Below are 67,604 nucleotides of genomic sequence, written 5' to 3'. Positions count from 1 at the left end.
TCCTTCCATTTCACTGGAGGTCGTCCTCTAGCATTCCCTCCCTTCCCTCTATCTCACTCACTCACTCACTCATTTCCACTGCCTGCACTCTAGACTTCTGACTTTCATTCCAGGCCCACGTTTCACTTGCATATGTGAGGGTTGGTACTATTATTGTATTTCTCAAATCTCCCTTTACTTCCATGCTCACACTTCTGCCATTCATGATTCGTCCCAAAGACCCTACCACCCTTCTTCCTTGCAATGCCCTTTCTCTTATCTCACCCTCCATACCACCATGCTAACACATAACTGATCCAAGGTACTTAAACTCATTGACCTCCTCCATTTCTTCACCATTCAAAATTATTTTGCATTCTTTTTCACATTCAATTCCCACTCTATATGGGCATACAAAATCTGCAACCTCACTTCTACTTCGCTCACAAACCATCACTTTACTTTTGTTGACATTTACTTTCAGCTTTCTCCTATTACAGACACTATCAAAAACACTGACCAAATTTTGTAGGTCACTTTCATTTTCAGCAATGAGCACAGTGTCATCAGCAAACAGTATCAAATTCAGTACCCACTTCCTTCCCTCATCGAACAGTCTTACTCCAACTTCTCCAACTTTGCCCTTCATTTCTCTAATGACACCATCCATATAAATATTGAATAACCATGGTGACATGACACACCCTTGTCTTAAGCCCACTTTTATCTCAAAATGTTCACTTGTTTCTCCAGTAATTTTGACACATGCAGATGCATGCTCATAGAAAGACTTTATTGCACTAAGCAGTTTTCCTCCCACACCATAAATCTTTAAAACATCCCACAATGCAATCCAGTCGACTCTCTCATAAGCTTTTTCTAAATCCATGAAGGCAGCGTATAGTTTCTTTCCTTTTGCTATTATTTTTTTCTACTACCATCCTGAAGGCAAATATCTGATCCACACATCCCCTTCCTTTCCTGAAGCCTCCTTGCTCCTCACTGATTTTCTCTTTTGTAAGTCTTTGCACCCTCTCTATTATGACTTTTCCATATACCTTTCCGGGTATACTCAGGAGACTTATACCTCTATAGCTCCCACATTCCCCTCTCCTGCCCTTCCCCTTGTAAACTGGGACAATGATGGCTTTCGTCCAGTCTGCTGGCACCACCCCCCCCTCCCATGCTACTTCACATATCTTGACCATCCATTTCACGACTTCATCTCCTCCACACTTCAACATTTCTGCTGTGATTCCATCAATTCCTTCATCAATTCCCTTCCCCTTTACTCCCCCATATCCCTGGCTAGTGCTGCTGCAGCTCGCACCACCCTTCCTTCCTTCCTTCCTTCCTTCCTTCCTGCCTTCCTTCCTTCCTTCCTTCCTTCCTTCCTTCCCACCCCCCACTTCCTCCTCTCACATGACGCTGATATCCTCCTCCCCTCCTGTCCCTCCACTCCTCCCTTGGAAAGTTGCATTCCCTTCCCTCCCCTCCTCCCCTTCCCATCCTGTACTCCCCTGTCCCCCCCTTCCTCCTCCCTTACCTCCCTCTCTCCCCCCAGTCTTCCTTTATTTATTTATTTATTTATTTATTTATTTTTTTTTTTTTTTTGTATCAAGTTATTAGTTAGTGGACAGCCAAGATAGGCATTGAATTTTTTTTATTTTTTTTTTTTTTTTTTATTTTTTTTTTTATATATATATATTGACTAGTGACTACCGCATCACTGCACTGGGAAAGATAAAAAAAAATGTGACTGCACTACCGCAGCCGCACTACTCCAGAAAAAGTACCGCACTACCGCAACCACACTACTGATTTTTCAGTACCGTGCCCACCTCTGTTCTGGATGTCCTTAGGAATCAAGCAGAATGATAAGTGTATAAGTAATATATCGATGAGAAGAAAGATAAATCTTGCCATAGTATTTCTTGATATTGCTTGTGCATGGAAATTTGTCAGTGCCATACATAATTTATTTTCAACAGTGAAAATTACTTTTGAAACCCTTCCTTATCTTATTTACATTTTATATTTCCATAGACCCAATTATAGGCCTACTTCAATTTCAATGATGAAAAAATACCTGATAGTGCCAATATTCTCTCTGCTATACATTCTTCTTGTACAAAGAAGTGGCTAAGTTTTATATTTCAAATGATATTTACATACAGAAATAGGCATGAATTAATATAAAAATATATGATATTCAAAGGAGGAAACTCACCAGTATTGCATTAATGCAGGAGCATTTCTATACAGTTAGTCAAATGGTGCATGTAAACAAAAGAAAGCATACACAGTTTGGGCTGTGGTGATGCAACATCCACTATGTTAGTTTTTGATTCTGTGAGTGCCTAAACATATCTCACTTCTACAGATTATTATTTACATACCATTGCATGTTTTGATAGTAAGTGCAGCAGGTACCTGTGTATTTGAGCTTATACTCTCCAAAACTTAGAAGAAGATTAAAAGGTAATTGAATTGCATTCCATTTTTTTCCCATGCCACACACCATATATTCATTCACTTTCTCACTGACTTCTTTAAAAATCTCAAACACCTCACTTCAGCAATGTGTTCTATTCTACTCTTTCTGTTCCCAGTAACTCCTGTTTCCTTCTTTAGATTAACATATAAGCACTGTCATGCAATCTCTCACTCACCAGTTCCTTCCTCTCATTTTCTATCTTCCCATTCCCTTTTAATGTTTATTTCTCTCATCCTTAATTCTGCAAACTTTCTCAAGGGGATCAGAACCATTGAACATTCCTCTCACAAACTTTACATCAAACACATCATACTTCAACTTACTATCCACAGCTATTTAGTCTAAGTTCCTCACATTTTCCCTTGCCAACCTATACTAGTAAATTAACTTGTCCTGAAAGGTGTTTACCAAAAATAAATAACTCTGTATTGAAATCACCAAGGTATTGCCATTCTCATTTACTCCATCAAATGCCCACCTCTTACATTTCTTATGTAAATATTAGACGTAATATTGTATATGCTTTTTTTTTTTTATGTTAAGAAAAAAATAATATTGGCATTATCTTCCATTATACTCCTAGTTCCAAGGAATTGAATGTAAAACCTTATAGTATAACTTTATCTGACTGATGATGGAATGCTTTAATAAGCTTATTTTTTATTTATTAATTTCTCATTATTTCCACAGGAGTCAAGAAATTTTTGCATATTGGATATAATTGTAGTTATTTGTTGATGAATATTAGACCCACTGATTCACCAAATATGGAAAGCTTTTATTGGAAACTGAAAAATATAATTAGTAGAAAAATGTAACTCCCTGAAGTGCTTTGTGAGAAATAGTGAGAGATTTGCACAAAACAATCATGAGAATGCAGTTGTGAGGAGGCATATTTTTAATGTTTTTTTACCAAACTTTTACATTTTTCTTAGACTCATCATTTCCATGCATTGATAGTGAACATGTCTAGCTGATACTTTGCGAGCATTACCTGTTTGTTGTGCCTGTCTAATGTGTTGTATAATTTGAATACTGTTAGTTAATTTGAATTGACAATTTGGATGATTAAATTCTTAATTGTGTTGTGGAGCTTCATAGTACATTCCTATCGACAGAAATTAATTTTTTGTTATACTTCCTACAGAGACCATCCATCTACAATTAAGAAACGATGCATCAGTGTGTTCTTCATGACGATAGTGTCACCATTTTTTGTCATATGGTTTGGAAGTCATGACTCTCCTGAGGTAAGGTGTAATTAAGTTGTTCATTTGAATGAATGTCTACAGGTTATAGAAGTCTTGTCTTTAAACAGCGTTTTAAAAGATGGTGCATATTATTTTTGTCATGAACTTAATATACTTTAGTGACCTCAATATCAACTCTTTTGCAGGTAACCTTATGGTCTCAAATGGGCCTTAGATGGGAGGGCCTACTACCAGCATTGGTTCTGCCACTTATTCTCACTTTCATACTATTTTTGGGTCCTCTTGTACAATCACATCTATCTGTTCCACTGACAGCCACTCCGCATGTACTTAGGTATGTGAAACTCCATTTCAATTTATACAATATGCATAAGGTCCTGTCCCTCAATATTTGTTGGGTTAGGAGACTCAGACCCCTGCAAATAGTGAATTACTCAAAAGTTTGGCATGCCCTCCAAAAAATCCTCTAGACCTGCAAAAAACACCAAGAGCAGGCTTGCACATAAACCATATCTAAGAAAGCATTTCTGTTACAGGAAAGCAGCATAAAATATCATAAGTACCATCATTCATCAGCTTTACTTGCTTTAAAATGTACTGTAATTTACGTAAATTTCTTAGAAATACGTAGTCAGTAAAATCTCACTTTATTGTTGGGTACTCATCACGAAGTCTTTGCCTTTTTTTTTTTTTTTCAGTTTCGGATGCTGAAGCATTTAATACCATAGGAATTATTTACTAATGAATGGTTCTTTCTGTAATAATCAAGTACAGTAAACCCTTGCTTTAACAAACCAATTGGGGAAGTGAGTGACATTATTCGGGGAGGTAGGTGGTGGGTGAGTGGTTAGCGTGTGAACACACTGTCCAGGAGGATGCAAGTTCATGTCCCGCCTGCCGCCACAATCTGGGATTTTCAGTCATTGCTGAGTGGCCTAAGATGACCCGCATACTGTCCTGAAGACCACCTCTCAACCCGGACTCTAGATTCTCTTAAGAGAGGATCAAAGATGAGCCTCAGGGGACAGCATGAGCCAAGCAAGATGGCACCACTATAAATACTTGCCTGCACTATAACAGGCTGGGGCAGATCATCAGGCCCCCCACCAAGAAAGCCTACCATCACCATAGGCAGAAAATAAATAAAAAATATCTGAAAATCCATTATATTCAAAGGATCCAAACCTTTCACATTTAATGAGCCTTGTTTTATGTGAGCTGAAAAGTTCACTATTTTGACCATTTCCGTATACAGGTAGCCATCAAGTTACAATGTATGTGACTTATGACCACCTGTATGTACAACCAGGCCAATAATATTAGTAACACGGGTATATTTGTAGTGCGGCGACCATGCCTGATGAAAGCCCCTCCCCCCATGCGATGACCGCCTGATGGACCATTCTCCCAGAACCCACTTAGGCAGTGGGTACCTCTTTAATAGCCTCGGCCGACTCGTTGAGTGGCTCTCCCGTCACACTGGTCGTGGGTACAATCCCAGGCAGCCGGCGAATACCCTGATCTTGATTCATTTCTCGTGTGTTTTGATATACGCAGAGGATGTGTTGGGAAATCGAGGAAATAGAAAAATAAGCTCCCGGGGCATGACACTGGTGGCATAGTGGTGGCATCCTATCCTGCGGTTCTGTTGAGTTTCCCCGAAGGGGTAACAGGTAGGATGTCTTTACGGGTACATTGTGAAATTGTGCACCAAAATGGGTCAGTCTAAAGGTCTCAACACAGAAATTAATCTACATAGAGGGGAAAGTTGTGTAGTGCGGCGACTATGCCTGATGAACGAGCCTCCCATAACCCACTTAGCCAGTGGGGTACCTCTTTGGCCGACTCGGTAAGGAGTGGCTCTCCCGTCACGTTGGTCGCGGGTTCAATCCCAGGCAGCCGGGGAATACTCTGATTTTGATTAATTTCTTGTGTGTTTCAATACACGCAGAGGACATGTTGGAAAATAGAGGAAATAGAAAAATAAGCTCCCGGGGCATGTCATATTCATCCTTACCAGGTGTCAGCGATGCAAGGTTTTCCTCTAAAAATCTTTCTTGCATGAAAGCCCTGCTAATTCAAGCAGAATTGGACTTTTAAAAAAATTCTATTTATATTACAGTACAGTAAAACCCCGATTATCCGAAATGGAAGGGGGGAAGCCTCTTTCGGATAAGCCGATTTTTCGGATAATCCGGATTTATGGCCGCCATTTTGATCGCCGCCAGTTTGATCGTCGGCATTGTGGCGTTGCGACTGCCGCCGACTGACGATGTAAACAATGAAACCAAACAAACACACGCTACGCTAAACAAAGTAGTACGCTTAAAACATGTGATGTAAATGTTTTATTGTATGTTTGTCTGTGTGTCTCCTTGTCTGGACCAGTGTATGTTGATACTTGTGAGCGTTGCAGATCTGAATTGTGAATGTTGCAGAGTGCGATTGTGAATGGTTGTGCAAGCTTGCAAGTGTGACCTTGATGCATCGTGCAGGTGGAGACACAGTATGATGACTCATATTATCGCGCAACTCGTATGTTGGAAGGGAATGTGGCATGGAGTGGAGAGGAGTGTCGTTTGTGTCGTTGTCTTGAGAGTACGTGTGAGAGTAGTCGTGCAGTAGTTTGTTTCGTTACGCACCTACGTCCTTGCTGGGGCGAAGGTGCGGACGTGGTGTTGTTGAGAGTTTGTTTAATGTTTTTTGTCTAATACATTGATCTATTCGTTACAAGCTATTTCGGCAATACGTATTAGAAAGCATATTCATTTTAACTGTTCTTATCAATTTTAAATGTGTTAATATAGTACATATGTAGCTACTTTTATTTATTTTTGATGTTTTATAACGTTTCAGTATAGAAAAAAAAAAATTTAATTGCATTATCCAGATCAATTTCGGATAATCCGGTTTTTCAGATAATCCGCTTTCGGATAATCGGGGTTTTACTGTATTTGCTGAGTACCTGCTTTCAGTGTATCAGTCTTGCCTTGAGTAGCTGTGTGCTTCTCTTGGTGTGTGCTGCCACAGAATGCTTGTAGTTTCTTACTGGAAGTACAGCAGGCATGCTTACTATGCGTCTTCACACTACGCGAAACACCTACTACGTGAGGACCTAAAAGTATAACCCACAAACTCTATGTGCACGAGTTGAAACCAGAGTACACAAGGTGGAGGCAAGGAATGAAGGAACTATCACATTCCACACCCATCCCAATACTCCAGTCATTTAAACATAAACAAGACAAAGACAGAAATAAGCAATGAAAATGTAGAATAAACACAATAACATGTGGAAGGCCACTGTGGAATGTGCATGCCACACCAACAACTGTTTCTTCCTTCCATTTAACTGCAGTGACAAGTCCATAAATTGGGTAATGGCAGCACAAGCTGCGACAGCCCTTACTTTAGCAGATGACGCCATGTTGATATAGGGCAAGTGCTTTGTTTACGTTGTGGATGTGGATACGGGCAACCGACCTTGGACGTGTGTGACGCACACCAGGAAAAGTTGGAGTTGCTGGTTGCCACTGCTGCCAACACGTTGGTAAGAAAAAAGCCCTGTGTGACACCAGCTTACGGATAACCGTGAATTCGCTCCCCGTTGGGCGTACGGGCGCGTTGACCGTAGCCCCAACGGTTGGATGAAAACAGCCATTGTGACACCGCCTTGAGGCAGTGAAACCGCTGATGGGGTTAGCGTCGGCGATGACGTCATCGGACTCCCAGCGAATCACAAGCGTGTTTTCAGAACTGTCAGCCAATCGTAAGGCAGCCACCTTCAACTGCGGCTTCAAAACGACCCGCTCTCTCTCTCTCTCTCTCTCTCTCTCTCTCTCTCTCTCTCTCTCTCTCTCTCTCTCTCTCTCTCTCTCTCTTGCCAAAGCCACAATGTTTGGAGGAAAACATCCAGTGTGATATTACCTTTAAATGTAGCGTGCATGACGCTGACAGTAAGTAGACGTGACCCGTATGTGTCAAAGCAGCGCGAAACTCGGGGTGATAATGCATGAAAGTCGGGATGGTAAGAATTTAGAACTAACCACGAAACTCGAGAGGGTACTGTATATCTCTTTCATATTTCTTATCATCTGATTTTATCGAAGGAAGCATTCATCAGTAAAAAGCTTGCATGATATGATATACCTAACCCGGCAGCGTTGGCGGACCCATTTTTGGGCTCCTGCGAATTGGTCCGCTGAAACGGCGGATCCCGTTTGGGGCTCGGCTCAAAACCCCTAATTTGAGCTAATTGTAGGCAGTGGCGGCATAGAGCAACCCACCATGCATGCCCTGGGTCATTGTGGTGGGTGAGTGATCTTGAGGTGGGATTATTTGTCATAGGTGGTGCTATAAAGTCATGGCAGACTGAATTAGCTATCCATACAGTAATCACTTGTCAAATTCTCTAAAGTAACAAGCAACTCGCCTAGATGCCACGTGTCACGAGACTGTTTATTTTGTAACAAACACCACCCAAAAAGAATGGAGTTTGAGTAAAAGTAAATATTTTTAATGGCTTTATGGTTATGAGAGGAGTACTCTGATATACGTTCCATGCTCTTTTCTTAGTCTCAAAATGCAGTGTAATGTTGCCGTTTCTCGGCCACTTCTCGGCTTTCCCATAGCTGAAGCACACGGGTTAAGCATTTGAAGTTGAAAACGAAAATGGCAGAGACTTTGTGGTGAAGATCCAACAGTGAGACTTCAATGACTACATATTTGTAAAAAGTTTACATGAATCACAGTACGGTCTATAGTACGTAGAGCTGATGTATAATGCTACTTATGATATTTTATGCTGCTGTCAGGTAACAGAAATGCTTTATTTGGTACTGTTTGTGTAAAAATGTTCTGTGTTTGTTTGTGTGTCTTGGGGCTTTTTGGGGGGGCACCAAACATTCACAGAAAATTCGCTATTTGCGTGGGTTCATGTTCCTTAACCCCCATGAATAAAGGGGGATAAGAGTACATGTAATTTATTTGTTATGGTTCTGTATTTTTCTTATGTCGGGTTCTATATGTATTTGAAAATTTTAAATTAAATATTAAGTGTAAGTAGCCATTGTTGATGTAATTGTTAAATATTTCAGATCCATTATATTGGTATAACACGGCACAAAACCCTATCTGGTGGAGAAACCAGCTAGTAGCTCCTTTCTCTGAAGAATTCACATTTCGAGCCTGCATGTTACCCATCTTGCTGCAGTGTGTCAGTCCTGGGAAGGCAATCTTCATAGCACCTCTCTTCTTTGGTGTGGGTGAGTTCCTCTGAAATATGATTTAAATATGGTTAACTCTTAACATAATATCTATTCTGTTTTGCTCTGTTTTACTTTTTAAGAATGATTTTAAATGTATTATAAACATCATTTATTGTCTTATTTGAACTTTCTGTAGACCCCTGCTAATAGATCTCTTTCCAGTCTCTATACTATGAGGCCTGATGAAAATTACACATCATCAGCTAGACCCAACTCAAACACTTTTTAGGGTAATATTACCCTCAGAAATGTCATGAAATATGTGGTTTTCAATATACTCCCGGGTCCTTTTCCATTGATGTTTTCTTAATGCTCTTATTTCCCAATGTAAAATTGCCTAAAATTCTCTCTTTGTTTTTTCAAAATTTCATGTGTGTGTGTGTGTGTGAGTGTGTGTGTTTGTGTGAGTGTGTATTTACCTAGTGGTAGTTTTACAGGGCCTTGGCTTATGCTCGTGTGGCCCCGTCTCCATATCTGTATTTATCCAGTTTTTCCTTAAAGTTATGCTATACTACATCCTCACTTAATCTGTTCCAAACCTCTATGTTTCTTTGTGGGAAGCTATATTTCTTTGTCTCTCAAGCATCTTCCTTTCCTCTTTTTTTTTTTTTTTTATTTTTTTTACTGTGTCCCGGGGGGCTTCGTTGTGCAGTGGTTAGCACACTCAGATCACAACCGAGAGAGCCCGGGTTCGATTCCCAGGCGGAGTGGAAAAATTTGGGCGGCTTTTCTGATACCCTACGCCCCTGTCCACCCAGCAGTGAATGGGTACCAGGTATTAATCGGGGGTTGTGTCCCATCTCCTGGGATCTGTTCCCTTCTCCTATAATTCCTTCCCCTTCTGTCTCTCTCCGGCATATGACCACAGATGTTGCGCCGACTAAACGAAACTTCCCTTTCCCATTTACTACCCACACGCCTCTTCATCCCTTGCCCTCCTTTTTTAGTTGCTCACCTATTTAAAATTTCTGATACTTCTTTACCTAGAAACTAACTTTTTCTTCCTTCATCGTCTTCGGCCACTCTCCATGCATCATTACTCCTTTACCTAGCAGTCTCCTTCTTCACTTTTTCATCCATTATCCCCCTCTCAAATTCCTTCCTCATTTAGCTGTCCCAGTCCCCCTGTCGCTCCCTCACATATATCCTTCCCTTTCAAAGTCTGTCCACCCAACATCCCCCAATACAATTCCTCACTTAGCTGCCCCGGTCCCCCTATCTCCCCTTCATCTATCCTCCCCATCCAACATCCCTTCACTTCAAACATCAACCCCCACCTGCACTCTCTCACCCAACTAACCTACACAACCCTACACCTACATATTTCCTCCCGCAGCATTACTTCAATCCTTCCATCCCTTTACACAGCTGCCCCCTCTCCCACTGCCACTCCCTACCTCCCCTCATCTCTGGCCCCAATCTAAGGCAAGGGCACAGCCGCAAGGGAGGGACAACTGCTGATGCTTCTGCTGTAAGATTTAAGAGGACGATGAGCACGGGCGTCCCAGGGTCGGGCGAGGCGCACCCCGGGAGGCGATTTGTCACAGTGGGGAGCCAGCGACGCCGAGGGGACTGGGAATGAAGGAAGGGTCAGGAGGGAGGGTAGAGGATGGAATGTAAGAAGGCCGAGTAGGGTAGAGGAAGGAATGGAGGAACAGTCAGTAGAGCGGAGGATGGAACGGAGGCTGGTTGAGGGTATATAAGAGAAATAAAGGCTTGAGATTGGTTTCGGAGGGTACAGAGAAAGGAATGGAGGCGAGTTAATGAAATAAAGAGAGGACTGGGAATAGAAGGAAATAGAGTAGAGGATGGAATGGAGGCGGGTAGAGGGTGTAAGAGGAACAGAGGATAGAGATTGTTTTCGGAGGGTACAGAGGAAGGAATGGAGACGAGTTAATGACATAAGATAGAGAGGACTGGGAATAGAAGGAAATAGAATAGAGGATGAAATGGAGGCGGGTTGAGGGTGTAAGAGGAACAGAGGATTGAAAATAGGTCAGAAGGGTATAGAAAATGGAATGGAGGCGAGTTTATGGCTTAATATAGATAGAGGAGGAAAATGAAAATCTGAAAGAAATAGCGAGCAAGGAAAAACAAAGGGTCAGGGAGGAAGTGCTGGGGGAAATGAAGACCTGGAATGTTGAAAATGAAAAACCAAATGTAGTCCTCAAAGAAGTGATTGAACAGCAGCTGAAAGAAGACAAGGAAAATGTAGAGAAAGAGGTGGTTAAGGCTTTGAAGAAAAGCGAAGAATTAGTAAGAGATGTGGCAGATAACAAGAAAAGCGTAGCAATATATGGCATGAAGGAAAAGAACATAATATACAACCCTAAAAGGGAAAAGGAAGAACTGAAATTGGTAAGACTTACTTAAGAACTTAAATGATGAGGAACTGCAAAACCTTTAGGAGGAGGTGGAGGAAATCTACAGGATGGGCCCCTACATAGAAGGAAAAACTAGGTCAGTAAAATTGAGGTTAAGATCGCAGAAGGCAACAGAGGAAATATTGTACAGAACAACTAAGTTAAGGGAAAGAGAAGGATGTAAGGAAATATATATAAATAAAAATAAAAGTGAAGAAGAAAGGAAGAAATGGAATGAACTTCTAGCAGAGGCAAAAGAAAGGAATAATGTACGATCTGAAGAGGAAAGAGAGGTATTTTTTTGGAGAGTTCTGGGAGATCAAGTCGAGAAATGGTACATTAGGGAAAAGCCGAAAGAGAGCAGAAGCTAGACAAGATTGAAACTAATAAGGGATTAAGTGTGATGTATACTGATGTAGACAGGTTAATATCTAGTAAGCTGGAATTACAAGACTACCTGCAGGAAAAGGAGCCCAAGATAGTATGCTTAACAGAAACTAAACTAAATGAGGTCATCCAACTAGTGTTTGATAATAACTACAATGTATTGTGGAAAGATAGAAAGGGCAAAGGTGGTGGAGGAGTGATGATAACAACGAGAAAGGAGTTATTAGTAAAATCAGTAGTATATGGAGAAGGAAAGGCGGAAATAGTGAGTGTAAATCTGGAGAACAAAAACAGAGAAAGGATGACGATTATAGCAACGTATGTACCACCAAGAACTAGCTCATGGAGTAAAGTTGAATATGAGACCATGATTGAAGATACCATCCAGAGTTTAAGTAGACTACTCAAGACAAACAAAAGAGTTCTATTAGTTGGTGATTTTAATTGTAAGGAGGTAAACTGGAAGATGTTTCAAAATGGAGGTAGTGAAATGGCATGGGGGGAAAGGTTTTTAAGATTGACGATGGAAAACTTGATGATGCAACGGGTGAAGGAAAACGCAAGATATAGAAGTGAAGAAGAACTGGCGAGACTGGACCTGGTGTTAACAAAGGGAATGCACTTGACGAATGAATTAAAGTATGGATGCCCCCTGGGTAAGAGTGACCACGTGATAATAGAGATGGAAACAGAGGAGGAAGGAAGTGAAAGGGCTGAATCATACAAAAGAAACAGGTTAAACTATTGGAAGGCAGACATGGAAAATCTCAGGAAATACTATGGAGAGCTGGACTGGGATGAGTTGAAGAGAACAAGTGAAGTGCAAGAAAAGTATGATATTTTCATGGAGGCATATAAATCAGGGGTTATGAAATTTGTACCAGAATACAAACCTAAAGAAAAAGGAAAAAAGGACTGGTTTAATGCAAAATGTGCTAAGGCAAAAGAAAAAGAGACAAAGCATGGATAAGATTGAAAAGAAATAAAAACCAAAGGAATGAAGATGATTTTAAGGTAGCGAGAAATGAATACATGCAAATAAGGAGAGAAGAAGAGAAGGGATATGAAACAGTAGAAAAGTGCAAGGAACAACCTAAACTGTTTTATAGATTCATAAATGGAAAAATCAAACCAAGGGGAACAATATAAAGATTGAGTGACGGGAATGTGATAATCGAAGATCTTAGAGACATGACTGAGCTACAAAACAAAAGTTCCAACAAGTTTTACAAAAGAATCAACATTCAACAAACCACAAAAAAACAAGATAAATATTCATATGGAAGAAGTCATAGTAAATAAAGAGGGGATGTATAAAATGATGGGAGAGCTGGAAGAGGAATGCAGTAGGACCAGATGGAGTCTCAGGTTATATATTAAAAGAATGTAGAAATGAGGTGGTTCGACTGGTATATGATATCTTTAAATGCTCAATAACAACTGGTGTAGTGCCAAAGGAGTGGCGGAGGGCTGAAGTGGTCCCCCCTATACAAAAGTGGAAAGAAGGAAGAAACCTTGAACTACAGACCTGTATCATTGACCAGTGTAGTATGTAAAATATGTAAGAAAGTGATAAAGAAACAATGGACGAGATTTCTAGAAAAGGAAAATTTTGTTTAGTCATGCAACATCTGTGGTCATATGCCAGAGAGAGACAGGAGGGGAAGGAATTATAGAATGGAACAGATCCCAGGAGACAAGACACAACTCCTGATTAATACCTGGTACCTATTCACTGCTGGGTGAACAGGAGCGTGGGGTATCGGAAAAGCCGCCCAAATTTTTCCACTCCGCCCGGGAATCGAACCTGGGCTCTCAGTTGTGAGCCAAGTGTGCTTACCACTGCACCACGAAGCCCCAGATTTCTAGAGGAGCATAATATAATCACAAATAAACAATATGGTTTTAGAAAGGGACACTCATGTGTAACTAAATTACTGAGCTTTTACTCAAGAGTGACAGACAAAATACAAGAAAGGGACGGATGGGTGGATTGCGTTTACTTGGACCTGAAGAAGGCGTTCGACAAAGTTCCTCATACAAGACTGCTATGGAAGTTGGAATATAAAGGAGGATTGAAAAGGAAAGGAAGAACTGGATGGAAAGCTACTTAAGAGGAAGAGAGATGAGAACAGTGGTAAAGGACATAAAATCAGAATGGAGATTTGTAGAGAGTGGAGTGCCCCAAGGATCGGTATTGGCACCAATACTTTTCCTAGTATATGTAATGATATGCCAGAGGAAGTACACAGTTATATGAGCCTGTTTGCAGACGATTCAAAACTGCTAAAACATATAAGAAACAGTAAAGACTGTGAAATTCTGCAAGAGGACCTGAACAAGATTTGGAAATGGAGTTTGAAATGGGAGATGGAATTCAATGTGAAGAAATGTCATGTAATGAAAATGGCCAAGAATAAAGGGAGACCAAAATGGACATATAAAATGGGAGATGGAGAAATATTAAAGAAAGTTCACGAAAAGAGAGATCTGGGAGTGACAATACAAGATAATAAACAGCCCGAGAGTCATGTTAATCGGATATTCAGTGATACGTATAATATGGTGAGAAATATAGGATTAGCATTCTACTACATGGATAAGGATATGATGAAAAAGTTAATAACCACTATGATAAGACCAAAATTGGAATATGCGGAGGTGGTGTGGTCTCCCCATAAGAAGAAACTAGAAAGAATACAAAGGACAGCAACAAAAATGGTTCCAGAGCTGGAGGGATTGTCATATGAAGAACGATTAAAGGAAATGGACCTACCAACACTAGAACAAAGAAGAGAAAGGGGAGACCTAATACAAATTTATAAATTATTGAGCAAAATGGAAGAAGTAGATGTTACTAGTAGGAGTTACTACTAAAAGAAGGAATAAACACAAGAGGACACAGTAAAAAATTGAGGAAGGGAAGATGCTTGAGAGACATAAAGAAATATAGAGGTTTGGAACAGACTAAGTGAGGATGTTGTATCGGCAAAGAGTATGCAAAGCTTTAAGGAAAAGTTGGATAAATACAGATACAGAGACGGGACCACACGAGCGTAAGCCCAGGCCCGGTAAAACTACAACTACAGTACCCTCTCGAGTTTTGCGCTATCCGAGTTTCACGATCCTCGAGTTTCACGGTTAGTCCTAAATTCTTACCATCCCGACTCGCGCATTATCACCCCGAGTTTCACGCTGCTTGACATGTAAGGGGTCACGTCTGCTTACCATCAGCGTCACACACGCTACCTTAAAAGGTAGTATCACACTGGACGTTTTCCTCTAAACATTGTGGCTATGGCAAGAGAGAGAGAGAGAGAGAGAGAGACTTATTAACATGTTAACCGCTTTTTAACTTCCCGCCGCCTCCTCCCTGTCGCGTTTGATTCAACTCAGTGCAGCCTCAATAACACGCAAGCTCTCGACTCGAGAGGAGGTGTGTAGCTTCACTCTGGTTATGAGCCCCTCTTGTGAAGGGTGAGATACAGAGGATGAAAACAAGGAGAAGGGTGTGGGGAGGGAGGGCCAGAAAGGAGAGTCAGGTCAGGGCTTTGGTCAGGACATGACCTGACTTAGGTCAGGTCATGTCCATACCTGTCACACACACACAGAAGGTGAAATGAGAAGGATGTGGGGAGGATGGGGCAGAAAGGAGTCAGATCAGGACTTCGGTCAAACATGACCTGACTCAGGTCAGGTCATGTCCTGACTTGTCACACACACACACACACACACACACACACACACAGAAGGGGAATGAGAATGATGTGGGGAGGGAGGGGCAGAAAGGAGTCAGCTCAGGGCTTTGGTCAGGATATGACCTGACTCTACTTTCTGCCCCTTCCTCCCCCCACCCTTCTCATTTCCCTTGCTGTGTTTGTGTCATGACATGACCTGACTCCCTTCTGCCCCTCCCCTCCCACACACCCTTCTGATTTCCCCTTATGTGTGTGACACACACCGGAAAAGTTGCCGGTTGCCCAAGCTGCCGCCAACGCGGTGGGAAGAAAAAGGACCAGTGTTACACCAGTTTACGGACAACCGACAACTCGCTCCCGGATGGGCGCACGGGCGTTGCCAGTAGCCACAGCGGTTAGAGGAAAACGGCCAGTGTGACACCACCTTAAGCAAGTGAGGCCGCTGATTGGGTTAGCGCCAGCAATGATGTCATTGTACTCCCAGCGAATCACAAGCGTATTTTCAGAGCTCAGCCAATCGTGAGGCTTCATCAGTGGCTTTAAAACGACCCGTTCTCTCTTCCTGCCTTCTTCCTTTTTCCAAGGTACATATTTTGAGATAACAAGGGAAAAAAGTGAGCTCTGGGGAGCAGCATGAGCCAATTATAATGGCGCCACTATAAACAGTTGCCTGTGCCATGACGGGCTTGGGGCTGACCATCAGGTCCAGATTTTTTATTTATTTTTTTTTTTTAACACATTGCGGCCTATTGTGCTGGTAGGCTTCTTCCTGGTGGATCCTGATGGTTGGTCCAAGGCTTCTTTCCGGTGGGTCCTGATGGTCGGCCCAGCCCGTTCTGGCGCAGGTGAGTGTTTATGGTGGCGCCATCTTGCATTGGCTCATGCTGCCCTCCCAGAGCTCATCTTTGATCCTAGAATCTAGAGTCCGGGTTCATAGGTGGTCTTCTGGACAGCATGTTGGTAGTTTTAAGCCACTTGGCAGCGGCTGAAAAATCCCAGCTTGGTGGCACCGGGCGGGGATTGAACTCGCGTCCTCCTGAACACGGAGCCGTTACTCTGACGACTCAGCCACCGCCTCCCCAGATGGATAGCGTGAAACTCGAAAGGGTACTGTAGGTAAAATACGTAAATACATACACACACACACACGGCCCGGTAGCTCAGGGGTAGAGCGTCTGACTCACAACCAGAAGGACCGGGGTTCAATTCCCCGGCTGGGTGAAGATAAGTTGGGTTTATCTTTTTTCATGTGTAGCCCCTGTTCACCTAGCAGTGAATAGATACGTCAGGCAAGGATTTGTGACCTCATTGTCTTGGTGCGTTGTGTGTGAGTGGTCTCAGTCCTACCCATAGATCAGTACTACGAGCTCTGTGCTCTTCCGTAGGGGAACGGCTGGCTGTCTCGAGAAAGACCCGCAGCAGACCAAGAGGTGAATTACACACCATGTTAGATGCAATGCCTCTTTCTACACTGTGTGTGTGTGTGTGTAATAATAATAATGATAATCGGTTTATGTCGGAAATTGCAGCCATTACGCTGAAAATGTACATATTAAGATAAAGTGCAACTATAAAAAATAAAAAAACTATGAAAGGGGTGGGGGGTAGGTAATTTACATTAACGAAGGGAAAGTCGTGATGATGCTTGAGGGGCGAAGAGGTGGAGGAGTGCGGTGTGGTAGAGGGATGAGGTGAGAAGGTAATCCTCCTCTGGAAGGCGAGTAGGTGTTAGTCCGAGGTCATCCCCAGGTCAAAATGCTGTGTATGTGTGTGTGTGTGTCCACAATAATCTATGATCCTCCTCTACCACCACCTCCTCCTCCTCCTTTTGCTGCTGCTGCTGCAGCCTCTAATCAACCTTATCCTTTTTTTCACCCTTGTGTTAAATCTCAGGTAAGTAAGTCATTTTCAGCTTAGGTCATTGATTTTAGTTTGACCTCACAACACCAAACCTTGTCCACCACTTCATGGTATTTTCACACCAAAGAAAGAAAAAAAAATTATCTGTAAAAAAAAAAAATATATATATATATATATATATATATATATATATATATATATATATATATATATATATATATATATATATATATATATATATATATATATATATATATATATATATATATATATATATATATATATATATATATATATATATATATATATATATATATATATATATATATATATATATATATATATATATATATATATATTTTTAGTGTACTTAAACTATAAGATTTGCAAAGTAAAACCATAAAGTAGGAGAATCACCTGTATACTCTAATACACATCATATTATGAAATATCCTACAAACTGCAGAACTGCCTACAAATAATGTTTGTGTGGCACCCTGTAAATGTGCATATCCCCGAGTGATGATTCAAGCATTGTCAGGGGATGACTGTAAATTTGATGTGCATTACAACCTATATCAACATAGTGTTTAACTTTGCTTCCCAACAGCACACCTTCATCATGTGGATCGCTTATGTGCTGGCATTGCCCTTCCAGCAGTCATCCTCATATCCAGTGAGTACAATGATTATTAAATGTTCTCTTCTTGAATATCAAGTTAATATAATGGTCATATAAGCCTTCCTTAATGATAATTAGGGAACATGCATCTTATATGCCAAAGTAAGTGAGTTACATAGGCGTGGTAAGTGGGTAGACACTGCCGTGGCTTATGTTCGAAGGCGATTTTGAGCCTATGTATATTTTTACTTCATGATGTGCCCTACACCATCAAAAGCAGAAAAGCATGCAGATTTAGAATTTGGGCTTATAAAAGCAATGTGACGAAAACTATTCATTTAACTCTGATTTTCATGTGTATTTACACATTATTGTTACAATTTTATGCTAGTGTGATGCTGAATTTTCTCAGGAAGATGATGGTGGTCTCCATTTGTCTTAAAAATGAATGTTGGGGTCAGGAAACAGGGTGGGAGTGAGGTGTGTGAAGTCGTCGGTTTGGGATGAACTGGGCACACCCGTGCACGGCCTCAGGCCGGCTTCACTTGGAGGGCCTTGGCGAGCAGTCTATAGTATGTAAGTCTGTGGAACTGTCCACCCATATGACTTTTCCCTGCTTGTTAAAACACTGCAGAGGGAATATGTTCTCATCTATGACAGTCACCTCCCATCTCAAGTCTCCAATATTCTTGCTGTGGACTTTGACATCGTAGAATTTTGCTCTGACCTCCTCCACACTCCTCACGAAGCCACTCACGCCATTCACCTCAGCAGCCACAGCTTCCCATGTCAACGCCCATTGCTTGGCTGCAGCAGTGAGGCATGATGACAGTGGCCTTGTAATCACCTGCCATCTCCTTCACGCCTGTGACACGGGCATAGACCTCTTCCGCAGGGAAATGGGGCCACCTTTTCTCCACATGTTCACAGCTGATGTAATCTTGTGATAGCGAGGCACGTTGCTGACATTAGCGACGGAAAACTATGAAGGTAACATACAAAAATGTTCAGAATATACATTAGCAAGTATATTTTTATTTCAAGGATAAATATACAAGTAACGTGCATTCATTTATAAAAAACACATCTAATTGAAGGATTACAATGCCAATTATTTGTTTTAAGGCAGTATTTACCCCTGTACAATACACGTCTTGATTTTGAAGTCTGTGTACAGTCGTCCCTCAAATAGTACAAGGGTTAGGGACCCAGGACCCCCTTACTATTCGAAAATCCATATAAAATGAATGCCCCCCCTTGAAACACTCTTGGGAATCCAGTTCCCACCTGGCTCAGCTGTTACCCACGGGCCCAAATTGCCAGTTATGCATTTTCTGCTGCAGTCACAGTGCAGTGTTACTACGCTGGGGGGCTCGAGGGGGGCAAAGCCACCCTGTTAGAGGTCAGGTTATTTGAAGTTTGGTTGGCGTAGTTTAAATATGCGTCCCTTAACTATATAATATGGAGGCGTAATGTCGTAATTTGGAGGCGCGGAGTCAATCTCAACAATTACCGTTTCGTATCTTATTTCAAGTATGATTTAGAGAGCAATAGAAACTGTGGCAGAGAGTAAGAGAGAGTATGAGTGTATGACATGGCTCGCTCGCTGACAATGTGGAAAGGAGAGCTGCCAGGATGGCTCACTTGCCCAGTGTGGTAACACTGCAGCAGAAAATGCATAACTGGTAACTTTGACCGGCGAGTAGAAGCTGACCCAGTCGGGACCCAGATTCCGTAGGAGTGCCCACTCCTGCCCACCAATTTCTTGTTTAACCCTTAAAGCGCGGGTGTCGATGGCTGGTGCCTGGGCTCAAACCGCGGGTGTCGACAAGCCATTTCCCCCACTTAACGCACTGTAAAATTTAATTTGTTTGTGGTGAAGTAGAGTAAGCATGTCGTTTTCTTTCAAACAATACCCAACCATGCTCTCTTGACTAATTTTTGGTCAGTGTATGCCAGTGTTAGCTTTGAGAAGATGTCCGCTAGACATTCCACCTCCTCTCACCCATAAGAAGGGGGCCATTTGACCTCAGAACAAATCAAGGACATCAGGAAGGCTCATAAGTTAAGTTTTTTTAGGTACTTTTTACAAAAACTGTATAAAGTTTATGCCTTTTATTACTAAATCATAGAAGGGAAGTCCACTAAGGGTGGAAAACTGTCTATAATAATGCGTTTTCAGTGATCTTATTCAATATTCTGTATGCGCTCTACCAATGGACATATAGATTTCAAATTAATGTCAAAGGACAGGTGAGGGTATTTACTTTACAATGATACTTCATTCAGTCACGTGTGTTAAATAGCAGTAAAGGTATGCAAGGTTGAAGTGAAGTATGTTTTAGCCTGAATATGCCCGCGTGAGAGGACAGACACGGCATACAACCCCGCGCCTTAAGGGTTAAGGTAAGAAAATGCCTATTTATGTGTTTATAATAGGTTAATTTATGAACAAACAGAAAAGGACGGCCTTTATCTCCACTCTTTCAGCACTCTTGGAGCACTGGCAGTTACTGCGGCAAGAATTTCTTTTACACTGTGATAGATACAGCAAACACTGCTCTCATTCATGTGGTATGCTCTCCCTACTGCAACGTAACTCATCCCAAAACATAACTTCTCCTAAATCTGAATTCTTCTGCAAGGTGAACACCTTTCTCGAATGCTTTGGGGTGCTTTCAGCAGGTGTTTTGGTAGAATAGTGTTGCCACTCACGCCATGGCTACTTGGTGCGACGAGCGGGAAATTTAAAAATCCTCAAAAAAATTCTTCCATGACAATCCGTATAAAACCAAAACCGTACTATTTGAGGGACGACTGTATTAGTAAACAAATGACACGTGAAAGATGAAATACAGCATCAAAGGTTGCATGTGATTGGCTCTCCACCCCAACCAATCATTGCTAGGGTGCGAGTTACCGGAGCGTTACCATAGCGTTGATGAATGCCGTGTTTGAAAGATGCCGCAGCTGTGGTAGCGCTTCGGTAAATGTGATAGATACCGTAGACGTGGCTGGTAAGATGATGAATCCAGCCCCAGGATTACTTCATCATCGGCAAACACAAGGTCAGTAACCCTGGTATTACTAATGGATGATCCACAATGACCCTGGTCCACAACTCTGCCTAGTACCGAGTTCATGCAAGTGTTGAAAAGCAATGGGGCAAGGACACAGCCCTGCCTCACTCCTGCATTCATGGGAAAGACGCTAGATAAGCCCCCCACACACACACACACACACACACACACACACACACACACACACACACACACACACACACACACACACTTCACATCACTCTCAGTCCCAGAATACAGGCCAGTCACCAAACCAATAGCCCTTGCAGAAATCCCACGGAGTTGCAGCAGAGTGCCTCGCAATGCACTGAATCAAACGCCTTCTTGAGATAGACGTAGCTGCAAGCATCCCCTGTCAAAACGCATCAGCACTCCACCACTATGCAACTAGGATATGGTCAGTTGTTGACTTACCAGGCATGTACCCAGACTGTTCAGGTCTTTGCAGCTGTCTGCAAATTTGCATCAGCAATAGGTGGGCAAGCACTTTGCCTGGCACACTGAGCAGTGTAATACCATGGTAGTTGTTGCAGTCTTGTCAGTCCCCTTTCCCTTTCCAGATAGGGATGACCAGCCCCCTCTTCTACAGTACTGTCAACTGGGGTGAATTCGGACGATTTTTTTTTTTTTTTTTTTTTTTTTTTTTTGTGTGAATTCTAATTTAGATTTTAGATCAACTTGTGATGTTAAGTATTGTATGTGAGGCTGGTCCACTGGGGTATCGACTCATAGTACTGTGATATTTAAAATCTTTCATATAAATTTTTCATAAATATAATAAAGGGTGTCTGAATCTAACCCGATTTGGGGTCATTTCGGACACCTTCATCAAATTCGGACAGTTATAGAAAATGTGTTTGGAGAACTACCCTGGAATCCCAGTATATTCTCGGACATGTATGAGGTCAATTCGACAGTTTTAGGTTTAGGTTTAGGTGTGATACTACCTTTTAAGGTAGCGTGACACCAATGGTAAGTAGACGTGACCCTACATGTCAAAGCAGCGCTAAACTCGGGGTGATAATGCACGAAAGTCAGGATGGTAAGAATTTATGACTAACCAGAAACTCAAGGATCGCGAAACTTGATAGCAAAACTTGAGAGGGTACTGTAGTTATGAATTACAGGAGTAGTTCATCAGTCCATCAGCAAAAATTTTCCATGACTTACAACAGGTAGTTCATCAGTAATTAAGGGGTTTTAAGAGTGAAAAGAGGATTAAACAAAATATTAAATAGCCTAACCTGTAATTTTTCAGTATACTGCATTTTGAACAGGCCAAGTTCTCTGTTATATACTATTTTTCTTTACAATTTACACTTCATTCATTACAGAATTAAGCTGGTTGTGCAATCACATGAACCAACCACATGACATCAATTTTTCTTTACAGGTTTCCAGTTTCTGTATACCTCAGTGTTTGGTTTCTATTCTGCATTTCTCTTCATCAGAACAGGTAATTATGAATATTTTTATTTTAAAAATGTTGTTGAATACCAATTTCATATTGTTAGTGTTGGACAAAAACTTGTGCAACATTGTGTAATATGTTTTAGTGATTACACTTGGCCTCTCAGCAACATTTTAATTCTAGTCAGACTTAAATATGGAGTCTGTTTGGATGGAGCTCACGCCTCTCCACAGCCCTGCCCCATACCCCCCCAATACATCACTCTCCCTTGTGTCAGCTATTTATTATTTGAAATTGTGTATTAAATATTCTGTATACATTAAATAAGGCTATATAGTGTTATGAATGTGTTGCTTTTTAGAATAATAGCAATGAACTGTATAAATTCAATAACAAGAGACGACATTGCTCTCTGACGTTGTCAGCAATCAAGGACACCATGTCACTTCCTCCCTTATTTCAACCTGCAATGGCTGATACTCCAACTCACTCTCGTGTGCTCCACAGATGGGAGAAAGAACTTATTTACAATGTGATGGAGGCTGAGCCCACAATTGCCCTTACTCTGATAAATAAGACTAGGTTTGGCAGTGCTGTGCCCAGTGGATTCCCTGAGTGGGCCCTGCCCAAATGGACTTCATAGCTGAGTCTGACTATACCATGGATTTACCACCATATCACCCACCAAAATATTGAAATTAAAACTTATTGCAGCAATTCATGTCATAAATCTTTTCATTTTTAGTAAGTGGGTGGCTGTGCCATTTTAATATGCCCACCTTGCCCAGGTGATGTCAGACCTCATGAGAGACCTGATTACCTGTGGAATCTTCTTTACTGTTAGCTGATTTATTAAACATGCTAACACCCCTGAATCCAAATCACAAATTCCAGGTTAATTACTCCTTGCAGGACATGGACCTTTTTAAACATAATATGCAAGTAGGGCTGGAGTAGGTAGGAAGACACCTACCGAACGGGCGCAAGCCACTCCCGGTGAGGTATATATGGGAGGTGAGAAGGGAGCTGAAGCCCTCCAAAGACCCTTCCCATGTCCTCACTAACCGTTTCCCTATTGTCTCACCAACACCGGAGAGTAGTTCAGCATGCTCTCTAAAGACAGATCCTCTCTTTATCCACACCACACTACATTCACACAACATATACACCTTTTCCCAAAATTACAATTTCAAAATGGCGCACATACACCAAGCCTCGGAGTCCCCGCCTGGGGGGGGGACCACAAATTCCCCCAGGGAGGACTCCCCTTCTGGCTGCCGACCCGAGAGGTGTCTTGATAACTCCTTCAACCACTTTCTTCTCAATTTCTGCAACATTCGCGGTCTTTGCTCTAATTTTCATTCTGTGGAACATCATCTCTCCTCCTCTAAACCTCACCTTCTCTTCCTTACAGAAACACAGGTTTCTGAGGCTACTGACAACAATCTCTACTCTGTTCCCACCTACTATCTCTATCCTAAATTTCAATCCAAAGCTGGATGTTGCGGTGAACATCATTTGCTCTCGTGCCCACAACCTTGACTCTTCTGAATTTTCCACCATCTGGCTAAGACTTCATTGTCATTCTATTACTAAATACATCTGTGCTGTTTATCTCTCACCTAACTCTACCAACTATGTAAAATTCTTTGACTATTTGAATTCTAAAGTGGAGCACATCTTGACCCACTCCTTCGCTGAAATCTCCATCCTAGGAGATTTCAATGTTCACAACCAGCTTTGGCTTTCATCCTCTTTCACTGACCATCCTGGTGAACAAGCCTACAACTTTGCTATCCTCAACGACCTAGAGCAGTTGGTCCAGCACCCTACACGTATTCCCGACCGTCTTGGAGATCGGCCCAACATTCTAGACCTCTTCCTTACCTCAAACCCTTCTGCTTATTCTGTCAAACTGTTCTCTCCGTTGGGCTCCTCCGATCACAATCTTATTTCTGCATCCAGTCCTATCGCTCCTGTACACCCTCTGGACCCACCGAAGAGGCGATGCTTCTGGCATTTTGCTTCAGCTCGGTGGGATGACCTGAGGATGTACTTTTCCGATTTCCCGTGGAATGATTATTGCTTCCAGGATAGAGACCCCTCTGTGTGTGCTCAGCGCATCACAGAGGTGATTGTCTCTGGAATGGAGGCATACGTTCCTCGTTCTTTCTCTACTCCTCACGCTAAAAAGCCTTGGTTTAATCACGCTTGTTCTCGTGCTGTCAATGATAGAGAGGTAGCTCACAAAAGGTACCAGAGCCTTCAAACTAATGCTAATTATGAACTTTACATTTCTGCCCTAAATCGTGCCAAATCTATTCTCAGACTTACCAAAATTCTTTCATTAATAGAAAATGTCAAAACCTTGCTTTCTCTAACTCTTCCCGTGACTTCTGGCATCTAGCCAAAACATCTCCCCAACTTCACTTCTTCATCTTTCCCTCCACTCTCAGTCCTGACGGCAACACTGCCGCCTCATCTATCTCTAAGGCTGAACTCTTCTCAAACTTTTCTAAAACTCCACTCTGGACGATTCTGGGCATATTCCTCCTACTCATCCCCTCTGACTCCTTTATGCCTGTTATAAAGATTCTTCAAATGATGTTTTCTATGCCTCTCTGGCCTCAATCCTCAGAAGGCTTATGGACCTGATGGAGTGCCTCCTATTGTCCTTAAAAACTGTGCCTCCGTGCTGTCACCCTGCCTGGTCAAACTCTTTCGCCTCTGCCTGTCAACATCTACCTTTCCTTCTTGCTGGAAGTATGCCTTCATACAGCCTTTGCCTAAGAACGGTGACCGCCCAATCCCTCAAACTACCGTCCTATAGCTTTACTTTCTTGTCTATCTAAAGCTTTTGAATCAATCCTTAACCGGAAGATTCAAAAGCACCTTTCCACTTCTGACCTTCTATCTGATCGCCAGTATGGGTTCCGCAAGGGACTGGTGATCTCCTAGCCTTCTTAACTGACTCTTGGTCATCCTCTCTTAGCCGCTTCGTGAAACTTTGCTATTGCGCTGGACATATCAAAAGCTTTTGATAGGTCTGGCACAAATCTTTGCTTTCTAAACTACCCTCCCACGGTTTCTATCCTTCTCTGTACCTTTATCTCCAGTTTCCTTTCTGACCGTTCTATTTCTGCCGTGGTAGACGGTCACTGTTCTTCCCCTAAATCTGTTAACAGTGGTGTCCCACAGGGTTCTGTCCTATCTCCCACTCTTTTTCTGTTGTTCATTGATGATCTTTCCAAAACGAACTGTCCTCTCCATTCCTACGCCGATGATTCCACTCTGCATTACTCAACTTCTTTTAATAGAAGACCCACCCTTCAGGAACTTAACGACTCAAGGCTGGAGGCTGCAGAACGCTTAGCCTCAGACCTTACTATTATTTCCGATTGGGGCAAGAAGAACCTGGTGTCCTTCAACGCCTCAAAAACACAGTTTCTCCACCTATCCACTCGACACAATCTTCCAAACAACTATCCCCTATTCTTTGACAACACCTAGCTATCACCTTCCTCAACACTAAACATCCTCGGTCTATCCTTAACTCAAAATCTCAACTGGAAACTTCATATCTCATCTCTTACTAAATCAGCTTCCTCGAGGCTGGGCATTCTGTACCGTCTCCGCCAGTTCTTCTCCACTGCACAGTTGATGTCCATATACATGGGCCTTTTCCGCCATCGTATGGATTATGAATATCATGTGTGGGGGGGCTCCACTCAAACAGCTCTTTTGTACAGAGTGTAGGCTGAGGCTCTTCGTCTCATCAGCTCTCCTCCTCATACTGATAGTCTTCACCTCTTAAATTCACCCATAATGTGGCCTCTTTCTATCTTCTATCGATAGTTCCACGCTGACTGCTCTTCTGAACTTGCTAACTGCATGCCTCCCCCCCTCCCGCGGCCCCGCTGCACTCGACTTTCTACTCATGCTCATCCCTATACTGTCCAAACCCTATATACAAGAGTTAACCAGCATCTTCACTCATCCCTCACACTGGTAAACTCTGGAACAATCTTCCTTCATCTGTATTTCCTCCTGCCTACGACTTGAACTCTTTCAAGAGGAGGGTATCAGGACACCTCTCCTCCTGTATTTGATCTTCCTTTCGGCCACCTCTTTTGCTTTACTTTAGGAGCAGCGAGTAGCGGGCTTTTTTTTATTATTGTTTTCTTTTTTTGTTGCCCTTGAGCTGCCTCCTTTGTTGTAAAAAAAAAAAAAAAAAAAAAAAGTCCCAGCCAGTGCAGGTCAGGGTAGGGCAATTCTTTCTATACAGGTTAACAGGAAGTAGGTTCCATTGTCATAGTAGTATATGCATTCATTTATCGTGTGGTGAAAAAAATTAAAAGTTAGTTAAGCTGTCATCAACCATGACTCTTTTAGTATTCTAGTGCAGGATGCTGGGGATAATCTCATTGTCGTCTGTAGAAGGTGATATATGTACAAGTCATTTTTGGCATCACTTTTGATTCATGCCTCCATGGTGTAGTCATTAGCACACCTATCTACCAAACTGCAGGATTAGATTTGAATCCCAGCCGGGGCAGTCTGCTTGTAGCCCACCTTCCTGTTCATTCTCCCTTTTAGGTTGGTCGATAAATGGATACCTAGGGAAACCTTGTGAAAGTGAACTGTGGTAACCTGGATGTTACACTTGCCCTGTTCACTCACCATAGGATCAGAGGCCAAAGGGATTGAGATGAGCATGTGCAGCTTCCTTTTTTAACTTCTAATGTCTGCTTAAGGATTTTGATAAATGAAGGAGTACTATAGGAGACAGACAGCTCCTTTTTATAAGTCATTAGCTGGCCATTCACTTGGGCTATTTCATAGGCCACCTTAAGGGGGCGTATTTGGTGACATAGGGAATAAAAATCAAACTTAACCCCTTCAACACGAGGACGCGTATACTGCATCCTTGCGTGCCCTGTACCATATCCGAGGACGCGCTTACTGCGTCCTGGCTTGCTTTAGCCAATATACGAGTTATTTTATCTATATTTATGCTTACATCTCAAAATTATCAATTAATTTATGTTTCTTTATGTGCAGCATTTAATTCTGCATGTTTTCATATATAAAAAATGATGATTATATTGAGTTTATGGCTGAAAACTTGTTATATTCAATAGCAACATTTGAAATTTGGCGCGCAGCGATCCCGGATACGGCGCGGGGCACTGTTTTGGCCCAGCCGTAGTGTTTCTCTATGTGCACCATTTAATTCTGCATGTTTTCATATATAATACATGATGATTATGTTGAGTTTATGGCTGAAAACTTGTTATATTCAATAGCGATATTTTAAATTTGGCGCACGCAGCAATCCCGGATGTGGTGCAGGGCACTGTTTTGGCCCGGCCGTAGTGAAGGGGTTAAAGTTTTTATCTGAGACTCATATACTAGACACTAGGCGCAATGTGGGTATTTATGACCAGGTTTGAGAGATAGCACCCATACTTTTTGTATATACAATTTTTTTTTCATTTCTGGGAGCCATTTTTTTCAGTTTTTTCTTTTCTAATATATTTTGATATGTGGTTATACACCTTTTTTCCTTTATTGCAAAACAGAAAATAACCATTCTGCTACTTTTTTATTGATCGATATTTGCAATTTCATTATGCTAAATATTTTATATACTTTTTTTTGTGCTCAACTGGCAAATTCATCTTTTTTATTTATCTTATTAAAAAAAATTAACAAAAAAAAACGATCAATCAAAATTTAGCCCCTTCATTTTTCTTTTGAACAAAGCAGTCAATGTGAATATAGCTTAGTAAGTTAAAAAGTCATTACATCTTGTTTATCGTAAAACTTACATTTCGAGAAATCAGCATTTAAGTTTCAAGTTACAATGTCGTCATGTACGTCAGTACTTATCCAACCCAAACTATTATATAAGACTGATATACTGTTTTTACATTGTGTGTAGCTTTTTCTGATTACTTTGCACTTAGTCCTCTCCTTTTCAATGGATATTATGTACGAAACTATAGGGTATCACGGGGCTTCTTCCTCTTCTTCCGCTTAATTTAGTTTCTTTATCTTCGCAAGGCGAGCTGCCAAAGCAGTACTCGCCCTCTCCTTCGTTGCTTTCCTATCCTTGCCGACTAAAGGCATCGCAAATACAAGGAGAAAATCTTGAATGCAAGTGAGAGAGATGTAGAAGCGTGCTCCGGTTCACTATCTCTTTCTCTTTCTTTAAAATGAGTCACCTGATGCTAAGGCCACCTTTGTCATCCTTCATGGACCACTTGTAATTAACAAATCAGCAAAAAACAGCCAAAAAAGCATATAAATCCCATCAAAAAGGGATAGGATGGAGCGGCTGAGCAGTTGCGCGCCATTTCAGTGTGCGGGAGGGTCATGAAAGGTGGATTCTTGCCTAAATACAGGCGTCAGATTTCAGTAATATTTTAACACAGTTATCCCTGACCCCAACTTTCTCTCAAGAGGCAAAAAACAGAAAATGGTAATGCTATAGGAAAATGCAATATTTTTTGCCTCCTGCGCTCCCCTTAATCAACGTTACAGACACTGTGCTCATGAGGATCTATTTCAGTTTGATCAGGGTCTGATTATTGATTACAGTGTTCTTATAATCACTAAACCTGGCTTTTTTTATGTGTACAGCATCATTCTTAAGGTGGTAGTTATATATATTATATATGTCAGATATCATGGTAGCCATTATAAATAAAATTTGCCTGCACCACTATCGGGCTGGGGCTATTGAGTAAAATGGAAGAAGTAGATAATGAGAAATTGCTACTAAGAGAGGAACCTTCCAGCAGGAATACTAGAGGACACAGTAAAAAGTTGAGGAAGGGAAGATGCTCAAGAGACATAAAGAAATATAGCTTCCCACAAAGAAATATAGAGGTTTGGAACAGATTATGTGAAGAAATAGTATCGGCGAAGAGTGTGCAAAATTTCAAGGAAAAGTTGGATAATTATAGATACGGAGACGGGACCACACGAGCGTAAGCCCAGGCCCTGTAAAACTACAACTAGGTAAATACAACTAGGTAAAAAAAACACACACACACACACACACACACACACACACACGATTTTACTTGATTGTAGTCCTTCATGGGAGTATTCCATCTTTGTAGACGCTCCATACTCCCACCCTCAATCTTCCTTTCAACATCTGTAGGGCTCTCTCACAGTCTTACTTTCCAGATCATAGCACTGACCGAACAGAAAAGTCTTCAATTTTTTCTTGAATATGTCAACATTATCCGCTTGCTTGACACTAAGTGGTAGCATATTATATAGGCGGGGGGCATTTCTGCTAAACGCCCTCCATCCAGATTCAGTATTAAACCTAGGCTCTGCAAGTCTGTACTCTTCTATATTATGTCGCAAGGTCACATTGGCATCGACATAAAAATCACTGAGCAATTCCCTAATGTATCTAGGCCTTCCCGATTTCAAAGACTGATACACCATAACACATCTCTTAAACACTATTCTTGCTTTTATCGGTAACCAGTGTAAGTCTATAAGAGCAGGAGTGATCCTGTCCCGGCGTGAGAGTCCTTTTATGAATCTAGCTGCCCGATTGATGACTAGTTGCAGTTTTCTTAATAGATAGTCAGGCACACCATAGTATAGAGAGTTGCAATAATCTAATCTGCTTATAACCTGGTTGTGAATGAGCATCAGCATTTGATTTTCGTCAAGGTATTTCTTCACAAAAGATAAATTTTTCACATGATAATTTGCTATATGTACTGTGTGTTGAATTTGAATTTTGAATGATAGATTACTGTCTAAAAACACACCCAAGTTCCTCACGCTGTCACTCACATTCATAACTCCCCCATTCACTTGTACGTGTTAACGCCACGCCTGTTGATATCAAAATTTCTACCAATAACCAAACACTCCTTGTTTTCATTAAGTTTTAATTGTTTGCAGTCCATCCAGCACCCAGTGCCAACCATTATAGCCGATAATTTTGCTTCAGTGTCCTGTACATCCCTTAATGAGAAATAAAACTGCGGGTCATCCGCAAACAACTTAAAAGCAACTCCATGCTTGGCAAGCAGGTAAGACAGCTCAATGGTGTAAATACAGAACAGGACAGGACCCAAAACACTTCCCTGTGGAACACCCTGTTCCAATGTCTTCACTTCAGAAAAGGTTCCACCAATCTGTACACAATAAGGTCGGTTTTCAAGATAACTCTTAAGATACGCTAATGCCGCTCCTTCTATCCCTATTTTTTCACAATCACGCAACAAGATATCGTGCACAACGTGTCAAAAGTCGCACTCAAATCTATTAGTATAAGAATCCCATTCCCTACATCCATCAACTCATGCATATCATTTACCACCGAGCACAATGCAGTTTCCATAGAATACAAACGCCAATATGCCGACTGGTTATCCGTAGAGCCTCCACTAATTGCAAGTGTTCGCTAATTGTTCTAGAATTACATTCTCCATGATCTTGGAAAGAAAAGTTAAATTCGACACGGACGAAATGAGCTCAAGCACTGCGGATCCAACGCACCCTTAAGTATCGGCCTCACAATCGCCCTTTTCTCCATGTCAGGGAAAGTATGACTAAAAATGCTGATGTTCACAAGGTCAACCAAGATTTCAATTAATAAGTCGATGTTATCACTATGAAGTAACTCACCAATGGGCAATGGATCATTGGCACAATAAGTTGGCTTCATCCTTTTTATTATCGATTTCAGAGACGCTGAGGTTACAGGTCTAAATGAAGTTAGTCTATATCCAGGAACTGGAGCCCAGCAACAGATCATCTTGTGAATCTTCTAATAAATTTCTTATAATACCACTTATCTTTGTTTACACACACACTCCAACCCACACACACAACTGTAGTCAAGGACATAAAATCAGAATGGAGAAATGTAGAAAGTGGAGTACCACAGGGTTCAGTATTAGCACCGATAATCTTCCTGGTATATGTAAATGACATGGCTGAAGGAGTTAATAGCTACATAAACCTATTTGCTGATGATGCTAAATTACAAAAACATATAAGAAACAAAGAAGATTGTGAAATATTGCAAGAAGACCTATACACAATTTGGAAATGGAGTATGGATTGGGAGATGGAATTTAATGTGAAAAAATGTCATGTTATGTAAAAGGGTAAAAGTGAAACAATACCAATCTGGATATACAAAAATAGAAATGGTGAAACATTAAAAAGTGCATGAAGAGAGAGATCTGAGAGTAGTGATGAGGATGATAATCAACCAGTCATATAAATCGGATCTTTAGAGACACATGTAACTTGGTGAGAAATATTGAGTAGCATTTAACTACATGGACAAGGACATGATGAGAAGGCTAATCACTACCATGATTAGACCAAAATTAGAATATGCAGAGGTAGTGTGGTCCCCCCATAAGAAGAAGCATATAAAGAAACTAGAAAGAATACAGAGGATGGCATCAAAAATGGTCCCAGAGTTGGAGGGATTAATATATGAGGAAAGATTAAAGGAAATGAACTTAACAACACTGGAACAAAGAAGAGAAAGGGGAGACCTAATCCAAATTTATAAATTATTAAACAAAATAGATGAAGTAGATAATGAAGAACTGCTACTAACAGAAGGAAACATAAGCAGAAATACAAGAGGACACAGTAAAAAATTGAGAAAGGGGAGATGCTTGAGAGACACAAAGAAGTATAGCTTCCCGCAAAGAAATGTAGAGGTTTGGAACAGTCTGAGCGAGGATATAGCATCAGCGAGGAGTGTGCAAAGCTTTAAAGTTAAGTTGGATAAATGCAGACACGGAGACGGGACCACACAAGCATAATGCCCAGGCCCTGTAAAACTACAACTAGGTAAATACACACACACACACACACACACACTATTGCGGCAATAAATGTTCTGTGCAATTCCAAGGTATTAATTGTGAAGATAAGCCGTCAATGATTATAATTCAATAACATTTAATTTCATTTAAATACTTATTGTTGATTGAAAAAATAATACAGTAAAACTCTAAGTCCAAGTAAATCCGCTTAATTTGCTTGAGGGTCAAAATAGCTAGGTTTAGAGAATACTGTAGGAAAATCCAAATGTCTTCAACATATTATAATGACATTGGTACCCATGAAAATGAAGACTGTGCAACCTTATACATTAGGCTATTAAATAAAGATGCACTTATAACCCAACTTAGAGGAGTTTCTAGCTGAAGACTCTTCACATGAGCATATACTAAACTAACCTATCACCACTGAAATAGTAATATTTCCCCGCATTTTTAAATCTCATAAACGAGTAATAATAATGGAAACGGTTACCAGAGTGATAATTAGCAAATACAATCTCAACAAATAATGTGTTAACTTTTAGAGTGAGTTGGGTGGGATTCTAGAGTTTTACCAAGACAGGTATGGCTCACCAAAGCTTGCTTCTGTTCATCAAACTCTTGTAACACATCCAGTCTATTAGACTGTGGCCTTGATAAGACTGTGGAATATCCATTGTGAGTCTGTAATAACAGCTAGAGCCCTGTGGGAGAGATCACATCCAATAATTTTGACCATAAGGGCCACAGCTTCCCTCATCAGCTTCGATGGCTGGACCTGATGTGAACGATTGTTTCAATCCTTGTAGCTGTGCCTCTCTCACAATGATTTCCAGTTTTCCATAGACAGTACAAAGGGAGGGCAGATGACATCAAGACACACACAATGGCAGTGTGTGTCTTGCTGTCATAACGTACCGATGGTTTCCTCCCAAGACGACTGACTGTTAGCACACCTCTGTCTGTCTTCTCAGCAGCCTTGCAGTTAAATTATACACTTTGTATCCCCTCTGTGGCAGAATGGCTCTGTGGCTGTGGCTCTGACAGAAAGCTTATGGACATGATGGAGTGCCTCCTATCGTCCTTAAAACTGTACTTTTGTGCTGACACCCTGCCTGGTCAAACTCTTTCGTTTTGCCTCTCAACATCTACCTTTCCTTCCTGCTGGAAGTATGCCTACATACAACCTGTGCTTAAGAAGGGAGACTTCCAGTCCCTCAACTACCATCCTATAGCTTTACTTCCTGACTTTCTAAAGCTTTTGAATCAATCCTTAACCTTAAAATTCTTTAGCATCTATCTACTTCTGACCTTCTACCTGATTGCCAGTATGGGTTCTGCAAGGGGTGTTCTACTGGTAACCTTCTTGCCTTCCTAACTGACTCCTGGTCATCTTCTAGGTGTTTCAGTGGAACTTTGTCAAAAGCTCTCAAATCTTGAAAGCTTTTGACAGAGTCTGGCACATATCTTTGCTTCCTAAATTACCCACATACAGATTCTATCCCTCGCTTTGTACTTTTATCTTTAGTTTCATTTCTGACCGATCTATCTCTGCTGTGGTAGACATTCACTGCTCTTCCCCTAAACATATTAACAGTGGTGTCCTACAGTGCTCTGTTCTATCTCCCCTAAATATATTAACAGTGGTGTCCTGCAGGGCTCTGTTCTATCTCCCACTCTCTTTCTGTCGATCATTAATGATCTTTCCAAAATCGAACTGTCCTATCCACTATTACACTGATGACTGCACTACTCAACATCTTTAAACAGAAGACCCTCCTTTGGGGATTACATGATTCTAGGCTGTATGCTGCAGAACACTTAACCTCAGATCTTGATGTCATTTCTGAATGGGGCAGGAAAAAATTGATGTCCTACAATGCCACAACAGTTTCTCCACCCGTCATCTCAACACAATCTTCCAAACACCTATCCCCTATTCTTCGATAACACTCAGCTGTCAACTTCTACAATAAACATTCTCAGTCTATCCTCAACTCAAAATTTTAACTGGAAACTTCATACCTCCTCTCTCACTAAAAAAGCTTCCTCTTGGTTTGGTATTCTGTATTTTCTCTGACAGTTTTTTCCCCTTCCCAGATGCTATCCATATATAGGGGCCTTGTCTGCCCTCGTATCTTGTGTGGGGGGGGCTCCACACATGCAGCTCTGGTAGACAGAGTGGAGTCAAAACCCTCCTCTTACTAGCAGTCTTCTACCTCGTAGATTTCACTGCAGTTAGATTTCACTGCAGTAGTGCGTTTCTTTCTATTTTCTTTCTGTATTTTCAAGGTGACAGCTCTTCTGAACTTGCACATGACTTCTACTCTTGCTTATCCCTATATTATCTAAATTCATTATGAAAGAGTCAACCAGCATCTTCATTCTTTTATCTTCTGCTGGTAGACTCTGGAATAGCCTTCCTTCATCTGTAGTTCCTCCTGCCTAAGTCTTGAACTCTTTCAAGAGGAGAGTATAAACACACCTCCTCACCCGAAATTGACCTGTCTTATGACCTATTGTTCCATTTTCTTTTGTTGGAGCAGTGTCTAGCAGGCCTTTTACCCCTAAGCTGTCTCCCTTGATGTAAAAAAAATGTTAGTTAGTTGTTAAAAGCAGGTGAAATAGAACAAATAAAGACAAATTCTGAAAAATTCCAGTCTGTTTTCATGTTTTACTATTTAAAGTTTCCCCCAAACTAGCGACTTCAGAACTAGCGATATTTTTTCAGTCTTTTTATCCCTAGACAAGGGACCCTGCTGCATACATAAATGTGTTCTATTTACTGAGTCGTTCCCCAAGATAAAACTACTTTTGCATGAACCACACCACAAGATATCTGATGATTGTATTTTTTTTTTTTTTCCAGGGCATTTTCTCCCCCTTTTTGCAGTTCATGCATTTTGCAACCACATAGGCCTTCCAGAAGTGAAAGAAATGTTGAAGGCCCCCTCTCCTACACGCAATAAGCTGATGGCCTGTCATGTGCTAGGTTTGGTAACCTGGTACTTTTTACTTTATCCACTTACTGAACCATCTATCTACAGCAATGCTTTGACAACATTGTGAATATAGCCTTAAGGTAGTAGCCATAGAGTATTTATGTGTGATATTGATGAATTTTATGCCAAATTGCTGCACACTAGTTGCATTTCTAGCAGTTTCAGAGTATGCTGTTGTCTGTTCCTAGTATGTTGGGTCTTCATCCCATATGTTGTATGTTATGATAATGATATGATTTGAATTATAAAATTATTTTTAAAGAGTGCAATAGTGATTTACCATGAAACAGCCACATACTGCCTTTGGTCCTTAGTTCACATCCTTGTACAAGGTGTCTCCTGTTGCCTTTCTAATTATATCACGAAGTCTGAGAAATCCAAGAAATGCATTGTCATAATGAAAATTGAAGGATACAGCCACACATGCTCCTCCACTGTATAGATTACACTTTTTGCCAAATATTTTCACTACACTTCAAGTGGGAGAATATGTGTAACATTTGGACAATATCTGTGTAAAGATATGTCATATAATGTAAGCAGAACCACTTAAGGGTAGAGTTCGCTATAGTATATTGAAAAAAAAAAAAAAGTTATCCAGTTTGGCAAATCCATCTGTCCTAAAAATGTTGAATGGCAAATTTCTTTCAGATTCTGAAAATTTAAATCTCCTGGGTCGGGAGAATTTAAATAGCCACCAGGAATGTGTGGCATGCCGCCGAGCATGTGTTTGATAATTTAGTAGGTTTTTTGACCTATTTTTAATATCTGATGAAATAATTGCATATTAATACATTCCTGCATATTCTGGCAACTTAACCTGGGAGGAAGACAGGTGTGTGAGATGGTGAGGAGCTGCAACATGCTTAGACTGAAACCAAACACATGACACGCCACTTGTTGCTCTCCTTACTCTCACATCCTGCATCATTCCCCACAAACTTTAAAAAATTGAGCTTCAGGTAGGAGGGCAGCTGCCCACCTGAAAGGCAGAACCCAGAATCCCAATGACTCACTGCATTCCAAAATTTGGGCAAAAAATTTTGAATATCAAACATGCTTGATTCTTCAGAGTCAAATTTGACACCCAGGTAACACTTCTGGAACAATTTTGACTCTAGCAATAGTAACCTCCTCACTACCATTTTTGGAAGAAATGAGAAGGTAGAAGGATTGAAACCCAGATACCCAGAGAAAAAGAACACTTTAGAAGCCCAAAATGAATAGAAAAATCAGTGGAAGTGCCAGGAGTTATTACAAACCAGGCGGATTTTAGCAGATATGAAACGTGGCAAAATGAATGAGGTGGGGCCTCATGATTCCTTTGCAACCAAGTGAGTAATATCCTTTATAGGGAATGAAGTAGGTGCCAGATCATGAGGGCAAGTTTTAGTATCGTTATTGAACCCTAAGGAAACCAGAATCAATAGGTTTGCAGTACGAAACTGAGAAAAACTTGAATCACATTATACCCTGAGCAAGATGTTAGAAAACGTATATGCTATCTACCCCTCTATTTTTTTCATAATTGCAATAAAGATTTAGGGATAAAACTTGATTAATCATAGAATAAAACTGTTAAAGCATTTTCATTTCTTAGAGAATATTTTTAGCATGTTATGCGAAGAGATTTTGGTTTGTGAATTTCCACATGCGTTTTTATATAACTAAATGAAAAGATTTTGCTATTTTTTACAGTTTTGGTAGGCAAGTTGTAAAGTATTTGATGTGTAATCACAAAAGAAGTGGGTGCAAAAGTGATGGAGATCAACTTGAAAGTTTTTGCAAAATAATGAAAAATTACTTGAAAAGGAAAAAAAATGCATGATTCATTTGAAACTTACAGATGAAAAATAAGGTACCAATATGCACAACAAATAAGCCAAGGCCCTCAGGCTTTTTTGAAATCATAGCGAACTCTCCTTAAATTTAAAACTATCTCACACACACATACCCACATACCACATTTCCTCCTTCCTCACAGTGCCAACACTTCATCTTGTTGTGTGATATTACAAAATTTGCTCTAGGTCAATAGGTATTAACTTAATATATGTATGGTTTGTTGATATTGTTTTGAAAGTATTGTACTTATGGAAAATCAGTGCTCTCAGGTAACAGATGCACCAAAGGAGATACCAAATAGTTGTGGTAAGGGTCATAATTCAGTATAGTAATATAGCATTTGTAATGTCCTTTCCAGGAAATGGAAAGCCAAAACTCTTTGATTACAAAAACATTTAATTTATCATTTCATATTGTAAACAAAGTTGAAAGTAAAGAGCTTGAAGGTTGTATTTATGCAGCTTTTTGTTACATACACTTCTTTAAGAGAAATCAGCATCTTCGCTCCTCTCTGAAATAAGCATGACTTCAGTGAAGCAGTAGTTCAAAATAAGAAGTGAATAGTTAATATTATTGAATGGATAAATAATAATGCACAACTAAATAATCCAGAAGCAGAGGAATATGGAGTTAGTACCTAATGAAAAATATGTATCAAGTTATGTATTTTCATAAGCAGTGAATTGACATGCTCCCTTGCCCTGAGAACACTATCCACTCACTTCACTTCTCCTTTCCATGCCCTTTTCTTATTTCTTGTAAAAACTTACAGTACAGTATTAATCACTCTTTTTGCCATCTGAAAATCAAAACTAATTCCTTTAAATTGTAATCTTTATCCCAGTCTATCACCTCTTCTCAAGAGAGTAGAGCCAAGGCCATTTGCCTCAACTCCTCTAACTAACTGTCTTTATCCTCTCAAAGTTGACTGGTGTTGCTTCACTTGCTTTCTTTTATCACTACCTTCTGGACTTGGTAACTTCATTCCTCCATCCCTCTAACAACCCTGTTGCACATCTCTCTACTCAACCTCATTCCTACTTACTGATTAATGCAAGAATTGATCAGTATCTTCACTTTCATCCCTATCACAGAGTAGGCTCTGGAACAGCCTCCTCTCCACTATCTTTCCTCATTCCTCTGATGAACTCTCAGTAGGGAGTATCAAGACACCTCTGCACCCATTTTCTAACTTCATTTTTTGGCATCCTATTCTCTTTACTGAATTAACATGAGGGCATTTTTTTTATATATATAGCCATTGATTTGTATTAATAACCTTAAAACACATTGTTGTATATATTGTTATTTAACCCCTTCCCGGCGGCAGGGCAGATGTATGTACTATCAAAAAAAAAAAAAAAAAAAAAAAAAATCGGCTCTGTATAGAGGCTGTCGACTTTCATCCATACGTGTATATATTGATTTCCTGCAAGTGGGCATTCCCGATTGACGCCTATATATAGACTCTGCGCAAAACTGAACAAACATTTGAATCTATATATAGATGTTATTTAAGTTTGATTGGTTATATGTATATTGATATATTTATATGAAGGTTTAGATTCTGTATCAGTGTAATCACTGACAGTAGATGAGTCAGTATCATCAAAATCATCCAAAAAATCAGCATCTATATCCTCAGCTGCCAAAGAAGTCATTTCTTCCGTCTAAGAGGTCTCTTTCCTTGACATGATAGACTAATAATAAAATAAAATAGGAAAAAAATGCATAAATTCCCAGTGTTAGCTGATGTGCATAGCACATCCGCCACCGACAAAGCACAAGCGGTGACTGTCCTTGAGAGGCAATGTCGGTAAGTGTCGGGGTTTGAGATGCCAAATAAAGATTTTTGTTAATTTTGTTAGTAGTAAGGAATCGTCTATATACAGACCATGCTACAATCTAGTGTGGGCAAATGAGAGCAAACGTCTATATATAGACGCGCAGACAAAAAGTCCCAATTTCGAAACATCTATATATAGATCCTCCGCCGGGAAGGGGTTAATCATTAGTTATCATTATCTTGTAAACATGGAGATTGAGTACATGTTCATATTCTATTATGTCATATGAGGGGACAATAAAGGATGTACCATATTTGCTGGCATCGAAGATGCATCAATATTTAAGACACCCCACCCCCCATTTGGAAGTGCTGATTTAAAAAAATAATATTTTGCCCTTGACCTTTACCAATTTTACAAAGATGTTTTGTTGGTTGTTTCCTGACTTGTAGTACATTTCTACCCTATACTGCTAGACCAGCACCATATTGTAACATACAGTCATACCCAGCCGCATTTCATTTCGACTCAGTAACGCTACCTACAAATGACCAAAACCAACACTTGGACTGGATCAACACCATATCATAATATATATACCATACAATACACATGTACACCATACTGTAACAACAGCACCATATGGAAGGTGATCTAACTCTGAAGCTTTGTTTACCTTTGCTGAGTCTTCACTTAGTTACCAGTGCACAGGGGATCACCAAGACTAAGACTTGGTCAGGACCAACACCATATTGCAATATGTATATCATATACACCGTATAATATATGTATGTATACCATGTCTTAATGAGTTATATTCATCCACGTGTTGCTTATGCTATTTGTAAGGTGTTTGTGGTCACACAGAGTGATGACAAACACCTTACAACTAGCATAGGACTACGCATCTGGTGGCCCACGGTCCAAATCTGAACCTTCTGAGTGTTGTAATTGGACCCCAGACTCCAGGAGTAGAAAAACATAATTAAATAACATTGTCCTGGCGATGGATTCTTGCAAGTGTATTTCCTCGACTGATTGTAGGCCCTAAAGTCACTCGAGGAAATCCACTTGCAAGAATCCATTGCCAGGACCTTCATATTATTTAATCATATTTTTCTACTGGAGCTTAAGGTTCAGATACAATATTTATCTGGACCTCTGCATACATTTGAACTTGTCTAACTGGTCCTTTGCTCATAATAGTCAAGTAGCCCTAAACTAGCATAAACAACACACAGAATATAACTTGTTACATAGGTATATATATATATATATATATATATATATATATATATATATATATATATATATATATATATATATATATATATATATATATATATACAGTGGTACCTCGTGATTCAAACTTAATTGGTTCATTTGGGCTGTTCGGATTGAAAATGTTCAAATTAGGAAGCAATTTATCCCATTGAAATTAATGTAGAAAAAATTAATCCGTTCCAGGCCCCAAAATCCTCATATTTTTTCAACATTTTTATGGGTTTATGTAGTGCCCTGTGGCCAGATCACTCAAATAAATACATTTAAAACACTTAACCCTCTCATGCACCATAAGTTTCAATACATTTTCTTTTCCGCTCATTTCAAACATTGGGTCTTTTTGTCGGTCGAGGCAGTTTTTTAGCTACGAAAATTTTGTTTCTCAGCTACTTTCTTCCCCAAACCTGCAATTATCATTATACATAATATATCAATGGCTTCCTTATTTGTTGTAGTTTTTCATGAATCAATAAAGAAATAATAATGCCTTGGGGCGACCATCAGGATCCACCAGGAAGAAGCCTACCGGCTGTCCTGATACGTACCCTCCTCTTGGAAGAGTTCAAGTCGTAGGCAGGAGGAAATACAGATGAAGGAAGATTGTTCCAAAGTTTACCAGCGTAAGGGATGAAAGAGTGAAGATGGTTGTTAACTCTTGCTTAAGGGGTTTGGACAGTATAGGGATGAGCTTGAGTAGAAAGTTGTGTGGGAGGCATGCAGTTAGCAGGTTCGGAAGAGCAGTCAGCGTGAAAATATCGATAGAAGATAGAGAGGAGGAGAGCTGATGAGACAAAGAGCCTTAGACTCCACTCTGTCCAGAAGAGCTGTGTGAGTGGAGCCTCCCCACACGTGAGATGCATACTCCATACGAGGGCGGGCAAGGCCCCTGTATATGGATAGCAACTGTGCAGGGGAGAAGAACTTGTGGAGATACAGAACACCCAACCTCGAGGAAGTTGATTTAGTGAGAGGAGATGTAATGTTTCCAGTTCAGATTTTGAGTTAAGGATAGACCGAGGATATTTAGTGTTGAAGAAGGTGGCAGCTGAGTGTTGTCGAAAAATAGGGGATAGATGTTTGGAAGATTGTGTCAAGTTGATAGGTGGAGAAATTGAGTTTTTGAGGCATTAAAGGACACAAGGTTCCTCTTATCCCAATCGTAAATGATAGCAAGGTCTGAGGTTAAGTGTTCTGCAGCCTCCAGTCTGGCGTCATGTAATTCCTGTTGAGAGGGTCTTCTATTAAAAGAAGTTGAATAATGCAGAGTGGAGTCATCAGCGTATGAGTGGATAGGAGAGTCTGTTATGGAAAGAAGATCATTGTTGAATAACAGGAAGAGAGTGGGTGATAGGACAGAGCCCTGTGGAACACCACTGTTGATAGGTTTAGGGGAAGAACAGTGACCGTCTACCAGCGCAAATAGAATAGCTGGAAAGGAAACTGGAGATAAAGGAACAGAGAGAGGGATAGAATCCGAAAGATGGCAGTTTAGAGAGCAAAGACTTGTGCCAGACTCAATTGCAAGCTTTTGATATGTCTTGCGCGACTGAGAAAGTTTCGCCGAAACAGCTAAGAGAGGATGACCGAAAGTCAGTTAAGAGACAAGAAGATCAACAGTAGAACGCCCCTTGCGGAATCCATACTGGCGATCAGATAGAAGGTTAGAAGTGGAAAGGTCCTTTTAAATCTCCCGGTTAAGGACTGATTCAAAAGCTTTAGATAGGCAGGAAAGTAAAGCTATAGGGCGGTAGTTTGAGGGATTGGAACGGTCACTCTTCTTAGGCACAGGCTGTATTAAGGCTTACTTCCAGCAGGAAGGAAAGGTAGATGTTGATAGGCAAAGACAAAAGAGTTTGACCAGGCAGGGTGTCAGCACAGAGGTACAGTTTTTAAGACAATAGGAGGCACTTCATCAGGTCCATAAGCCTTCTGAGGGTTGAGGCCAGAGAGGGCATAGAAAACATCATTTCTAAAAATCTTAATAACCGGTATAAAGGAGTCAGAGGGGGAATGAGTAGGAGGAATATGCCCAGAATCGTCCAGAGGAGTTGTTACAGAAAGTTTGAGCTTTTCAGCCTTAGAGATAGATGAGACGGTGCTGCCGTCAGGGTTAACCCGGTAGCAAGAAAGCAAGAAAAATGAGAAAAAATCACCCCTCATACAAACCATTTCATAATATATTTCAAACATTTGTTATCAGATTATGTATCATCTATTTTTTGGGTTTATATCATGGCACAAATTTGGCCCGTCGCTGCTACCGGGTTAAGGAGAGGAGGGAAAGATGAAGAAGTGAAATTGGAGGAGATATTTTGGCTAGGTGCCAGAAGTCCTGAGAAGAATTAGAAAAGCAAAAGCAATTGATTCAATAAATGATATAATTATATATAATATAGAATAGGTAAAGGAAGGAAGGAAACAGCTGTATTGAGGTGAGTTTATTGCGACTAGTTTCACTTTTGCTTCTTCAGAACTGAGGTGACTCAGACGTCATCTTGCTATATAGGACATATAGCATATGCTGTATATATGATATACAGCAGGATGACACCTGAGCCACCTCAGTTCGCCTGACGAAGCAAAGGTTAAACTAGTAGAAGAAACTCACCTCAACATACCCTTGTTTCTTTCCATCTCCTTCACCCAACTTGTCGAAAATCTCCTTACAGATATAGAATACAGTTGAAATTGTGTACATCTATATACATATAGACAAGTAAATATTAAAATATACATGTACTAACTCAGGACATAACCATGTTAAAGTTATAACAAAATATCTTTACCTAATGAACAATTAGTTATACTCATAATGATTTTTTTTACTTTTTGGTAAAGTTATACTATACATAGTTATAATTGTTATATATTTGTTATATTGATAATATAGTAGTAAAATATATATAATGTTATAGAATACAGTTAGTAATATACACATCCACCTCTATATAGACCAGTAAATATTAAAAAATACATGTAATGACTGTCAGGACATAACCATATTAAGATAAAACATTTTATTCTGATCTCTTCATTTCTGGGAAACCGAAAGTAACAAATGGCTGAGCCAACTTTTCAGCTTTATGTTAAAGGATGCATATACTGCACAGTTATTTGCCATATTTCCAAAGCTATGAAACTGCCAAGCATGAAATATTCACAATAAAACGTGTACGTGTACTGACCTGCCCAGGCTCCACCCACATGCGCACTTCCCACACTTCAGCTTCCTGGGTGTTTTATGGCAAGTTTTACATTATTATTAGTCATTTTAAGGCATTATGTTTGGTTTATGTAAAAGATGAGTTATATGACAGTTTTTGGAACCAATTAATGACATAAGCTGAGATGACTATATTCCATACAATACACACACATAACCATTCTGTAAGAACAGCACCATGTGGAAGGTGACCTGTTCACTCTAGAGGTTTGTTTACCAATGGTGAGACTGTTTGACTAGTGGTGCCCAATCAACAACCAAGGCTTGGTAGAGGGAGTGTGTGGTTTAACCTCATACGACCATTGCAATATATTGTACAGTGCTGGTGGTGGCAGATGACGTGATAGCAACACACCATCCACCACAGCTAAATTCACTCAACCCTTCTTTCTCCTTCTGTTCTCATGATGATCTGGAAAATATTTACATCTGTCAACTCTACTGACAGCTCTTTGTTAGTCCCAAAAGTCTTCTGAAGCCAGTGGCTATCAGCCTTCCACAGGGAATAGATGAATGCTTGTCTAATGCCCCATATTGGGCCCCATCTGACTGCCACTCCCCCTTATCATTCCCCCCATGATTCTCACTATGGGACCACAAAAGCTCAAAGAGCCCCAGACTGGAGTGATATGTGCATTGGTTAGGGAGAACAAGTAACAAGGAATTAGATGTAAACACAGGATTCACTCACAACTGTGCAATGCTGGACCTCAAAATCAGTAAACCAGTAAAACTACTTTGAACTTGTCCTGGATGAGCTGACTGTATGAATCGGTGTGAAGGTGATGTTTTCGTGGAAGACAGGGCACTGTGTCACACTACAAAGTTAGTGGTGAACTGGTTTGGACTTAATGATGTAAAGTTGCTAACACCTTGGCCTGGCAACTCACTGGATCTTATTCCTATCAAAAACCTCTGGGCAATCTAAACACATCATCTACATGAACGTGACACTTCCTTATTCCATGCTTTAAAACCCTTTGTACCTGCAGTGCTGTTTTGACGATGTGTGTACCACGTGCAGAAGCGTCCTGTAGTACTGAGCAATATGAGTGGTACACACATACCAGACTGTTACATGGACGTGGTGTACAGCCAAATCATGAGTGCAGATCTTAGCTTTTCAGATCCCACGAGGATTGCGAGGAGTTAAGAAGACTCAAAATAAGTATGAGTCAGATTAAGATCTTGAAACAGAGGTGGAGGACAGAGAAACTACCAGACAGTGTTACTAGGCAGACACACTGTCAGCATGTGTGTATGAGCGGTCTTGTAAGATAGCCTCACACTAAGCGCTGGGAATGGGAGCTGCGGTACTGCAGGCACATGTGCAGAAGCGTCCTTGTAGTACTGAGCAATATGAGTGTGGTACACACATACCAGACTGTTACATGGACGTGGTGTACAGCCAAATCATGAGTGCGGATCTTAGCTTTTCATATCCCACATGCCAATATTCTCGAGAAAGATAAAAAAATGCATTAACCATTACCTACAGTCACTCATCTGTCAAAGTCACAACCTGTAGCCAATCAATTATAGAGTCCATTTCTCATGCTTAAGTAGGATAATATAATTATCCCAGGCCTTCGAAGATTCTCTGTTTTCAATAATCTTGCTACTCGAGTGACTAATATTTTACTGTTTGGTGGAGGTAATATCCTCCTTCAGATAGCAGTGAAAAAGATCATAACTATGAGATAGATTGCGAGGAGTTGAGAAGACTCAAAATAAGTATGAGTCAGATTAAGATCTTGAAACAGGTGGAGGACAGAGAAACTAACAGACAGTGTTACTAGGCAGACACACTGTCAGCATGTGTGTATGAGCGGTCTTGTAAGATAGCCTTACATGAAGCGCAGGGGAATGGGAGCTGCGGTACTGCAGGCACATGTTTAAATCAGTGGGAAGCTGTGGTAAAGAGGGGGTTAACCCAGTAGCAGCAACGGGCCAAATTTATGGCTTTACGGTGTAGGAGCAAAGGGCCAAATTTGTGCCATGATTTAAACCCCCCAAAATAGATGATACATAAACTGATCACAAATTCTTTGATATATATTAAGAAATGGTTTATGTAAGTGATGAATTTTTCTCGCTTAGAGGGACCATCAAGAAACATGATCCCTGCTGCTACCAGGTTAAAGGTGCCATTCAAGAGACATGGGGCAATATTAAACAGGAACTTTTGTAAACCTGAGTGATTCCTTTCCCAAGCATGTTCAGATTGTTAAGAGCTGAGAGTAGCCTACAAGTTATTCATTTTAGTGAATATCATCTTTAATACCATATTCAACTCTATTAATCATCCTGTTCCCAAGTACAACAGGTTCATGCAGCATCGGCATCACCTGCCACTGCTAGCACTGTATGTATTACTGATTTTACAACAGCTTTTTCATTACCACACAAACATGGCAAGCAAACAAAACCTCTCAGTATGAACAAATGACATCCTGGAGTTGACAACCCCAACACCAAAATCAAGACTAATACCAAACAATAACAGTGGCTATCGTAAGACTAACACCAACATCAGTTACAAGGGGTTCCATTCTTGTCGTCATTGGACACTGCCAAGACGAGTAGCATCTGCTTGACCACCATAGCCTGTACACTTCCTAAAGGCCTAGGTTAAGCCTACAGGTAATGCAACATTCATTGTTGTTGCATGCTATTTTTTTAGTCTGAACTTCAGAAAAGTGTCTTCAGCGCCAGCAAATATTCAATAATTTCTTTAATACAGAAGGATGAATCCCAACCATAACTTCTTGGGAAACAGGGTCCCCTTATTATGATTATTATTACTAATATTATTATTAATGAAAGTTGAACAAATTTTATGTCAGAATTTAGAAAGTACAACTATGAGTAGATCTGCATAATTAAATGTCCTTTATTAATTACCTCTATATTCTTTATGAAACAACGTTTTTTGCAACCAAAGTCCTTTCATCTGTAGAAATGCCATGCATTCTTTAAAATACAGGTTGTAGCCTAGTACTAGATCACAGGATATTTTTTGTAACAGGCATTTAGCTAAATAAATTTTGGACAAAATGTTTCACTGTGTGCAGTGCTATCAAGAACCTTGTGATGGGGTCGTGAGGGTGATACAGAAAGTCTAATTGGGTCACATCTAAAACTTTAAGGGCCACTAATCTAAACCTGGGGTTCTCAATCATTGGGTACTTTCCTTTCAAGGTGTTGTATATTAACTAAAGGGGTTGTATGCTAACTCCAGAGAGGTAATGAAGGTCTTTGTCAAAAAGATTCTCAATAAAAATTGATATAGTGTTTGATGTAGTGTAGATACCAGCAAACTAGTAAAATAATTTATAATTTTCATTGTAATTTGGTCCCTTGCAATTCCAATCAAATATTTTATATACTTTATTATCATTGATACAGTGAATATTGCTTTGGTATTGTTACAAATTTAGATATATATAGGGTTTTTTTCTGTTTACTAATTATTTACTTAACAAATCTGCAATATATAGTGCAACCATATTTCATAGGAATGGTTTTAAAAACAAATGGACAGTAGAGTCTCACCAATAATATCCAATGGATGGCGAATAAATAAGATTACTAGTAAAACTGTTATTTGTGTAACAATTAGGTAGCTTATATGTGAAGCCCTCCTCACAATTGACTCCATAGCTTGCCTCACATTTCCATCACAACCAAAAAATATTTAGCCACTGCAATACTCTTGTTGGTCACTTGTTAGTTTCTCTTAATATTTAGCACTGTTAATTCTAAACAGTTCTGTTTCCACATGTCAGTGTACTACGTATAATACACCACTTTCAAGAAGTTCATCATTCTGTCTTATCTTTGCCCTCAGTGGAGGTTTCTTGTGGGTGCCTTAAATTTTTTCCTTACCCATCCCAAAATTCTTTGGCATTCATGCAGCAAATCACACCCTGCATCATCTCTCATAGCTCCAACAGGCAAAACTGCAGAACCCATTATTAACCACAGACCCTAGTAACCACTGGCTATAGAGTTAAAAATGTCATACTTGGCCATAACAGTACTTCACTGAGTGTCTAGACAGTGCAAGTGAACCGGGACAGGCAACCACATCACCAACGTAGCAGCAAACAAATTCTATCCGTGACGCACTCACACACTTTCCACATAATATATGTTACTCAAGAGAATCTAGATAGCATTATCAAAATAAATGCACATCTTTTCCAACCTACCGTTATTCTTGAATACAATATTGTATGTCATTATTGGTTATTGGTGAGAACTTACTGTGTCACTATGTAGTACCTATTACTTAAAAATTGTATTACTTGCAATGCCATTGAGGGGTGATGTGGTGAGCACCAATGACAATGAGAATTTATGTGTAAAGAACTCCTGGTCTAAACCATTTTCATAAAAATGTTGTAGTGTTACTTCATGATTTAATTCTAATCTAAAGTCTCAGGGACTTGAAGCTGCAAAAACTTGATCTTATCAGTAATTTCTGCACATGTACTAAATATTGAAATATTTAATTATTTTGATATCTTTAGTGTACATATATATTATTCTTGCTTTTGTTTTGGGGGGTAAACATGTGATCATTTTTTTCCTAGTTATTTGCTAGATACATTAGTGATTTTTTTCCTTTCCATATTTGTGAAATTATATATATTAAAAAAATCCTTTCCATTACAGCTCTGGGATACTAAAAATAAATTGATACCTATGACACAAACACTCTGTATATTTTATGTCCTTAGACAGTAAAGATGGCAGCAACAACTGATAAGTCGAGAGAGAGAGAAAGAGAGAGAGATTTACATAGATTTACATAGATTTACATAGAAAATCAGACCACACAGACCCCATGGTCCAGACTTGGTGGTCTGTCCTTAAACCTAAGTGATTTTACATTAATCAGAAGACTCCAAAACGTTGCATTTCTACTCTAGTTGATATTAAGTTGAAGGAAGTGACGGTCGAGCTTATTTTTGAAGGAGTCAATCGTGTTACACTGGACCACTGACGGTGGAAGCTTATTCCATTCTCGCACTACAACGTTGAAGAAAAATTTGGTGCAGTCTGAATTTACTTGTCTACATCTGAGTTTTACGCCATTGTTCCTCGTGCGCAAAGTGTCATCGATCATAAACAATGTTGATCTGTCTACATTCGTGAAACCATTAAGTATTTTAAAACATTCGATCAGTTTTCCTCGGAGGCGACGTTTCTCAAGAGAGAACATGTTAAGGGTAGAAAGCCTTTCTTCGTAGGATTTGTTGCGCAAGGAAGGGATCATTTTCGTTGCTCGACGCTGAACACCTTCTAATTTAGCAATATCCTTTGCATGGTGGGGAGACCAAAACTGTACCGCATATTCCAAGTGGGGTCTGACTAAACTGTTGTAGAGCGGGAGTATTACATCTTTATTCTTGAATACAAAGTTTCTTTTAATGAAGCCCAACATTCTGTTCGCTTTATTTGCTGCATCGATGCATTGCTGTGAGAATTTGAGGTTTGACGCGATTTTGACCCCCAAGTCTTTGGCGCATTGAACGCTTTTGAGTTTAACGCCGCGCATTTCGTATTCGAACTTCTTATTCCTCGTTCCAACTTGAAGGACCTGGCACTTGTCACGTTAAAGGCATCTCCCATCTATCCGACTGTTGAAATTTTGTGCAAATCCTCTTGGAGGCTTTGCCTTCGTCAGTGAGAACCGAGTTGCCAATCTTTGTGTCGTCTGCAAATTTACTAATGCGGTTATTGAGTCCAACATCCACGTCGTTGATGTAAATAATGAAGAGCACTGGGCCAAGGACCGAGCCCTGAGGGACGCCACTAGTGACAGGCGCCCACTCTGAGTTAAATCCGTCAATCACTACTCTTTGTTGTCTGTTGCTCAACCAATTCGCGATCCATTGGTTTACTTGACCGTCAATACCTATTTGCTTTAATTTGTAAAGTAATTTATGATGCGGGACTTTATCAAATGCTTTCTGGAAATCAAGATAGACTACGTCCAGTGATTTGGTTACGTCATAAACAGTGAAGAGGTCGTTATAAAAGGTTAATAGGTTTGATAGGCAGGATCTTTTTGTTCGTAAGACATGTTGTGAGTCACAAATCAATGAGTGGCTTTCAAGGTAATTCATAATTTTGTCTCTAATTATGCCCTCAAGTAGCTTACCTACAACCGAAGTTAGACTAATGGGCCTGTAATTACCTGGTACTTTTTTGTCTCCTTTCTTGAAAATTGGTGTCACGTTAACCTTTTTCCAATCTGAAGGGACGATGCCTTGTCGCAAGGACATATTGAATTCGGTTGTGAGGGAGGAGAGTATTTCGCTCTTTGTTTCTTTCAGCAGAGTTGGATATACTTTGTCAGGTCCAGGACTTTTATTTGTTTTAAGTGAATGGAGAGCTTTAAGGACTTCATCGGTTGTTATTTCAAAATTAGGCAATGCATGCTCGAGATTTACAATAGTACTGGTGTTGGTGGTAGCGAGAGGAAGACTGTTAGTATTAAACACCGAGGAAAAGTAATTGTTTAAAAGGTTTGCAATGTGTTGGCTGTCAGTCACTAGTGCACCGTCGCTGTTTGTTAAAGGTCCAATACCACTTTTGATCGCCTTTCTGTTGTTTACAGCCAGTCACTAGTGCACCGTCGCTGTTTGTTAAAGGTCCAATACCACTTTTGATCGCCTTTCTGTTGTTTATGTAACTGAAGAAAGATTTCGGATTATTTTTACAGTTGGCTGCAATATTTTCTTCGTATCTACGCTTTGCCTGACCTACTAGTCTTTTACTCGCCTGGCATCATTATAAAGTCTAATGTTTTCGGGCGTGCTTTGTTCTTTCTTTAACCTGTAAAACAATTTTCTCTCATTGACTGATTGTTTAATTTCGCTATTAAACCACGGTGGGCTTTTATTAGTGTTAATTCGCTTCTCGCACAAGGGGACGAATGTGTTCTGCTGAGTGAGTAAGTGATTTTTAAGGCTTAGCCTTAAAAAGAGAGAGAGAGAGAGAGACTGATCGAATGTTTGAAAATATGTATATAATGGATTTACGAATGTGGACAAATCTGAATTGTTTATAATCACTGACACACTATGAAAGAGAAATAAAAGTACAAACGTTAAATGTCAACAAATGAACTCAAACCACCTAATTTTTCTTTACCAGTGTTGTAGCATGAGAAAATGATGGATCCAACCTTTAGTGGTTAAGTGTGACATGAATGATTCTTTTAGAAACAAACTCAACTGCCACTCCTCCATCTAAATATTCACTATGACAGAAATGGAGTCTTGGTAGCCATTTGGTTTGATGTTTCAATAAGTTGAGGCCAGACCATCTTAGTCAGTACCTAGGGTCTGCATGGGGTAGAGTAGGAATGTTTCCTGAGACTCGGAGCCTTTCCATGCCAGATTTTAAGGAGACTCATTCTTTTTTTATTATTTACTTATTTATTTATTTATTTATTTATTTATTTATTTTTTTATTTTTTTTTTTTTTTTCCATCTGTGAAGCAGTGGTTAGAGTCCCTGGCTACTACTCTGGAGGCCCAGGTTCAAATCCCAGCCTGGGCAGTCAGCATGCAGCTCACCCAGCTGTTCATCCTCCCTTATGGTCTGGTCAATAAATGGGTATCTGGGGAAACCTGGGGAAGGTAAACTGTGGCAATCCTGGATTTCACATTGGCCCGTGTCCCGGAGTAATTGGTTCTTACCTACCACAGGCTCAAAGGGCCAATGGTTCAGAGATGAGCACCGCAGCCTTGCACAGCTATAGCATATGCACCCACCTTTACCTTACCTAGATAAAAATGAAAAAAATACATAATTTTCTGGCAGAGAGAAGAGAAGAGAAGGGAAAAGAAAAGAGAGGAATAGAAAAGAAAAGAAAAGAAAAGAAAAGAAAAGAAAAGGAAAGAGGAGAGGAAGGGCCTGAGCGTGCTAGTGCGCGGGAATGTCAAAGTTTGTTGAGTGACCCCTTGGCCCTTGAAAGGTTTCTGCACTACCGTTCTCACTGCTGGTGCGGCAGGTGAGTACAGTTCGGAAATATGCAACCCGGTACCTTAGCAGTACTAACAGTACCGCTAACCAGTTTGAGAACTGGATACCGGTATCACTAGTGTCATTAAGAGGTTTGTAATGTGTTGGCTGTCAGTCACTAGTGCACCGTCCCTGTTTGTTAAAGGTCCAATTCCACTTCTGATCGCCTTTCTGTTGTTTATGTAACTGAAGTGGTATTTCGGATTATTTTTACAGTTGACTGCAATATTTTCTTCATATCTACGCATTGCCTGACATACTAATCTTTTTACTCATCGCCTAGCATCATGAAAAAATCTAATGTTTTCGGGAGTGCTTTGTTCTTTCTTTAGCCTGTAAACCAATTTTCTCTCCTGACTGAGTGTTTAATTACGCTATTAAACCAAATGGCGCACAAACACCAAGCCTCGGAGTCCCCGCCTGGGGGGGGACCACAAATTCCCCCAGGGAGGACTCCCCTTCTGGCTGCCGACCCGAGAGGTGTCTTGATAACTCCTCGAACCTCTTTCTTCTCAATTTCTGCAACATTCGCAGTCTTCGCTCTAATTTTCATTCTGTGGAACATCATCTCTCCTCCTCTAAACCTCACCTTCTCTTCCTTACCGAAACACAGGTTTCTGAGGCTACTGACAGCAATCTCTACTCTGTTCCCTCCTACTATCTCTATCCTAAATTTCAATCCAAAGCTGGATGTTGCTCCTACGTGCGCAACGACATCACTTGCTCTCGTGCCCACGACCTTGACTCTTCTGAATTTTCCACCATCTGGTTAAGACTTCACTGTCATTCTATTACTAAATACATCTGTGCTGTTTATCTCTCACCTAACTCTACCAACTATGTAAAATTCTTTGACTATTTGAATTCTAAAGTGGAGCACATCTTGACCCACTCTCCCTTCGCTGAAATCTCCATCCTAGGAGATTTCAATGTTCACCACCAGCTTTGGCTTTCATCCTCTTTCACTGACCATCCTGGTGAACAAGCCTACAACTTTGCTATCCTCAACGACCTAGAGCAGTTGGTCCAGCACCCTACACGTATTCCTGACCGTCTTGGAGATCGGCCCAACATTCTAGACCTCTTCCTTACCTCAAACCCTTCTGCTTATTCTGTCAAACTGTTCTCTCCGTTGGGCTCCTCCGATCACAATCTTATTTCTGCATCCTGTCCTATCGCTCCTGTACACCCTCTGGACCCAATCAAGAGGCGATGCTTCTGGCATTTTGCTTCAGCTCGGTGGGACGACCTGAGGATGTACTTTTCCAATTTCCCGTGGAATGATTATTGCTTCCAGGATAGAGACCCCTCTGTGTGTGCTCAGCGCATCACAGAGGTGATTGTCTCTGGAATGGAGGCATACATTCCTCGTTCTTTCTCTACTCCTCACGCTAAAAAGCCTTGGTTTAATCACGCTTGTTCTCGTGCTGTCAATGATAGAGAGGTAGCTCACAAAAGATACCAGAGCCTTCAAACTAATGCTAATTATGAACTTTACATTTCTGCCCGAAATCGTGCCAAATCTATTCTCCAACTAACCAAAAATTCTTTCATTAATAGAAAATGTCAAAACCTTGCTTTCTCTAACTCTTCCCGTGACTTCTGGCATCTAGCCAAAACTTCTCCTCCAACTTCACTTCTTCATCTTTCCCTCCACTCCTCAGTCCTGACGGCAACACTGCCGTCTCATCTATCTCTAAGGCTGAACTCTTCTCTCAAACTTTTCTAAAAACTCCACTCTGGACGATTCTGGGCATATTCCTCCTACTCATCCCCCCTCTGACTCCTTTATGCCTGTTATAAAGATTCTTCAAAATGATGTTTTCTATGCCCTCTCTGGCCTCAATCCTCAGAAGGCTTATGGACCTGATGGAGTGCCTCCTATTGTCCTTAAAAACTGTGCCTCCGTGCTGTCACCCTGCCTGGTCAAACTCTTTCGCCTCTGCCTGTCAACATCTACCTTTCCTTCTTGCTGGAAGTATGCCTTCATACAGCCTGTACCTAAGAAGGGTGACCGCTCCAATCCCTCAAACTACCGTCCTATTGCTTTACTTTCTTGTCTATCTAAAGCTTTTGAATCAATCCTTAACCGGAAGATTCAAAAGCACCTTTCCACTTCTGACCTTCTATCTGATCGCCAGTATGGGTTCCGCAAAGGGCGTTCTACTGGTGATCTCCTAGCCTTCTTAACGGACTCTTGGTCATCCTCTCTTAGCCGTTTCGGTGAAACTTTTGCTATTGCGCTGGACATATCAAAAGCTTTTGATAGGGTCTGGCACAAATCTTTGCTTTGTAAACTACCCTCCTACGGTTTCTATCCTTCTCTCTGTACCTTTATCTCCAGTTTCCTTTCTGACCGTTCTATTTCTGCCGTGGTAGACGGTCACTGTTCTTCCCCTAAATCTATTAACAGTGGTGTCCCACAGGGTTCTGTCCTATCTCCCACTCTTTTTCTGTTGTTCATTGATGATCTTCTTTCCAAAACGAACTGTCCTATCCATTCCTACGCCGATGATTCCACTCTGCATTATTCAACTTCTTTTAATAGAAGACCCACCCTTCAGGAACTTAACGACTCAAGGCTGGAGGCTGCAGAACGCTTAGCCTCAGACCTTACTATTATTTCCGATTGGGGCAAGAAGAACCTGGTGTCCTTCAACGCCTCAAAAACACAGTTTCTCCACCTATCCACTCGACACAATCTTCCAAACAACTATCCCCTATTCTTTGACAACACCCAGCTATCACCTTCCTCAACACTAAACATCCTCGGTCTATCCTTAACTCAAAATCTCAACTGGAAACTTCATATCTCATCTCTTACTAAATCAGCTTCCTCGAGGCTGGCCGTTCTGTACCGTCTCCGCCAGTTCTTCTCCCCTGCACAGTTGCTGTCCATATACAGGGGCCTTGTCCGCCCTCGTATGGAGTATGCATCTCATGTGGGGGGCTCCACCACAGCTCTTCTGGACAGAGTGGAGGCAAAGGCTCTTCGTCTCATCAGCTCTCCTCCTCATACTGATAGTCTTCTACCTCTTAAATTCCGCCGCAATGTTGCCCCTCTTTCTATCTTCTATCGATATTTCCAAGCTGACTGCTCTTCTGAACTTGCTAACTGCATGCCTCCCCCCCTCCCGCGGCCCCGCTGCACTCGACTTTCTACTCATGTCCAAACCCCTTATGCAAGAGTTAACCAGCATCTTCACTCTTTCATCCCTCACGCTGGTAAACTCTGGAACAATCTTCCTTCATCTGTATTTCCTCCTGCCTACGACTTGAACTCTTTCAAGAGGAGGGTATCAGGACACCTCTCCTCCCGAAACTGACCTATCTTTCGGCCACCTCTTTGGATTCTTTTTAGGAGCAGCGAGTAGCGGGCTTTTTTTTTATTAATGTTTACTTTTTTGTGCCCTTGAGCTGTCTCCTTTGCTGTAAAAAAAAAAAAAAAAAAAAAAAAAAAAAAAAAAGGTGGGCTTTTAGTAGTGTTACTTCGCTTCTCACAGAAAGGGACGAATGTGTTCTGCTGAGTGAGTAAATGATTTTTAAAGCTTAGCCAGGCTTCCACTACATTGCCGTCATCTGATAGTTGTATTTCTGTTAGTTTTTGTCAGATTTCTACGAAGTTAGCTCTTTTGAAATTGGGCACCTTTACTTTATTTTCAGTCATTAATGTTTGAGCTCTAATGTCGACGCACACTAATTTATGATCGCAAGAACCGAGGTGTTCTCCTACCGTAACATTACTGACTAGGTTATCTTGGGTCGTTATAACAATAAGGTTTTGTCGAGTTGGTTCAGAAACCATTTAGCTTAGATAATTTTCTTCTAAAAATTCAATCATTCTATGTGACTCGCCTTCTGTACCAGACAGTGTCGCCCAGTCGATATGGGGGAGGTTAAAGTCTCCTACTATCAGTGAGTCATTGTTATTAAGTGACTGCCTTAAAAAGCTGTACATTTCAAGATCGGCATCGAGTGATTGCCCCGGAGGCCTGTAGGTGACAGATATATTTAAATTGACTTTTGCAAGAGGCGTTTTCAGTAGTATCACCGACAAGTCAAATGAAGGCAGAAAGATGGGAACGGGGTCAAACGTGCTCCGGGATATGTTTGTCCAAAAGGCTCTCGCTAGCAAACGCGAACAGACATTTTTCATCAGCCAATCAGCGAGTAGTACCACACACCACCACACTGCAGTCGAGTTCCCGTAGGAATGTTTTGAAGAATAAATATGATGCTCTTTGAGATCCAGAAAGTTGGTGTTGTATAAAGAAATATTTATTTTCTTGTCATTTCACATTAAAAACAACCTGAAAATGCCATAAGGTAAGGGAAAGAAGGGAAGATGCTGCCTTCTCCGATGACATTTCGCATCTTTTTTACCGCTAGGCAGCGTTATCCGACTCTACTTCGTAGCTATGACTTTAATCCCGGAGCAGAGCTGTTTTTTTCGTATGTTGGTGCGTTTCTTGCATCATCTCTTAACATAATCATCATTTGCGGGCGAGGAAATATATAATTTTGGAATATATTATAGTTGACATCAAACTAAAACAAGGAGAAAATTAGAGTTGGCTCAGAACTCGTACATGCGAACGTAAACACAACTCCTGCCACCGAGAATTCATCTGTGCCGCTGGATGAGGGGCATATACAAAGGATTAAGCACAGGTGATCTGTAGTCATCCTCTAGGAACAAATCGTCAAATTCCTCCACCTTCCTACTTCCAACAATATGCACTCTGAGTATTTGGGTCTGAAGAGTGATGTATACGAGTTATTCCCGGGCGGTGGCGCCTGCATGTCAATTGGCAGCGGGGCTGTAATACGTTTTCAGTTAAAATGCTGTTTTGTTTGCGATCGTTTGACTTGACGGTGACACAACTGAAAACGCCTAATGTTTACTCGCACGCACAAATGTTCAACGTTAATGTCTCTTGGTGTTCTGTCAGTGGGTTGCAAATAGCTTTTGACAAAAAGGGCGACACCACCACCTCTATGGTTTACACGATCTTTGTTGAAGAGTCTGTAGCCATCTATGTTGTATTCTGTATTTAAATCAATATTTGTGGTGTTGATAAATGTTTCGGGTATAGCAATTACGTCAAAATTTTCTGTCAGAGCACGACATCTTAGTTCATCAAACTTGTTTCTTAGGCTACGCGCATTGAAACTAAGGACTTTTATGTTATCTTGGGGCTTGGTAATAGAGGTGGTGGTACTTGCGGGTTCATGGTTATGCATTTGTTGTGATGCATGGCGTCTATTTACACGGGCGGGGTGGAGGGACATGGCTGAAAGCAGTTTTTTGATCGGGTGTCACGTACTGCGTCATTCAGGAGCCTTCCGAATCTGGCTGTCCCGATGGGGGACAGGTGTATTCCGTCCCTGTGGAAGAGCTCACTCTGGCCGTAGAAATTGTCTCAGGCGTTGAAGAACTCAACGTCAAGCTCTCTGCAAAGAGTCAGTAAGCGGTTGTTGAGGTTGAAGGCCTTGCTGAAGAAGTCGCTCTCCGCCCACGTCCGTGGTAGAACTCCTGAAATGAAAATGTTAGAGGATTTATACTTATACTGCTGGATGAGCCTACGGTACTTGTCCAGCAGTTCCTCAGACCGGGTGAGTGAGTGAGTGTGTGTGCATGTGTGTGTATGCAGTGGCGGATCCAGCTCCAGGTGAAGGGGAACTGATATACAAGATGGGCGCCATATATATATATATATATATATATATATATATATATATATATATATATATATATATATATATATATATATATATATATATATATATATATATGTGTGTGTGTGGTTTAATTTTCACAGAATATTTGCGAGCAGTGCAATTGTAGGGTAGATCTGTGAGATCTACATAATAAAGGAAGAAAACAAAATTTGAATCCACCAAATCCATCTGGCGCTGCTTGGCGCCTTCTTTTCTTTTTTTTTCTTTTACAAATATAAATACAATAATGTTCGCAATTTCTTTTATTTATTTTGTATGTTTATTATTTCTTTTAATAGTAGAAGTAGTAGTAGTAGTAGTACGTAGTAGAAGTAGTACTAGTATTAGTACGTAGTAGTAGTAGTAGTAGCAGTAGTAGTAGTAGTAGTAGTAGTAGTAGTAGTAGTTTTTATAATAGTAATAGTAATAGTAATAATAATAGTAGTAGTAGTAGTAGTGGTAGTAGTAGTAGTAGTAGTGTTATTATTATCATTATAATTAGTAGGCTAGTACCTAGTAATATGGTTCACAGGAATGATACCTACCCCCCCAGATCTCAGTGAATCTTTGAAAGGGCGCAATTTAGGTCCTGAGGGAGGCGGCGCCCCCCCCTGGATCCGCCATTGTGTGTGTGTGTGTGTGTGTGTGTGTGTGTGTGTGTGTAAGGCCTGTACTTCGCACCTATGCATTTTTTTGATAATTGGAGACAAAGATATGGCAGAGTGGGGGGGCGGGGCTGACCCGCAGTGGCCAACACCAAAACGGACTGGCGAAAATGGTTTTATTATACTACTACTACAACTACTATTACAACTTATAATGGTAATAATAATAATGATAATGATAATAATAATGATAATAATGATAATAATAATAATAATAATAATAATAATAATAATAATAATAATAATAATAATAATAATAATAATAATAGTAATAATAATAATAATAATAATAATAATGATGATAATAATAGTAACAACACATATAATACAACAATCATGATCATCATAAGACATGTGGTTAATAGTTGACAAAAAAAAAAGATGCTGTTTAATAAAGGTCACAAGAAAGAAATTATCTTCACATATACTGTTTGTGCACGAGCTGAGGGTTGAGGTTGTCTAGTCAACCAGGAAACTAGATCATATATCCAGCACACGAAGGATTACAAAACAGTCTGTATTTATTTACGTTTACAGTCATAAAGTGTTCCTCTATCGCTCCTACATTTTTTTGGTCACTACATTGCATCGTTTACAAGAGACACCTACTTTATATATTATATATATATATATATATATATATATATATATATATATATATATATATATATATATATATATATATATTATGGGGTGCCAACAGTTATTATCATTCACCCATTCCTTCTAGTTTTCGCTAATCTATTTCATCTTTAACACCCCCCCAAAAATTAGTCTATTTCAGAACATTAAGTAATATGAAAACAACTTGAGAAGCACGTTATTGACAGTTTACTTGTTCCGTCCATAATAGTCTTCTCACATTATCTGATGCATCGATTACAAGGAGGCTGATGAATACATCTTTTTTTCCGGTCAATGGTAGAAATGTAAGTTCTCTGCCATAATCAGTTACTAGCAGTGGTGGGCACCGATCACTTTTTTGCTGTTCCGATCCCCGATCATCCGATGCAGTTTGGGCAGCTGATCCGATTCCGATTATCCGATCATTTTTTAAGTACTGCTGTTCCGATCACCATTCCGATCATCCGATCGTTAAAACTTATAATAATTACTATTATTTTTTTTAATAATAATTACAAGAAACACCTATTTTAGGCGTTCTGTAAGTAGTAATTTCAAATAAGTAATAACTTAATTATTTGCTTATAAATTAATATCTTTATTTTTCCTCTTTCTTTTGGTATATAGGACATGGTAAAGAAAAAATGTTATCTTAACTTCTTATTTTAGGCATTTATTTAAGTCTACTCTTTTTATTCAATTTCTGAAAGTATGAAAAAGGAATTATGTTCGCTATTTTAACTTTTGTTTGAAGTTGATTTAGATTTTTGACAAACATTTTTCAACTTTTTAATATTTTATCATCGATATCTAGGAAATATTTTTTACTATTCTATAAAAAACGAGCGATAGTGATCATTAATCTCCTATCCTTCCTGATTAAATAGCTTTCTGAATAAAAGATATTGGTCCATAAATAAATTAGTTACAAGAAGAACGTTCATAAGCAATAAGGTTTTGATTTTAAGTGAGCCGGTGTTGTGTCATCTGCCATCCACGTATCCTAAGACATCCCATCCTGATCTGCGCATGCGCGGAACCCGATGTTTACAAACACAGTGTTGATATCGTAGTTTGTCCAGGCAAGATGGCGGCAAGACAGCATGGCAGCTTTTATGGGAAAATGGCCAAATTCAAGAATGACATGGACCCCATAATTCAGATAGCCTACCATTAAATGGAGAGAATCCGAGAAACATGACCATCAATCAGAAGAGAGTGTAGGTTATCTCATTTATCACATATACTGACATACAAGGGGTGTAGGTTATCTCATTTATCACATTTACCGACATACAAGGGGTGTAGGTTATCTCATTTATCACATTTACCGACATACAAGGGGTGCAGGTTATCTCATTTATCACATTTACTGACATACAAGGTTTCAGGTTACCTCATTTATCACATTTAACATACAAGGGGTTTAGGTTATCTCATTTTTCACATTTACTGACATACAAGGGTAGGCGGTGGCCGAGTGATTAGCGTGCGGGGCCAGCATTCATATCACGCCAGGGACAATGTCGATTCGAATCCCCACGCTACCACCTGGGATTTTTTAGTCACCGCCGAGTGGCTTAAGACTACACACAGGCTGTCCAGAAGACCACCTATCATCCCGGGTTCTAGAAGAAACCGTACAAGCGCATCAAAAAAGAGTTCCAGGGGGCAGCATGAGCCAAGCATAACTAGCGCCACTATAAAAATTGCCTGCGCCATGACGGGCTTGGGCCGACCACCAGGCCCCTGAAGAAAGCCTTCCGGCGCTATAGGCTTGGACCGACCATCAGGATCTACCGGGAAGAAGCCTACCGGCGCAATAGGCCACAATGTAAAAAAACAAAAAAAAAACAAAAAAACAAAAAGGCTGAGATGTAAACAAAAAAAAGTTACCACATTTAATTATCACATTTACCGACATACAAGGGGTGTAGGGTACCTCATTTATCGCATTTACCGACATACAAGAGGTGTGGGGTACCTCATTTATCACATTTACCGACATTCAATGGGTGGAAGGCATCTCATTAATCACATTTACCGAGATACAAGGGTGCAGGTTATCTCAGTTATCACATTTACCGACTTATAAGGGGTGTAGGTTATCTTATTGATCACATCTACTGACAAACAAGAGGGTGTAGGTTACCTCATTGATCACATTTACCGACATACAAGGGGTGCAGGTTATCTCATTTCTCACATTTACCGACATACAAGGTGTGCAGGTTATCTCATTGATCACATTTACCGACGTACAAGGGGTGTAGGTTATTTCATTTCTCACATTTACCGACATACAAAGGGGTTCAGGTTGTGTCATTTATCACATTTACCGACACACAAGGGGTGTAGGTTCTCTCACTTATCACATATATCGACATATAGAAGGGGTGCAGGTTATCTCATTTATCACATTTACCGACATACAAGGGGTGCAGGTTATCTCATTTATCACATATACCGACATATAGAAGGGGTGCAGGTTATCTCATTTACCGACATACAAGGGGTGTAGGTTATCTCATTTATCACATATACCGACATACAAGGGGTGTAGGTTATCTCATTTATCACATTTACCGACATACAAGGGGAGCAGGTTATCTCATTTATCACATTTACCGACATACCTCATTTACCTCATTAAATTTACTGACATACAAAGGGTGCAGGAAGAAACTTCCATATTTCAAGCAATTTTCAAATTCAAAACATACGTCAACATTTACTTTCAAAAAAATAAAAAATAAAAACTCAGGTGGGACATATCGCGACAGGCAGTCGATAAAGACACGGTACCGTGTCGCAATTCATCCACCCTTTGTTTGTAAACAAATCCCGCGCATGCGCAGGTTGGATGGAATGCCTTAGGATACGTGGATGGCAGATGACACCACACCGGGTAGGACACGTAGCAATGGGTTTAAGTTGGATAAGTTCAGGTTCAAGAAAGACATAGGCAAGAATTGGTTTACCAACAGTGGTGGATGAGTGGAACAGACGTAGATGTCATGTGGTGAGCGCCAACATGATAGATACATTCAAAAAGAGGTTAGGTAAGTTCTTGGATGAGAGGGGTTTGGGGCGTTAGTTTGGTGCCGTGGTCTAGGCGGCATGTATTGCGCTGTCTCGCGAGACCTCCTTCCTCCTCTTCCTCTTGTTGCGGGGGGAGCCCGACGGGTGGGTGGGGGTGTCGAGGGAAGGCAAAGCCCTCCCCCCGGTTAAGAAGCTGGGGGGGTCGAGGAGGGGCGAAGCCCCCTCTTTTAGCTTAGGTCTTGTTAGCAACGTGTATAAAAATAATTGTAAGAAGTCCGCAGTCACTTGTTGCCATGACAACGTTGACCACTTTCTTTTCTGTGATCGGTGATCGGAAGTTAGTTTGTGAAGTTCCGATCTCCACAGTCCGATTACCTTTTACAAAGATGATCCAATCTATGCATTCCAATCGCCAATTGCTGTTCCGATAAGATCGGAAGATCGGACTACCGATCGGAAGTGCCCAGCTCTGGTTACTAGTGTCCATCCAACCTCTCTAGATTTCGATCATTCTCTCCTTTATCGTTTACAAGGAAGCCGATGGAGGGAAGGAGTCATGCACTTCTACTAAGGAAAGCCATACCTGCCATCATGTTTTTCATTCACGAGTGTCTCCAGCAATACGATTATCGCCACGTGAGGAAGCCTCGGGAGACCACTCGACCTCCAGACAACGTGCAGGCACCCAAAGCCTCACACCTGCCTCCTCTTTCCCGATAATCAGCCATGATGACTCACGTGTTTACATCTTCATATAAGAGAGAAAAATCAGTACGACAGTGTTTGAGTAAAAAGCTGTCCGGCGATGGCTTAACTATCAATGATTAAACAAGGAAAATAGAGATATACTTTCTGGGAAATGTTGACTTAATTGATAAGGTGAGAGGTGTTATCAGTATGACCTCTCTCTCTCTCTCTCTCTCTCTCTCTCTCTCTCTCTCTCTCTCTGTACAACAGCTTCAAAATACTAAATCGTTTGGTTGTGATAACATTTCCCTAAGGTTTATCAAAGACTCACTTATAGTTATCATCTTCTACCTCACAACCATCATAAATACCTCAATCGTCACAGGCATTTTTCCTGCCTCCTGGAAAAACGCTGTTGTCACCCCACTATATAAAAACGGTAACCCAGACGAAATAGGAAATTATCGTCCCATCTCTCTACTTCCAATTTTTTCAAAAATATTAGAAAAGGTAGTTGCCAATCAATTAATGTCATTCCTGGAACGTAACAAACTTCTCTCTCCAACCCAACACGGCTTTAGACCAAAATTCTCTACAGAGACAGCGCTGCAAATCATTCCCAATAAAATTTATGATAATATAGATAAACAAATATCACTTTTAACAATCTGCGACCTTTCTAAAGCCTTCGACAGTGTCAGCCACACCATCTTACACCGAAAACTTCAACAGATTAATGTTGACACCTACTGGTTTGACAATTACCTCGATGACAGGTCACAGTCAGTCCGCATTAAAAACATCGTCTCAGCCAAGAAATCAGTAGCCTTTGGAGTCCCCCAAGGTTCAATACTAGGCCCAACATTATTCAATATCCATGTAAATGACATATCTACCTATATCAATAACTGCCTTCTAGTACAATACGCTGACGACACACAGTTCCTCCACAGCGGTAATATCAACGAAATAAATACTTTAATTAATAAAACTGAGATCACTTTGAAACAAATAAGAACCTATTTTCTACAGAACGGCCTTCAGCTAAACATCAATAAGACACAATGTATCTTCCTAGGCACACGCCAACTGCTGGCACACATACCTAACAACACCACCATCAGATGTGCTGATGGCGTTATACAACCCCTCCTCCATGTTAAGAACCTTGGCTTTCATCTGGATTCACACATGACCTTCGACAGACACATAAATGAAATGACTAGGAAGACAATGGGAACCTTAAATTTCATTAACAGACACAAAGATCTCTTCAACAAAGAAACACGCTTAATGGTTATCCAGACTTTGGTATTAAGCATCATAAAATACGGCATCACAATATGGGGGACAACAAACTCAACTTTAATAAACAAAGTGCAAAAACTACAAAACTTCGCGATAAAAGTGGCAGATGGGAAAGCCAGGAAATACGATCATGTCACTCCATTATTTAAAGATTTACAATGGCTTAAAATCAAAGACCTATTCACCTTTAACCTCATCACAAAAGTGTTTAAGCAGAAAATAAAAGATTACCCAGACCACATCCTCTCTCTCCCAACTGTTAACTATATGACTGACTCAACAACAAGACAACAAAACAATCTCTACGTCCCGAGAACCAACACCGACACAGGTGCAAGAGCCTTTCATGTATTAGGTCCTAAATTATGGAACCAACTACCGAATGAAATAAAAGACTCATAATCTGACCACATTAAAATCAATTCTTAAAAAGAAGCTGTTGACCTCTGCATGAATGTATTATCTACTTTACTGCCTTCTGTATATTCTATCATGTATATTTAGATGTATAATACACCATGTATCTTTATATGTATAACCTACCATGTATATTTAGATGTTTAGAATAACCACTTTATAGTGGAAATAAAAGTTTATTATTATTATTATTATCTCTCTCTCTCTCTCTCTCTCTCTCTCTCTCTCTCTCTCTCTCTCTCTCTCTCTCTCTCTCTCTCTCAAGCGCGGTTCTGGGTGTGGCCTTCGCATGGCCAAGCAGCACTTTCTTTCCAAGGACGTTTGTAGGTTCTGCGTTAAGACTCAGAAGGATGATCAGAGGATCTTAGAGTTAGAGAATAGGGTTACGACTCTCGCCGCCCAGGTGGACTTAGTAGTTAGTGCAGCAGCAACAAGCCCCGCCTCCTCCTCTTCCCCTTCCTCTTCCTCTTCCTCTTCTTCCTCGTCCTCCTCCCCTCAAGTATTGTCTTCTCCCACACAACAGCCCCTCCCATCCTCCTACTACTCCTCCTCCTAGACCATCTCCGCTCTCCCGCTTCCCACCCTCCTCCTTCTCCTCTTCTTCCTCCTCCTCCTCCTCGCCTTCCTCTTCCGTCCCCCTCCCTCCCTCTCCCCACCCTCCTCCTCCTCTCCCTCTTTATCCTCCATGTCCTCCGCCTCTTCGCTCGTCCCTCCCTCCCACACCTGTCCTTCACCTTCCCTTTCCCCCTTTTCCTCCTCCCTCTCCTCGTCCGTCCTCCCTCCCCACCTCACTCTCCTCCTCCTCCTTCCTCCTCCTCCTCCTCCTCCTCCTCCCTCTCCCGCTCCTCCTCCTCCTCCGCCTCCAATTCCTCGCCTTCCTCTTCCGTCCCCCCTCTCCCCTCTTCCCGCCCACTCTTCTCCTCCTCCTCCTCTCCCTCTTTCTCCTCCTTGTCCTCCGCCTCCTCGCTCGTCCCTCCCTCCATCACCTGTCCCTTACCTTCCTTTTCCCCCTCTTCCTCCTTCCTCTCCTCGTCCGTTCCTCCCTCCACCACCTCACCCTCCCTTTCTCCTACTCCTTCTTCCTCTTCCTCCTCCTCCTCCTCCTCCTCCTCCTCCTCCTCCTCCTCCACCTCCACCTCCACTTCCTCCTCCTCCTCCTTTCCACCTTCCACCTCTTCCACAATTTCTCCTCGTTCTTCACAGCAGGTCCCTCCCCTCCCTTCCCGCTCTCCCCTCCCCCCTTCATCCACCCCTCCTGGCCCCTCTTCCGACCGTCGGGTTCTTGTTGGTGGTGATAGTCAGGTTCGTTATGTTGACAGGTATTTTTGCTCCAAGGATAAGAACAGGACGAGGGTGTGTTTCCCAGGGGCAGGGGTGGGCCATATATCAGACAGGATTGAGGCGTGTATGGCAAGCGAGGGATCGAACCCCATTGTCTTTCTCAGCTGTGGCGGAAACGACGTTTCTCGTGTTCCAAGTGAGGACCTTCTCAGGCGTTTTAGAGAATTGTTAGGCAGGATACGTGACACTGGTGGGTCGCCAGTAGTGTGTGGCGTCCTGCCAAGGAGGGGCGTTGGCGATGGATGGCTGTCCAGGGCGATAGCAGTGAACAGCAGACTTGCTGAGCACTGCGGGCGCAATGGGTGGCTGTTCGTCGACAATTGGGACCTCTTCTTTGGCAACGACGCCCTCTACGCCCGTGACGGGATACACTTGACGTTCAAGGGTGTTGAGGCTCTCTCAGACTCCCTTGAGCGAGCACTTGGTACCCTGAGGGATTTTTTAGTATAGGCGAGGGGGGGAGGAGTAATGGGAGCAATGGGAGGAGTAATGGGAGGGGACATCTAGCTCATAATATAACCAGGCAGCTTAGAAGTAATTCTAGAGGAGTAACAGAGGACGGGCTAAGAATCTTCTATACTAACAGCAGGAGCCTCAGAAACAAGATAGACTTACTAAGGGGTGAAGCTTGTTCAGAAAATTTTGACATAATAGCGATCACTGAGACATGGATAGACACTGCTAATAGAAATTTTAGATCAGAATTTGAAATAACGGGTTATCAGATGTTTCACAAAGACAGAAGGGGCAGAAAGGGAGGTGGAGTTGCGCTATATGTTAAAGACTCACTTAAATGTTTAGTTAACAACTCAGTCAAAACTAGCATGGATTCAGAATCAGTTTGGGTGGACGTTTACAAAGGGAAAGAAAAACTAACTCTAGGAGTTATATACAGGCCACCCAACCTTAACAGGCAGGACACGAGTATGTTACTACAGGAGATTGGCAGGGCGAGTATGAGTAGAAATGTCTGCGTAATGGGGGACTTTAATTATAGGAATATAGACTGGGAAGATCTAGTGGGTGACCTGGAAGCCGAGGACTTTCTTGAAGTTATACAAGATAATTTCCTTAAGCAGGTAGTTACTGAACCTACCAGAGGAGATAACATATTAGACTTAGTCCTAACCAATAATGGGAACTTGCTGCGTGAGTTGGAGGTGGGCGGAGAGTTAGGAAATAGTGACCACAGAACGGTTCGTTTTAGCTTAGACTGGGCGGTAACCCGCGAACCAAACCCAGTGTTAGTGCCAGATTTCAGAAGAGCAAATTACGAGGGGCTTCGAAGACATCTTGAAGGGGTAAACTGGGATAATTTAGGGATTCATGAGGGCCAGAACTGCGGATTGGAGAGCCAGGAGAACCAGGTAGATATGTCTTACAATAACTTAGTTAGAGTAATAGTAGAGGGGCAAGGACAGCATATACCACAGCGAACACTTAGAAAAGAAAACAATGATCCTAAGTGGATGACTCGTGGACTAAAACACGAGATTGGGTTAAAGAAGGGAATTTATCAGAAAATAATGAATGGTGAAACACATCTCAGGGGCCGGTACGTCGAACTATCTAGATTAGTTAAGAAAAACACCAGGATAGCAAAAAGGAACTATGAGATCAAAGTAGCAAATGAGGCGAAAAGCAATCCTAAGGGCTTCTTTCAGATGTATAGAACAAAAACACGGGAGAAAATTGGACCGCTGAAAACAAACACAGGGGAGCTAGTAGAAAATTACGAAAATATGAGCACATTGTTGAACGACTGCTTCCTTTCAGTATTCACACAGGAGGATCGAACGACTATACCGGAAAGAGTTCAGGTGTACGAGGGCGGGGATGGCGACAAATTGAGGGATATAATCATTACCAGGCAAGTAGTTCAGGATGAGATTGATAAGCTTAAGAAGAACAAGTCGCCAGGTCCTGACGGGATATTTCCGAGGGTATTAAAGGAATTAGGTAATGTACTCAGTGACCCACTAACCGACATCTTTAAGATGTCGGTAAATACTGGCTATGTGCCGAGCCTATGGAAAGTAGCTAATGTGACGCCGATTTTTAAAAAGGGGGACAGGTCAGTTGCTTCAAACTATCGCCCAATTAGCTTAACATCGGTTATAGGCAAGATGCTGGAGTCCATAATAGCCAGGAACATTCGGGAGCATTTAGAGAAACATAGCTTAATTCACGACTCGCAGCAAGGGTTCACAAAAGGTAGGTCATGCCTCACCAATCTTTTGTCCTTCTACAATAAAGTATTTGAGGCGGTTGACAGAGATGAAAATTATGATGTAATCTATCTTGATTTTAGTAAAGCGTTTGACAAAGTTCCTCACCAACGACTGTTGCTTAAATTACAGGCTCACGGAGTAGAGGGTAAAGTTTTGAACTGGGTCAAGGCGGCT

General features: G+C 40.8%; 1 protein-coding gene and 1 long non-coding RNA gene across 2 annotated transcripts; both read left to right on the top strand.

Annotated features, from left to right (window-relative positions):
* The first annotated feature begins 6,977 nt into the window (after nucleotides 1-6,977).
* On the top strand, nucleotides 6,978-35,474 carry LOC126995334 (CAAX prenyl protease 2-like). Its single transcript, XM_050854814.1, has 5 exons — nucleotides 6,978-6,999; nucleotides 8,784-8,951; nucleotides 17,873-17,938; nucleotides 22,358-22,420; nucleotides 35,081-35,474. Exons 1-5 carry the CDS (start codon nucleotides 6,978-6,980, stop codon nucleotides 35,278-35,280), a joined length of 519 nt encoding a protein of 172 aa, XP_050710771.1. The 3' UTR covers nucleotides 35,281-35,474.
* Nucleotides 35,475-44,410: 8,936 nt separating this feature from the next.
* LOC126995397 (uncharacterized) lies at nucleotides 44,411-47,831 on the top strand. The gene is made up of 2 exons (XR_007750297.1): nucleotides 44,411-44,551; nucleotides 45,116-47,831. It is a non-coding gene; the product is annotated as an uncharacterized LOC126995397 (long non-coding RNA).
* The last annotated feature ends 19,773 nt before the right edge of the window (nucleotides 47,832-67,604 follow it).

The sequence above is a fragment of the Eriocheir sinensis genome, chromosome 8 (assembly GCF_024679095.1).
Source record: "Eriocheir sinensis breed Jianghai 21 chromosome 8, ASM2467909v1, whole genome shotgun sequence".
NCBI lineage: Eukaryota > Metazoa > Arthropoda > Malacostraca > Decapoda > Varunidae > Eriocheir > Eriocheir sinensis.
Note: the sequence above shows the minus strand (reverse complement) of the source record. Positions and strands in the feature narration are given on the sequence as shown.

What these genes read in the sequence shown, in the direction of transcription:
- LOC126995334 (XM_050854814.1), top strand. Translation starts at nt 6,978, where the DNA reads ATGTGGAAGGCCACTGTGGAAT. An exon ending in GTGGAAGGCCACTGTGGAAT is followed by an intron (nt 7,000 to 8,783) that starts GTGCATGCCACA and finishes TAAATATTTCAG; the next exon opens with ATCCATTATATTGGTATAAC. An exon ending in AGCAGTCATCCTCATATCCA is followed by an intron (nt 17,939 to 22,357) that starts GTGAGTACAATG and finishes TTTTCTTTACAG; the next exon opens with GTTTCCAGTTTCTGTATACC.